The 64567-nt window shown below is 27.2% G+C and overlaps 5 protein-coding genes across 10 annotated transcripts; 3 read left to right on the top strand and 2 right to left on the bottom strand.

The window, feature by feature from the left end:
* Positions 1-11762: 11762 nt before the first annotated feature.
* LOC111037082 lies at positions 11763-17897 on the bottom strand. Its single transcript, XM_022319447.1, has 6 exons — positions 17697-17897; positions 17519-17599; positions 17113-17230; positions 16450-16541; positions 14825-14951; positions 11763-11893 (listed from the first exon to the last, which is right to left on the bottom strand). The coding sequence occupies exons 1-6, from the start codon at positions 17766-17768 to the stop codon at positions 11763-11765; spliced, it is 621 nt and encodes a 206-aa protein (XP_022175139.1). The 5' UTR covers positions 17769-17897.
* Positions 17898-19556: 1659 nt separating this feature from the next.
* On the bottom strand, positions 19557-20403 carry LOC111037081. The gene is made up of 2 exons (XM_022319446.1): positions 20399-20403; positions 19557-19893 (listed from the first exon to the last, which is right to left on the bottom strand). The coding sequence occupies exons 1-2, from the start codon at positions 20401-20403 to the stop codon at positions 19557-19559; spliced, it is 342 nt and encodes a 113-aa protein (XP_022175138.1).
* Positions 20404-20742: 339 nt separating this feature from the next.
* On the top strand, positions 20743-27028 carry LOC111037098. The gene is made up of 3 exons (XM_022319472.1): positions 20743-20764; positions 24754-25246; positions 25978-27028. Exon 2 carries the CDS (start codon positions 24931-24933, stop codon positions 25240-25242), a length of 312 nt encoding a protein of 103 aa, XP_022175164.1. The 5' UTR covers positions 20743-20764; positions 24754-24930; the 3' UTR covers positions 25243-25246; positions 25978-27028.
* Positions 27029-30085: 3057 nt separating this feature from the next.
* Positions 30086-39648, top strand: LOC111037090 (RIB43A-like with coiled-coils protein 2). The gene is made up of 7 exons (XM_022319458.1): positions 30086-30432; positions 31623-31763; positions 34343-34506; positions 34586-34826; positions 36411-36641; positions 37813-37919; positions 39384-39648. Exons 1-7 carry the CDS (start codon positions 30310-30312, stop codon positions 39523-39525), a joined length of 1149 nt encoding a protein of 382 aa, XP_022175150.1. The 5' UTR covers positions 30086-30309; the 3' UTR covers positions 39526-39648.
* A 15585-nt stretch (positions 39649-55233) lies between these two features.
* LOC111037093 (ring canal kelch homolog) lies at positions 55234-62437 on the top strand. 6 transcript variants are annotated; one of them, XM_022319461.1, is made up of 12 exons: positions 57076-57293; positions 58138-58389; positions 59253-59389; positions 59460-59688; positions 60106-60281; positions 60343-60439; positions 60795-60951; positions 61023-61129; positions 61200-61496; positions 61577-61717; positions 61786-62047; positions 62122-62437. In XM_022319461.1, the coding sequence occupies exons 3-12, from the start codon at positions 59253-59255 to the stop codon at positions 62304-62306; spliced, it is 1788 nt and encodes a 595-aa protein (XP_022175153.1). In that variant the 5' UTR covers positions 57076-57293; positions 58138-58389; the 3' UTR covers positions 62307-62437. The 6 variants fall into 6 exon arrangements, with proteins under 6 accessions (XP_022175159.1, XP_022175153.1, XP_022175154.1 ...); XM_022319462.1 differs by having other exon boundaries at positions 59236-59389; XM_022319467.1 differs by lacking the exons at positions 57076-57293; positions 58138-58389 and adding an exon at positions 55234-55568.
* Positions 62438-64567: the final 2130 nt, after the last annotated feature.

The following is a 64567-nucleotide window of genomic DNA, read 5'->3' as shown; positions in this document are numbered from 1 at the left end:
TGCAAAAACCGAGGACTCAATCCGAAATTACGAAATCCTTAAATCGAGTAGGTATTTATTTTTATTAAAAAAATTAATTGATGGTCATCATACATAAAAAAATGATGATTTTCCATGCTTTTCTTCAGTTAAAGAATCAATAATGCATTTAAACATAGCATAATCAATAAAATGGGCTTGAAGCTTGAAATATTTAATATACGAACAATTTATTGTTGACATTTTCTCGAAGTTTAAACTTTTAAAGGGTTATTTATCATCGCATTCAATGACTGAAATACAGTGGGTATTGTTTCATTATATTTGCCATGCGGAGAAGAAAATATTAAAAATTCAAACTTCAATTCTACGAAACAAGAACATTCATTAAAAATATCATAAAATACAGCGTTAAAATCTATATTTTATGAGTCTCAAAACGATTAATTTTAGATAATTCTACAAAACGAATACGACTGAGTGAGCAAAAAAGCATTGCGAATTTTGCTTGCTTTTTCAATTTAATATGCATATGTGAATCAGTACGAATAGGTATCTTACTTACCTAACATCTCTTCTAGGATATATTTTACTTTTGAATAAACTTATATTGATTTTGTAAAATATGAAGGAAATGCATAGTTTTATTTCTAGTTGGGTGTACAAATAAAATGATTAGGTAAATAATACATACTGATTTAAATGTGACCATCTTGTAGTAATGCTCAATATAAAGTGTGTACTACAGAATACGTCTTACTGTAACAACTTCGAAAAAAACAAAATAACTTAAATAATTATTCTTGGCTATTTATTAATTTGTAATTGCGTCCAAATTTGAACCTAAAATAACTTTTAAAAAAAACTGTGTTTATAAATTAATTGGTTACAGAATTAACTACTTGGGTGCATTATTTTTCAAATTTTTGATCCTTAGCTAAAAAAGTTAAACATTTTATAATAATTTAACTGCGAAATAATTTGTACTTTTTAATTAGATCATTTTTGTCGAAATTCGAACTTTAAACGCTTATAAAACAAAATGTTTGATTAAACTTTCAAGCTTTTCGATCTAACAAATAAAATTTTATTCACATTTATACAAAAAAACCTAAAAAAATTGAACATTTTAAATGCCCGTAAACAGCTCTAAACAAATCAAAATATTTTGATCATATTATCAAGTACTATACGAATTGATAAAATAAATGGTGGCGTAAATTTAAAGTATCTACAATTATTCGTTTTTGAAATACAACAAAATAAGAAAATTACCAGATGAGAAATCGAGTGAATATTAAAAATTCCAACTTTAAACGCTTTAAAAAAAATTCTACAGAAAAGTCAAATAACATTTTTAACTTTAAACGCTCTTAAAAATGTTATTTGACTTTTCTGTAGAATTTTTTTTGTAAGTGCTATACAGTTCTAACCAAAAACTAAATTTGTTTCGTGATTTAACAATGTAGAATGTGTAATTTTTATTTTGCATTTTATTTGCATTTTTTGCCATTCTTGTGTTAAATACATTTTGTTGCATTTTTAGCTCATTTTTACAAATATTACGTTCATTTTGTGTATTTAAACTAATTTTTGTTTATGTTAAGTTGTTTTAATGTATGTTATATAGGTTATCTCAAATAGTACCCTTATAAAAATGGTACTTTTGAACTTACATCGATAACATACCATAATAATATTACCGTTGTTTTATCAGTTGTCGATGAAATTATTTTCGTCTGTCGACGAATTGGGAAAATTTATTGAAACTATACTAATAAAATAATATTACAAATATTTTAAAACTGTAATATTTGTTGGCAAAGTGGGTATGAATCGAAAAAGTAATAAAATTAATTGTCGATTTATCCGATAAGATTAAATATCAAAGGTACCCACAACTATATAGGTAACAATAGAAGCTTTAGTAGTTAATACGATACACTCACAAGTCAACTCAAATTTGAATATTGGTTTAATTTACTACTTAAAATAAATGTTTACCTTTTTTGTGTTATATAAAAAATGAATAAGTAATAATTGATAATTAATCATAATATTTCTTTTACAATTAAATTGTTTTCGCTCATCTAAGTACATTTTTTGGTCATTTTTTAAGTTCATTTTTTAGAGTGTTTAGGTCATTTTTGCACTTTTTTAATGCAATTTTGTGTATTTTTTAGGTCATTAAAATCCTAGCTCTAGTCATAACCTAGGATAAATGAAATAGTCGGTTATCAATATTACTATCCCTTATTTTAATTTTCTTATTACGCACGTACGTTTTTGGAGGCGTTATAGTTGAGCAGCATTCGCGACAATTGTACACTACATGGCTTTAGTATAAGTGCCATAATACAATATTGCCACAAAAACAAGGTGTCCATATTATATTTTATTAACGCAGTGACTACAAATAATAAAAAGTGGTCAGGCATGAACAAGTAATAACTATAACATGAACAATGTATTAGGCGCGGCGCCACTGCATCGTACGCCGCAGTGAGTTTAGGTCCCGTAGGACCAGGGTCGTATGTATTAGTCTGCTAGCTTCGTTCGTCAGTTTTCACGTCGTCGGCGGCGACGAGTGACGTCGGCAACACCTCACTGGACATCACGATCACAGCATAAGCTCCTGTTACAAATATTCTGATATTAAACCCCGTTTTGTTTTATACAGTTTTTCCATTCCCTGTGGAGTGCACCACACTATTCGCATTTGTACAAAGGTAAAAAATATGGCAACAACTGTGTGGCGAGGGATGGAACCAATTAGGCTGTAGTCCAAGCTGAGTAACAAATTTCCATACTATTTATAAGAGAACATTAACTGTGTAATGTCGTTTTTATTTTTTTTAAATCACAAGTACAAAAAAAAAAGTGATTTTAATTTGAAATAATGAATTTCATAATTATTTTCCGTTTGAAAGGCAATTAAAATCATTACCCTGTAACAAATATACTACCTAATACCAAGCCACCTCTGAATTAACTAAGACCTACATAATCCGTCTTCGAAATTGATTTACGTATAGGTATTACCTACATTTATTGATTTTAGTTTTTCGTGATTTTTGGTAAATATACGAAAACATGACGTCATTATTTTGAAATATATTCTTAAGTAAAATTGATATCTACTATCGCTATGAGCATCCAATACAGCTGAATAATTAACGATCAAATTATATACCTATTATATATAACTAGACACTAGTCATAATGGTTAAGTAGGTAATAATAATGGTTAAGTAGGTACGTACTATGATTCCTAAAGTGGTGGTTTTTAAGACCTCGGGGCTTATACCTATATCTACTTACCTCGGAACTGTAACCTAAATGAACTGCAACTTTCATAAATTTTGTGTCAATCCTAAGCGTTTGATATTTTAATTGATGTATTTCACCTTGTCAATTTTTTTATTACAGCTATAGAGAATACTACCTGTACGATAATACGATATTGTGATTTTTAAATAAAAATAAATTTGATGATTTTTACCGTGTCGTTCGTTTTTTACTCTTGTCGTTTTTTCCCTGAATTCTAGGTTGCTATAAGTATTTTGAAATTTTCAATTATGTCATCAATATTAAATTTGTAAATTTGTAGGCAGATTAATGTTCAATACTTATAGTTAACAATGGTTCCAAGTTCTCAATGTGCTTCTAAGTTTAGGTGTTGATGAAACTCAACTTCGAAAAACGTCTCTCCTATGAACAATTTGTAACTGTGATAATTACAAATTCTTTTACAACTTGATATATATTTTTAAACATAGTATCTTTTTCAGGATAAGCCAACCAAATTATCCAATTTTCCAATAAGTGACTGGGGAGTCAGGTGCCTACCCTGCTTACAGCGTAAACACGACTATGATCACCCATCTAGGTAACCGTTGAACAAAATTATTAAGTATGGCTGACAAAAATGGATCATTAAAAAATATTAATAATATAATATACATACCATATTTGTATTTTGTTCATTAAAAACAGTGCCGATCCCGTGCACTTTGTTGCCCTTTAAAAATGCCTACTCCATACGAGACTAGCTTGTGACAACGTGAGCAGTATATTATCATGCGGACCCCACTAGGTGCATACTATTAATATGCATAATATGGTTTATTTTTCGTTTTGATTGTGGACACACCGATGAGTGGGTATACGTGCAACTATAATTAAAACCTATAACCAAATAGGTAACTATTAAATGATTTATTTACTTATTTCACCACTCATCGTCGCACTTTCAACATCAAGATCGAATACATAGTTTTCCTTCCTATATGGTGTTTGTAATTTGTATTCAAGATTTTCTTGATTTGGTATATAGAATTTCATATTTTAGTACCTACTCCGGAGACAAGTTGTTAAATTATGTCAGTTGACGACATATTATTTAATATTTTCCATTTAATACCAGATGTTAAATTAATGAAACCATCCTGATTCGTTTGCTGTGATGAACTTAAAACAATGTTTAAAGTGAGTAAATAGAAATGATTGTTGTTATTAATTTAAAATGTCAGGTACCTAGTTTCTACTTTTGAGAGGTCAAAATGGAAAATTCCAAGCAGTTTTCGAAAGTGTTCGAGAAAAAAAATAAGGAAAAACGAGAATTTTTGACAAAATTGATTCTATTTTATGATATACCTTCTGGCTTCTATAGAAATTGTAAATATAGTATGACGAGTGATTACTGATAAAAAAATGAAACATAGCATGACATATTGTATTGTATAATACATCTACAATTATATGTTGGTATTTGTGTCGCAGTACATGCTTTCAGTTTTTTTTAATCTTTTTATGTAAAAAGTATTTTTTAATGATTACATAGACTGTTCTCAAATTAATTCTTCTCATATCTACTGGGACCAAAATTATTTTATCAGTTAAGAACTGTCTGAGACATGCTACAAAGAGACTTGAAAATTGGAGTATAAATCTGAAGAAGTGATATTTTGAGTTAGATTTATATACACAAAATATTATACATTTTTGAATGTTTAGATGTTATATATATTTGTAAATTAGATTTTAAATGAATAAAAAATGTAAAAAAAAAAATATTTATATCATATATATATATATATATTAGCATTGATATTGGTCATGGACAAAGAAAATAAATGATATTACGTTTGGGCTTTATTTTTTATTTATGTGTTAAGAACTCCTGAATATTACATATTTTATTTCGAATATATATCTATATATGTTGACAACATACATAGAAGTATTTCATTACAATCATAATACATCATAGAGAGTGTGTGTGTGTGTCGTACGACACTGCTACCGTGGGATCCGCTGAATAAGGGATTTTTTGATGTGAACGGAGCACCGTCGCGGCAACACACAGGGAGTCAGTCAGTCGTATTATAACCAGTGTTAGATTAACAATTTGTAGCTATACTTAAGATTTGTATAAAAATATGTATATTTATATGTATAAAAGTACATTAATTATTTTAATATTCAATTGGTGCGTACGCTTTATTTTTTTGTTGTGTTTAAAATCCATAACATATGTTTACTACTACATGTATTTTTGTGATGTAGTTGACATTTTTTTCTGAGTTGCAAATAATTGCGTAATGTGTATTATGTATTTTATTATATATTGTATTAGAAATGTAATATGTAATATTTTATTACAGTTATTAAAAGTTTTTTCTTTTACAATTAGTTTAAAGTTGTTATACTTTTTTAGTACTTGGAAAGTAAGTTGGTGTACCAGTGTACGACCTATTGCTGTGTCAAAATTCAAATAATGGCAAAAAGTGATTCCTGAGTACAGTATTGCGCCGATTGAAGATTTGTTCATTATAAAAACAAATTTGTTTACTCGAAAAAAGTAGAACAAAGTTGCTGTTATTAACAATTTATAAGTAGATACAAGATTTTTAACTACGAAATAGAGAAAGCAACTTTGAAAAAAGGAGAAAAGTTATTACAAAAATGAATACATTATGGTTGTATTATTAAAATATTATGAGTAAAATATTTTTATTAAATACACAAAAGAGGAAAACAATTTTTTTTTAAAAAGGAGACAAGTTATTAGAAAAAATGAGTACTATAAGTGGCTATAATATTATTTCTTATTTATAGTATATAATAAACGAGTAAGTTAGTACCTATGATAATATGAATATAATTATTGTAATAATGGACGTGATACTGTAGTGATAACTTTATATATTATCTATAGCTGTGGTAGTAAGGTTACAAACGTGAGCATAGATAGGTAAGTATAATCTATCTTTTCATAGTAAAATAATGATAATCATCACAAAAAATATGTATAATAAACTAATGTTTATAGTACATATCTATGATAATCGTAAGCTACCACAACCTACAATAAATAAAAATGAATTAGTATATGAAAACATAAAAAAAAATACATAAGGTTTTTATTAAAAAATTTCCTAGGAGAATAAAGGTTGTGGATTGGACATAATAACACAGAATATAAAAAATATTTATTTTATATTTATTAAGTTACTGTCAATAAATTATTATAGATGAAAGGTTGTTACCTTTTATCAATAATTTTGTAAAGATAGTAAATCTTCGGCAGGATGTATTCAGTATTATATGTGGTCATATAAAAAGTATATGAATTATCTTTCTGTTTTTTTTTTCTATGTGGTGAAAACAATACAAATTTAAAGTTTATAAGATTTTTTTATTGCCCCCTCCCCTTTTAGAAATCTCAGCTAAGCCACTGATGGTGTCAAAAAGTATTTTTACTATAACAATATTATTTTGTTACATTAATAAAATCCATTATTGACTACACTACATTTTTGTTAGAATAAAAATAAACATTTATTAGACTAGTTGAATAATTTTATTAAAGATAATAAATAAGAATATTGCAAATTCTTTATAATTTGGTTTATTTATTTATTTATTTAAATTGATGATTATATTGTACAATGGTAGTTATGAAATTTAAACATTGTACCTAAGAGTTATAGTTCAGCATGATTGACTGGATTGTTATTTTTCCATTGTTGAAGTTTATATGTAAATAAAACTTTTATACCAATAGGAACATTAGGAAATTTTGACATCAATTCTTTTATGTGATGCTTTTGTATGATTTTTAACACTGGTATGGTGATCATCTCATCTAAATTCAAAATAATCAATTATTAAAGAAAAATACACTTCATTATGACTTAAATTTATTACCAACAAATGTATCATAAAAGAACTCCATCTTCCACTCCTGTAATAACGCGAGCAAATATGGACAATGTTCTACTGGATAGGCAAAGTTATAGACATCTATTGATGGCATGATTACTTGAATGTTATTTGGTTCCTGTTGAAATAAAATATTAAATATTAATCATTACTAAATTAATTTATTGAAAATTAAGATGATTTTTTTTTCAGATTGGATAAAAATTACATCATGATTTATTATTATAACTTAGATGTAAATTTAAAATAAATAACAGCAGATTGATAAGCTCAACTGCCTTTTTTAAAATCTAGCATTGTAATACCCAGTGGCGCAGAATACTTCCATACTTAAGGTGGTGGTGTAGGTGGTATTTTGACATTTCCGCTATTTAACCTATTTCCCTCCCACTCAGGATTTTAGTGGTATTGGACATTTATTTTCCCCTCTGAATCAGTGCATATATTTTTTACAAATAAATATTGGAAAAAAGGTTCATTGGTTTCACTCAAAATATTACATGATCATCTATCGACTGTTATCATTCACATTATGGATTGTTCACCCAATTTAATGGTTAATGATTGATAAACCAAAGATATGTAAAAGTATTATAGAATTATATTTATACATTAAATCAACAATTTGAGTAATTATTTTATGAAAAATCTCGTAAATAGTAACTACATTTATTTAATTGTATTTGTAATTTGTATGTTGCTTAATATTGTCTAATATTTATATTAGTGAATTATGTATTGGCAAAAGTGGTATTATAACATATTATTGAATTATAATAATACATTGATATTTATTTATTTAATTATATTATTAATTTAACAATTTGTAAATTTATTGATTTGAATTACATATTAATATATTATTGTTAAATATTTTTACTTTTAATTTTTTGTCTAGAAGGGAATGTTCCAGTTTTTGAGGGGAAACATCCAATGAATCGGGAGGGAAACATCCTAGATTCAGAGTAGGTACACCACCTAAAATGAGTGGTGGTCAAATCAAACGTTTTAACATAATTATACATTACATAATATTACCTATATCATATCTATTACTTTTAGCAATTGTATTAAATTGTTCTGTGAGGATGGATGGGGTGGTTAACTTATAAAAATACAATTTGCATAACTTAATAAATATTAATTTAGTGTCTCTGGTAGTACCTATATTATGGTATGAACACAGCACCTTCATATTTTTCAATTGTTAATTTTTTTATTTTTTTATTTATTCAAAAAATACTTTTATTGAACTAGAAAAAAAGTTTTTAATTTGTGATAAAACAAATTGTTCTACTAAATATCAGGCATATTATCAATCAGGAATAGCTTTTTCTATTTGAATAAAATATGATTAACCCTTGGTTTTTTAATTTGGTTATTTTTAAACACAGATAATGGTATAGTGTACATCACGAGAAGATAGATATATCTATTTTGTTATGGTGTACCTATATTTTTTTATATAAACTGACATTTGGGGGAGTAGAAGTATATTCTAAAAGTATTGTCTGAATTTTATAAAGCAAATATTTTATTAAGAGATCACAACACGAAAATTTGTTTTCTCCATATTATAAGTGTGTAGCATAGACATATTACGCTCAACATATCACGTTGACACGTTTAGCTTGGTTAGTTTAAAAATTAGAGTGAATCGACCTATTATGAAACTTGATGGTAAGAATATTATCTGTGTTTATATGTAGATTTTTTATGACAGTTACACACTTGTAAGACGAAGACAACAAATGGTTGTGTAGCGTTATGTGATAACAATAAATCTGTTTCTTTCTTTATTCTCGCTTAGATACCTATATGATATAACGTAAATAATAAATGTTCATAACTCACAAACTGAACAATCCTATAAAACTCACATACAAACACAGATAATGTACGTACTATAAAGTTTTATAATAAGAAGTTCGAATCACTATAATTTTTAAACTAACGAAACCAAGTGTGATCTGCTAAGTGTATATTTTCTATGTTATACACTCGTAAGGCGGAGAAAACAAATGTTCGTGTAGCATCCTCTTAAAACATAAATATGTAATGTTTTTTGAAAGAAAACAGACATTACTTAATGATTGAGAACAGAATGCCTCATAACAAGACAACAAGTATAGATGCTTTCAAGTCGTAATAAGTTACCATAAATCACAAATAATTGAACAGCTTACCTGTTGACTCTAGCCTATAGACAAAAACCAAAATAAAATAAAATATTGTGAAATGTAAATCAAAAGACGTGTATAATAAGTAATAACTAATATCAACAATTAAATTTTTATATCTACTAAAGTAATTTTGATTAGGCTCAAGGTTTATAGATAGTAGAGGTTGCATCAATGTGATGTAAACAAATCAAAACCCACCGCTCCGTCACCCACCTAGTGACGTCACTCATCGTACAAAATGTAGCTGATATTTAGTATTTGTATAACACGTAGTACAAGTTTATGATTATTAATAGTGTTTGTGTTGTTTTACTTTTTTTAGGTACAATATTTGTTTATTAATATTTTTCTAGTTCTATGTTTATAAAACATGTTTCTTTTGAAAATCAATAATGTTAAAATGAAATATTGCCAAAAAGCAATGCAATTAGCTATAGTTTACTATGCAAAGTAGTAAGTACCTACCATACGCGTCGCATCAAATACTATCATCTATAAACCTTGGATTAGGCTAATTTGCATGTTCACAGATTGTTGGTGTACATAGACTACCAATATTTGACCGTACGTTGGCTACTTCAGTGGTATCATCTGCTTCAAATGTACACAAATTCAACATTAATTAACAGTTCTGACACTTATTTTCAGTAAATACAAAATCTGAATGTTTTTAATTCTGCATGTTGATCATACATAGTTTAATTATACTAATGCATTCAAACTACAATAAACAGTTGCCAGTATTTGAAACCCAGAGCTGAACTACTAGCTGATACTACTCGCTGAACCAGTCCATGCCTTTCAGAAAACTAAATAGATTTTCTATTACATCTTGATTCAGCCTTCTTCCATTGATGTACTCTATACAATGTTCATCATTTAAATATTTTGGTAAGTATTTTAAAGATCTATTACTGTTCCTATAATTATTAAAAAATAATTGATAAAAATATATATATCTATACTATTATATAAAATTATAAGGGGTTTTCTACGACCTCGCTAACCGAGAAAACTACTTGGCTGAAATTTTTTACTGTTATACCCGACACTCTGCTGAAGGTTTTAATACCACTTTTGTCAATAAAAAATATTAATTTATTATTAATTAAAATAAACGTGAAAATTGTATACCTACATATACCTTTTTAGTAAGAAATAGCCGCTGGCTGAAATTAAATAACAATCAAACTCGACAACCACAGATGCTTCTAGGCTGGTCGTGGAATAATGAACAATTATTATAAGTATTTAGTTTAGCAAAAAAAAAAAAAAAACAATTAATTTTATCTGAATATCTATTATTAATATTTATGATCAATGGTGTTACATTAGTTATTGGTAAAAAATAACTAATAACTTACTGAATTTTCACAAATTGCTTGCTAAGATAGTTGAGTTGCACTTATAGCTGCTCATCGGCATATCCACAGTCAAAATAAAAAATAAAATATATTATTCATAAAAAGTATTTACCCCTAGCTTGGGGTACGATAATAATAGTATAATATAGTATAATACAGTGTCCTACCAATGTAATAATATAATATAAATATAAAATAATATTATATAATATAACATAATATCCTACCAATGTTTTTCTCAAGGTCAACTATACGTCGCCCTGTCACTTGTGACATCCAAATTTAATTTGTATATTTTTGCCCCTATCCAAAAATAGTTGATAAAGTCGTTTACAAAGAAATTTTATAAGTCTTTGAATTATCAAAATACTGGCATAATTTATATCTTTTGTTCTATCCATAGTTATACCTACAAAATGTACATACACAAACTCTAATTTTAGCACTTCGTACATTAAATTTATTAAATAAAAAAAAGTTGCAATATGCATAAATTTTTCTATTGACACAGCGATGTAATTTTTTTTCAACATTATGAAGAATCCTCGGTGGCGACGCTAAATTTATATGGCTACATTACCACGGAGAAGTGACTAAAATAAAAATAATTATTTAACATCCAGAAAATAAATAGCAAATTAATATCTGAGAAATCTTGCAATAGCAAATCATTGCCGGGTCAGCTAGTTTTATTATAAAATATAAAATTACAATCTTTTTGAAAAAGAACAAGGGTTTTTTTCTCATGTACTCACATTTCCAATATAAAAATATCTACTCATTTTATCTAAAAGTTCATCTTGATGCTCTGAATGTATTCCATTGCTTGGAGTACCACCATACAACTTATGCTGACCATTGAAGATGTCTTATTGAACTGCAGAATCATTTCAGAATCCTATTTTTCAAGTAAATATATATTCATAGATCTATTAATTGTAGCACATAAATTATAAAGCTTCTTACATCTTTCCAATTTAGCTTATCCAGATAATTTTTTCTCTCTATATTAAGGTATGTCTTCACCAACAGCACCTGACAGTACTTGTTCAATCGTTTTTACGTTCATCTGACCACAACCTTCAACTGCCAGATGTCTCTCAGTCAAATTATGTGCTAATTTTAAGACTCCTAAATCAACTTTAAAAAATCTTTAAAATTGATTTAACTTTATACTTTGAAGTTGAAAGTACGAAACCACTAAAAAAGAATATAATTTTTAATTAAATATTGAACTTGTCAATTACGTGATTTCTGGATAATTTCAAGGTTAGGTTAGGTAAACAAATTTAGTATTTAGTCACAAGTTTAGTTTACCTAATCATTCATTTGATCTACTGGTTCATGGTTGTACACAGTCTTACAATCTTGACAATAATATTATAACTAGGTAAATATTATCATTGATTATAAATACTATAGATAGCCCACTATGTTACAAAATATGCTGCTCTGAATTAACTAGGAATCCTGGTGTACCTCCAAGACCTCTAGTGTATTTGAGCTCGAAATTTTACTTGAGTGATATATCTTTTAAATGTGATATTTGTGAGGTCAACCGATAAGCAATTCAATACCAATTTTAATAATTTATACAACAAATATTCAAAACTGTAGTACCATACTGTGATGTACCTACATATTCTTCTATCCAATTTGTATTCACTGGGTATAGTATTCTTAGGAACACTTTTAAAATTTATTCAGAGCACATATTTAAATAGTTACTAGTATTTCTAAGTCTATGCAATGTAGGAAGTAAGAACATATTATTGTGTGTGTTTAAAATAAGAAAATTTGACTATTTATTTACATATTTTTACTTTTTTTTCAGTCAAACACCTTAAAAATAAAATAATAATAATAATAATTTTGCGAATATTTGTAATAAAATATAATACCTATAAACGATGATAAAGGATGATGAAATTAATTTGAAAAAATCTTCTTAAGTTTCGAGTGTTTCGACTTAACTGTTTTATTTTTAGTGCAACGAAAGACTTTTATCAGGGGTCTTTTTGCTTAGATATGTTTTCCAATTGCCACCCAAAATCTAATACCGCATAGCAGATTGCCTCCATTGATTTTTAATTGCATATATTCCATTGATAATTGAGAAGTGAGGACAGGTCCGTCTTACACTCTCAGTCTGAGGAGTAACTTTAAATTAAATATGTAAAAAAAAACCATTGTTATTTTCTAAAACGAATAAAGGTACTTTTTGAGATAATGTTGAGGGCTTACTGCTGTGATGATAATCATCCAGTATGTACATCAGTGGTTCCAACCTTTTAAAACTCGCGGTTAGTTATTTTCTAAAATTTATTATATAAATTTATATTTATGTTTTATAACTTTGGTTTTATTAAGCTAAGTAGTCTAGACAAAAGTAGTAGGTATATACACATATGTATTATATTTTATAAAACAAATTATTACATTGAACATAAACAAAATATTTTTATTTTTATTATTATTATACAATATTACATGATATACATTATCAATATTAATCAAAAATTAGATAACTTATAAAATTAATGTGGCACTTGGACTTGTTTTGTTGACTCTAATCTTTTATTCATGGTCGACTAGTTGAAAGACGTACTCGGATTTCTTGTTCAATGAACTTAATTTTCATTTGTATATTGATTTTTATGTTTACAACAGTTTAAAATCCGTTTCAAGGTTAGTTTAATTTATTTTTATTTAGCTTATAGGTCTATGCATGGCAGTAAGAAGAGTAGGTAAGTAAGTAGACATAGATATAAAATTAGATTCATTATTCTTATGAATGTATGATCAAATGTTCTGATTTTATATCGATGTCTATTTACTTCTGTCATAAGATCCACGCAGACGTATAAACTAAATAAAATAAGTTAAACTACCTTTGAAACTGATTTTCCACTATTGTAAACATAAAAACCAGTATACAAATGATAAATGGAGTTCATTGAAGAAAAATTCAGAGTATGCCTTTCAACTAGTCGACGATGAATTACAGATTTGTGTAAAACAAAAACAAGCCCATAAAAACAAATAAACAAATGAAAGTTAAACTAACTTAGTTTATATGTATATGTGAGTGGCTCCAAGTGTACACATAGTACCAGCTGTATATGGTGTGTGCTGAAAAAGTAAAAAATTGTATGAACATAAAGAGATTACATTTTTATTAATAGAATATACAAAATTATATTAAATATGGATGGATAAACTCAAAATGATCATTGTTGTTGAATGATGGTATTAATGCTAGGTATTGTTACGTAAGTAATAAATAAACTAAAATACTCATGTCAAATGTTTCATTTACATACATTAATATAATTTATTTGTAAGGACTAATGACTTAAAATTAAAATTAAATAGATAGGTAATATGGATGTTCTTTTTCTTTAAGTTTCCTTAAATTATTACGAGCCGTCTCAATACAATATTCAACTAACAGTAAATAAAAAAAATATTTAACTAAGTGTTAATTTTTGCTGTGGACTTTCTATAATATGGTTTAAGCCCCCCTGACAATTTTTCCTATTTGATCCACAGGGATGATATTTTTAATGTTCTAATTTTATCAGATATCTAAATGCAACCAGAACTTTTTTCAAAGTGTTGCTGTAGAGGAAATATTTTGTTTGGCATGCCATGAAACGTTTGTCATAGTTTTGTCATCATAATGTAAAACGATCACACAATTGTTAATTATAATTAATTGATAATTTATATCTATACAATATACATATAACTTTTACAGTTTCAGTAGTTTCACTGCTTAAATATACTAATGCAGCATTGCATGAAAAATTGATAAAATTTAATGGACAAACCATGTGCCACTATATCTTGTTTAAGAGACCATTAGCTCACTATTGATTCATTAAATATTAAGCTTAACCAGGCATTAGTAAACTATTTTATACAGCCCTAGTGCGAGTGGACTAGTTGCATCATTTCCTAAATGAGTACCTAGATGATTTATCATATTATAGACCCACAAACTTTTTGAAGGAATGCAAGTATTGGGGATATACATTTATTCATACTTCTTAAAAACAATTTACATACCTAAAACCACCAAATGTAACGTAGTTGCAGATTTTTTACTCATCACAAAATTGTATAGTATCGAACTCATATTAGCTATCAAAGCTATTAGCTTGATAACCAACCATGGGTAGACCAGTCGATGATTCTGAAATTTAATAATTGGAATATTGTATCAACATATTTATGTATGTTATACTTAATAATATTATTATTATTACAGTATCTATACATTATACATACAATATAACATATATAATATATTATATAAGAATAAAATACATACCTAAAAAAATAAAATATTATAAATTAGGCACGTCAAATACCTATACGTAATATTGCATATACATTATACAGTTTTCTCTTATGGGACCATTTTTTTTACAAAATAAGATTTTTATTGAACTAAAGCCCTGCAACTATGGTCATTAGCTGTTTGTAGGGAGAAACGGTTTAATTGAAACATGTATTTGTATGTGAGGCAAGGATGTGTTCCTAAAAACCTTTATGGTCACCCATCCCAGTGCTAGTAACGATGGCCGAAAAGTACACGTTCAGAACGCACAAACGCTTCTCACCAAGCCACAATATTATATTACATCTATTCTAAATTCTAACTGTTGATTTTTATAAATTAGTATTAATAGAGCACGAACGAGTTAAATACGTGAATAATTAATACATTTATTAATTTTAACTATGTTTCGATATTTATATTTTTACATGTTATACCTAGTAATAATTAATATTATTTTTAATAATATACTTATTACTTATAATACCTTTACGTATAGTGGCGAAGCTTGGGTTCGGGATTAGGGTAGACAAATTTAAAATAATATTTTTCAGAAAAAAATTATTTAAACGACAAAAAAAATTTAAGCGGAAAACAACAACTAAATAGTTTAAAATATGTTTAAAAAAATCATCAATTTAAATATGAATTATTATAAATACACTGCTATTAAAATTAAATACGTATTATACTATTATTATTATTATTGCTCACTATATAGATACGAATAAGAAAAGAATATTACTATATTATATCCGATGGCGCGGCGCGACAATCGCGACGGCGACGTCGATAATAAATATTGAGGATTGTGGTAATTACGAACGGCGAGACGTGTCTCATAGCGTACATAGTAAACCCCACTCTGATTAACATTCCCCCCTTACCCGACCACACTTATTTGTGAGACATTGCTTCGCAACGTCTATTAGATAATATAATACCATATTTGGAATGACCCATATCGCGCGCTTCTAATCTATTTTAAGAAATCCATAACTGTACAACACGTCAACACTACAACGAAAAACCGATTTTAACAAATACTGAAACATATACATCATATATTTTATAATATAAAATAAAATTCACATTTTCTTATATTAAATAAAACAAAATAATTATTTGTTTGTCCCGTGTTCTAATTTCTAAGTGGGGAGACGTCTCTTTGTCTCCTATGACGCTTTGCCACTGCGGTATAATATATCTGTATTATTATTATTATTATTTATTATTATAAATTTTATTTTCGATGATAAAGATTATTATTATTATAAATTTTATTTTCGATGATAAAGATTATTATTATTATAAATAATATGTTGTCAATTTCAAATTTGTATTATCTTACTTGTTTAAGAACACCAATAATCACCAATACATCACAAATCGTTGATGTTGTTGTGTACGCATAACTCCAATACTCTTCGAAATGGCACGACACTATAAAAGAGTACATAATTTATCTAAACATTAAGTAAAAACAAAATACTCCATAAACCCTATGCATTAAAAAATTTCGAGGATATTTAATGTAAAAATTGTAAATTTTGTAACTTATTTACAAAAAAAAAAATGTATTTGTCTGGATCAACATTATTTTGTTAAAAAAAAAATCTTAGGTATGTAGCCTTAGAATAGATACCCTATATAATTATTCATCTATTCTTCGAATATTTAATCCTACTCATTTTATTTATTACTTGTATATTGTATTGACTCGTTTATATACTTCTGTATATCTTAAATAAAAAATTTCAAACTGATGATTTATTTTTAATTTTTTATGGCAAGTCCAATTTTACACATATAAGTATATAACTGATTGACACCTAAATTTCAATTCATTTGAAAATATCATTTATTTACAATATATTAATATATTATAATAGTTGAAATATAAGAATTTATAATATGTTGCAGCTTATTATATTATTTATATTTTTTGGTTCCAAACTATTTCTTGTTTTCGCAATTACATTCGTATACATATATATTTTTAGTTATTACTTACAAAATTCCTCAATCTCTTCTTCTATGTTTGATAACTGTACAAAATCAGCGACAACAGGACAACTATAATAATCGTTACACAAACACCATTTCTCTAAACCATTAACAGCTTTCATCATCTAAAATAAATGAAAACATTTTACGCATTTTTGAAATGATTTTGAGACATTAGTGACTATTTAGAGGCTATAGTGTTTATGTTAACGTTATAATTTTTCATACTTATTAAGCTTAAATATTTTTAACAGTATAGGAATCGATCATAGTATGAGATTATATAAATAATAGAAGATACTTCAAAATATTTTGACTAATTAACTTTAGTTAAATATCAAATGCACTCTACATTACGGCGAGAATATAAACAGATTATCTTAACTACCTATTCATGGTTATATTATCCTTACCAGTGACGATATAACAAAGGCCAAGATGTACCAGCTTATTGACGGGCATGCAGTTTTCGATTTTATTATACTTCTTCTGATCTATAATCAAAGATAATTAATTTAAATAATAAATAAATAATTAACTTTTAAAAATATTTTTTTTTGTCAAATTGGTTTCAGTATTTAAACAAATTACTTGATATATTTTGAATTGTAAAAAAATATCTTCACCCCAATTCACCAAACGTGTGAGATGGTTTGATACCATGTTTGATCCAATTATATCAAATGTTCTAACCAATTAACATCCAGATTTAATGAACAGCAAATAATAACGTTTTTCCTTTAACAAAAATGTTTATAAATAGTTTTCATTACGTTGTCAGAGAGTTTTTTAACGTCTTAAACACATTGATTGGCCAGCAAAGTAATATTTTATTCAATGTTTTTTATATAAAATTAAGAAAAAATACATATAATAATTTAAATATATTTCTTTTTCAAGTGTGAGACATTTTTTTAAAAAATATTTCAGATTGATGACTAGAATACATTTTATAATACCTTAGGTAGCATCTACACTAGTATACTACGGCAGACTATGCTACCGGGAAGCCTGAAAAATTCATTGTAGGTATCTCTTCGTATTTTAATTTTGTCTTTTAAATATACCATATTGTGCTATACGTATACAAAAAATAATGCATATGAAGGGACCTGTGTAAGAACCAGCAGCTCCATTTTCCTTCAAAGTCGGGTTTTAATTGAATTTGACGAAGCAAAAAACTACGAGTTTATCTGTACAAAAACAAGTCAAATCCGACCGCATCGCCTGTATAAGAAATATAATGTAAGTTGGAGTTGTCTGGTTTTTTTTCCGTTGAAAAACCATATAGCTCCGGAGGTTTTTTATGTGTCTTGAAAAGTTTTCTACTGAAAATAAACAAGACAGAGATCATATAAGAGTAAGAAAATACATTAATTTCTTCATTGATATATTTTATTGTTATTTCATTTTTTGTTGTTAAAAGACGCTGAGCTAAAATATTATTCACTTTTGAATACTAAAATAAAATTCATAATCATTTTTTTTAGGAAAATGATGGAAGTGATTATGATGTTCTTCAAGATGATTTTATGGGAGGAACTAAATTTAAAGACTGGGATAAACAAATTAAAATTACATTAATGTAGAAATGAAAGTTTTTTTTAATTTTAAATACTATTTACCATATTTCCGAATCAAATTGCCAAATGTGACGCTTCCTGCTCCTGGCCCCTAGTTTCTTGTAACACTACAATCTGTACTTACGTTATATATTTCGACCACTTCTGTTAGCGTTTGGAGGGCTCCCAATTTTTATAAAGTCTCACATTCCAAGTTCTAATCCTTAATCCATGTTGTCCAGTTTGATTCCAGTGTTCATTGTCCATGGCTCTGTCCCGAGGCTTTTGTTTTGGTTTCTTGACCAGGTATTTTTACAGTGACGGAATGTTAGCCCGTCAAAAAACCCCACAATGTAGGGCCTGTCAAACCAACCAACTAAGATCAGCCCTTAGTTCGGGGCCCCGAGTTCACCAGACCCGTAATACTAATTATCTAGTATTCCCCTGAGGGACGTCGATGTGAATAATACAAAAAATATAAAAATAATTCTCAATTCAAGTGATTGTTTTATATTTAAATATTTCAATCAGAAGCAGTAGTTTAGGTAGCGTAGGTGGATTTAAAATTTAATTTCATCTTATCACTACGTATTTTATTTTATTTTATTTTACTATCACAGAGTAGTGGTTGGCATTGAAAACAATAATCTAAAAAAATAGTTAAATAATTAAAATTAATGTTTACCAAATAATATGAACCTAATAAGATTTAATACTCATTAGTCATATTATCATATTATCATACTTATGTTCTATGATATTATTAAAATTAAAAAGTGTAAAGATTGTATAGAAATCGAGAAAATGTCATAACAATAATATGCAGTAGATACCTATTTTATGTTTGATTATTATTTATTATATTCATTTTGGAAATAAAATGGACTGATTATATATACACTTTAAGCTGCATTCTCTTGAATTGGAATTTATAATCTGATGGTGTCATTGGTATGCGAGGAATAAAAACTGATTCATCTTTTGCAGATCCGGTAATAATTTGAGCTTCTTTCAAATTTTTTTGAAGACTAGTTGTACGTAGACTAGTCTCCTTGCACAATTTTGGTGGACTAAGATTTCTAAGAAGCATTATAGGAGTACCAATTTTTAATGTTGATAAATGTGGTTGAAATCCAGGAGTGTTGAGCGAATTGAGAAATTCAACTCGATAATCAACTGCATCGTCTATTTCTAGTACTGAATTCACTGATCTGTATTGACTGTACCTATTCTATATTTTTTACATGGAAAGAGTCCAATAATATTTTGTTTATTTTCTTGCTGCATCATTTTTTGATGTCAAAATAGCACACAACCAGTCCATTGATATTTCTTTGAGGTTTTCGATCCCAAGATAGATTTTGTGTGGAAGTTGCTTTAAAGTTTTGACAACAGTACCTAATCCTATCGGGAAAGTAACTTTTTCTTCACATTCTGGATATTTTCCATCTCCTATTTGTATGAGTAACTCAGAAAACTATTCAGCAGTCCTGTCTCCTTTGAAATGTACTCGCATATTTTTAGTCAAAGAAAATTGTCGTATTTGAGGCCACAAATATGAAGACTCGGTGCATGCTGCAATTTCATTAGCTTGAGTTTGAGCTTGTCAGATTAAACTTATAAAGCAGCTTGTCCAAAAATCGCTGCCTTGCAAATAGGACAGCCTCTTCTAACAGTTTTATCATTTATGTAAATAATAAATACTGCACACCAGACATAATATTTTATTACGTCATAGTTCATTGAAAATGTGTAATATTTGTCAACATCTGTCGTATTATAATTTTCCTATAAATATCCGTTCAACGAAAATTTTTATTTTTATACGTTTAAATAAAATATATTTACTTTTTGTTTTCCAGTTGAACTGTAGTTATAAACCTATAATGATAATTATTATAATATTAGCAGCTCAATAATCTGATCGATATGCTGTAGTGTAGTTATTTTTATAGAACATTTTGTTTAGAAATGATTTTTGTTTTTATAACAATTTAATTTGATTTTAGATTCTGAGTGGAGCTGATCGATGAATGTATTGATTTTACAATGAATTTTTTTTATTGTATCTGTCATCACCTTTTTGGACGCCAGAAGGTAAAAATACTTTGATTTTCTTCAACAGCATCTTTTTTGATAGGACAGCGAATCCAGTTGGTAACTTGAGGGTCAATACTAAAAAATTCCCAATAGTTTTCAAACGATTAATAAACGAAAAACTAAGGAAAACTAAAATTTTTACTCAAAATTGGTTTTTGACGAAATCGATTTTAGTTTTCGCCTTTTGGTGTAACTCTTAAAAAAAATGTATATAGATACAGACATTTTCTCTGTATATTTATATCTACATTTTTTATATACCATACAATTTTCAAGAATCGTGTTAAACTATTTATAGCCATATACAATTCTTGATTTTTTTTAAAAATGTATGTCTATAAAAAAATATTTACTTTTCCAAGAAACTTTAAAATGTATAATACAAGAGGCTCATAAGTCGTTATAAGTGGAAATTAAAAAAAAATCGTAGCATAGTTAAAAATAATTTTTAATGGGCATCTGAATTTCAATTTTTAAAAAAATTTCAAAAATGTTGCAAATTATTTTGAGTTAGAAATTCATAAAATTGTTTTTATTTATATCTAAGCTTTAAAATTTGAATACGAATTCGCCTTCAATTTTCTACATTTTCAAAGTTAAATGTTTACCGGAAAGTCAAATTATTTTTTTACGAGGGTTTGAATGTAGACATTGGATTGAATTATTCCTAAATTTACAAATTATCGATTTGAAATTAAAAAACAAATAACCATAGATATTTGAAATCCACTCAAAATGTTTGTTTTATCATTTCCTATACTAGAAAAATTTTTAAAATATTTTAACTGGTTTTGAGCTGTTTACGGAAATTTTCAATTTTCAATTGCTTTAGTTTTTTTCTGTAAATGTCAAAAAAATATTGTTTGTTTCGTCTAAATATTTTAAAATGTAATTCAAGGATCCAACAAAATCAAACTCAATTAAAATATATTAAACAATAAGAAATAACTTTTAGTAATTGGGTATAACAGTTTATATAAATATGTTAACATATTTAATGTCTATAAAACAATTTTTCCTCATTAAAAATACAAGGTTCTACATAAGTTGTTCTTTAAAAATAAAAAATAAATGACCGTAAATCATCAATAATTTGACATGTGAGAGTTTGAAGTTTGAATTTTAACAAAATTCGTCTAAAACGAAAATTTGCAAATTATTTTGAGTTAGAGAAATTTCTTTATATAGACACTTAATGTACAACAGAGTGACATCCACTTACTAGCTTTTTTATTTTATGTTTTATAGAAAAATATTGAAGTATGTAAATGGTAATACGAGTACCACGCAGTTTTAAATATAATTATAAAGGTTAAATATACTATATACTTTATAATTATATAATATTAAGTGATTTATTTGATAAGAAATTAATATGAAAAATGATAACGTTTTCATTCTTTACAACTTTTTGAAAAAAAAAATATGTGTTCATGAAAATGTACATCACTATAGTTATTACTTATATTCAAAGCATGGCTTATTTATGGCATTAAAAATATTATGATATTACATATGTATTTTATATTTTATTTCTGACAAATTCTCTTGAGAACTGCATCTTTAGACTCCTCGACTTTGATTAGTACCAGCTTGTATTGTCTTATTTTGTATTTAATTTGAGGTATATGAATAGTATGGAAAAATCTGCAAATTAATTATTGTATTTCCAATAATATGGTTTATTGATCGGAATTAAATCATTTTATGTATTTATTTATGTGGACAGATTAATGAAGTGATTAAACCAAACATTATCGTGAACAATTATTGAATTATATACCTGTAAAAATGGCAAAGTACCCGATGATCATTTTTACTTTTTCCACTTTCTTTGATCCTTTAAAATATAAATTAATAGCAATAATAACTATGATTAAAACAATACATTTTTATTATAAATATTCATTTCTGCAACTCATATTTTTTGTATTTAAGTTAATGTTACTTGAATAATCTTTATTTTATTTATCCTTACGAATTATATTTTTTTAAGTTTTTTTATTAAGATAACCACCCGCCATAGACTGATAATTATATTTATTTTTGTTCGATAAACATTATATGAAAAATCATATGTCATATCTGAGATTACATTAAATGGAATATTGAAAGCAATTAAAAACGTATGCTAAAAATCTATTTACTATTTTCTATGTTACAATACAAAAATATTACTTTATGTCATAATAAAGTGGTCATCAATTACACATTCCACCTAAATAACTTTTGAATGGTTTGAAAAAATAGTATGTTTGTAATAAATCCCTGGTATAGTAGTATGAGCTGATTAATACGTACGTTTCGCCAGCCCCCCCCCCCCCAAAAAAAAAGAAAATCTATAAACAAACTATGCAAATATTTAGCACGTAATTCGCACGACCTTCAAAAAATTCATTTCACAGTTCGTTTTATATGATTATCATCTAAAAATCTAAAATTGAAAATTGATTTTGTAGTCAAACAATTTTAAAATGTTCAACTTTTATAGCTAAGGGTTGAACATTTCAAACAAGGTTCCACGTAAGTAGGTTATTCTGTAACCAAAAAATCTAAAAACATATACGTACAATCTTGTTTTAGTTATTTTGTGTTCAAATATGTGGACGAAATTACATATTAAATAACCAAGATTAATGTTTTAAGTTATTTTGTTGTAAATTAAAAATATTATTCGGTATATACTGGTAGTATACTGGTGGGTCGTCAGTCAATTTTTGGTGGTTCGGGAACATTTATTTTAATTATATAGATTCCAAGAAATTTATGTTAGGTACCTCATTATAAAAAGTATATTTTAATTATATTAATTATATTTGTATTCATATTAACTATAAATCTATAAAAAAACTAAATATCGAATAAAAATGTATACATATTTATATAATACAAATTTTGTTTTTCTCAAATTGTTGAATAGTGAAACAATGTGGGTCGCGAAAGATTTTTCGAAGGAAATTTAGGTCACGGTATTAAAAAGATTGAGAACTACTGCTTTAAAGTATATTATTATATTTTATACACACGATGACTTTTCAAAAGTATTTTTTTTGGAATGAATTTTATCTACTGCGTAGTACTAAGGTTTACTCTATAAATTACCTACTTTCATAGTTTAATCACAATAATATCATCAAATATACTAAAATACTGTATATTATAAACTGACGGACCGTTTTCGCTCAGAATCATCTTTCGTATACAATGATTTTATATTGTATTGTCTTCAAATTTAATACTATCCATTACAGTTCCCATTAGGAACCTACTATACAGTAAAACGACATCTTTTTATTTTTTTTTAATTTACAATAAAAATTTTTTTTGGAAGTATTCAGTGGATTTGTTGTTGATTGGAAGTCTTAAATATTAAGGTGCTAAATATTCGTGCAGAATTGAGCATCAAGCATTATAATATGTTATATTCTTACAACCCGCTAGATATTTACCCATTTGTTTTCAAATTTTTATTATTTTATAAATAAACACATTATAATGTATGTGGTATAAATCATCTACATGACACTCGCTCAAACTTACGACTATTGTATGCGCTCGTTGATTCTACGCTTACCCTATCTAAGCTGAAAATGACTCAAAGATTATATACACCTCTTGGAGGTATTCAGTAAAATAAAACTTCATTGACACATAGTAAAATTGATTTTAAATTCTAATATTTATTATCAATGATAGTAGGTATATTTTGACAATATTCCTATTAAAAGGTATGAACATAAATGGACCAAATGTAAACATATTTATTTCAACCATAATAACCTAAATTTACCTATTATTAAAAATGGGTCACGCTCAGATGAGTTAAAACTTAAAAGGCTGCAAATCAAGTTCCATATGGAAGTATTGTATTAACAAATACATGCGCGTTTGATGCATTTGCGTCATTAATAATGGTGCCTATATATTTTTGTTTTTAATTTAACGCGATTAAAAATTGTTATTAATATATTCATTTCATATTTTAGGTTTCATACTGTGACAGCAATAAATATTCAGAGAAGATTGATTCTAGCAATAATGAATTTTTGAACTTTATTTCTAAAGTTGTAAAAAATGGAATAACATCTGGAACATACTCTGAACGTGCAGATTTAATAATAAATAAAATTAAACCTGCCATACAGCAGTTGGAATATGGTACCATGTTGATTAGTTGTGATACCACTATCACTAACACAGTAAACTCAATGTTTAAAGAGCTCCCGAAAGTAACAGAAGAAGCAACATGTTCTTTAAGCTGTAAATTAACAGTGAACTCTTTAAAACTAAAGAGTTATATATCATACCAGACGGAAAATAGGAAAATAAAAAACTTGGAAGATTTTCTCGACAACTGTCTTCAATCCGTACATTCAACATGCCAATACATGGAATCCGGACATATTTGTGAGGGAGTTAAAGAAATTATGTCACATGTATCTGATATGCATTTATTCATCGATGTTTTTTATTAGGAAGGTAAGAATTTTGACTGACATATCCAATCATTTCTTATTGATTAAGACTATAAAATTATTCTTCATGCTTTTAAAATCCTTAAAATATGCATTTATTAATGCCTTAAAAAATCACCTAATATACAATAAAATAAAATATGCATAATCACATAAATGTACTTCTAAAATATATATTTTAAAACTAAAACATTTTTACAGGTAATAGTATTCATTTTTTGTAAAAAATATGCAGTTGTGTGCAAATCAAATGTATTTATTAAATATATTTAAATTAATACTCATATATTGAAACGTCGTCTTGTTAAGCTTGTCTAAAAACAAAAATTTAATGTATCGATTTTTTATTTATTTTTCTATAATTCATTTAAAAAGAACTAATTTTCACTCAAATTAATAGTTGTGCTAATATAACATTGTGTGATTAAAATTAATAAAAGCGTTTCAAATTTTACCCATACATGTCCCGGAGGCGAAAAAATGACAGTTCTTATAAGTATTCCTACATAATTTTTGTTTTTTTTATCAATTTTAAGAAAAAACTAAAGCCTAGTTTAAAAATATAAGTAAAATATGCACTTGAAATGAAAATACAACAAAATATGCATTAACAATTGAACAATAGTTAAATATGCAAAGCATACAAAAATAAATAACTGTACACTCCTGGTATTTTGAAATGGATTCTATATCACTAAGCTATGTTTTAATAAAAAATGAACTGACACTTTTTAGGAGATGAAGTGGTTTCAAACAATCATAGTTCGTATACAACAGCGCAAGTTAAAATACGACTGTCTGAAATACCAAAACTGTTTGTATACAACTACATCACTTATGAATTAAGAGGAGTAGTCAGTTTTCAACCGGCACAATCAAAACTAAGAACATCATTTGGGCATTACAATGTATACGCTATTAAAGGAACTAAACATTGGCAATTGTTTGATGACCTCAAGAAAAAACCAATTCCAGTAAAGGAAAATAAAGAAGTTTCTTGTGAACTACTGGTTTATACTATTTAAAATAACTATGCCCAATATTTTTTTATGCATTGCTAAATTGTAATCATACCTTTTAACATACTTACTTTTTAATTACAGAATAAATAGCTGTTTCATTCAAATTTAATTTAAATACTATAATATTTAAGGCTTCCCCAGTTTACAGCAAATCTGCTAAATACTTACGAAAAAAAAAAGTAGTTTGAAAACAACTAGGTGGTAACTTGCAAATTTCAGATGATCATTATATAGAAGGAACTGTGAAATGAATTTTTTGAAGCCACGGGGGCTGGTGTGACGTTTCGCTGCCCCCCCCCCCCCGTGCATTTTTGATTTTTGGAGGGGAAGGAAGGTCGTGCGAATTCCCAAAATAGACTTGCGAATTACGTGCTAAATATTTGCATAGTCTGTTAATAGATTTTCTTTGGGGGGGGGGGGGGGGCTGGCGAAACGTACGTCTGATTAATCAGAGCCACCAGATGTCCAGATGTAACGAACCGATGAAACGATTCCGTATGGGAAAATTCTATGAAAATTAATTTTTGTATTTCCAATAATACGGTTTATTGGATGGTTTTAGACTTGAGAGTAAAAACACCTATCATCAATATTGTAGGAATGAAGTTAATCTGTATATGTAATGTATACTTAGTTTAAGAAAAATTATTTTAATAACTGCATTTTTGAACTCCTGGACTTTGATAAGTACCAGCTTTTATTATCTTCTTTTGTAGTTATTTTAAGGAGGATGAATAGCATGGAAAAATTCTATAAAAATTCTATTTGAATTATTCTCTATAAAGTATAGATAATCTAATATTATTATCTAGATTATATAAATAATTTAATTAAAAATGTAAAATTTTGAGTTAAATATTGTAATGTTTATATATTTATACTTGAAATAAATTTTATAGTTTCGATTTATAATATCATTGTTATACATAACAATACTAATAATATTAGACTTTTAGTTATGAGTGGAAAATGCGATGAAGAGTTACCTGCTATAACGACATATAACTCAATAAACTGTTGGGTTTCTGGCATATTTTTCCTTGGAAAATAACTATTTTGTGGCTATTGTACATTTTTACGAACCTCATTTTTGACATCCTGATTTCTCTGGTTTTTCCATACATTTTGGTTACACCAGAGGAAAGTAGAAGGAATGTCCAAATGATTATGTGGCCCAAACCTAATGTATCCGAAGCAGTATTTATTTTAAGAGAGTCTGTTAGTAATTTAACTGTCTAGATGCATTTGGTTATTGCTCAATTCGGTTACAGTAACATGGTGTTTTCTGTTTGATTAAGTCAAAGTTCTGAATTCAATCAAATACATTTTGTTAGAGTTATAAACAATAATTTATTTAGAATAATTATTTTAATGATTAAAAAAATTGTTCTTTTACCTGAAAAATGCACATAATTCGGGTTATTGTTTGCAAATTTGGCTTTTAACAAACAGTGAAACTGCTTTATATTATTATTTGTTATACGCTTTCGTCCGTGGACAGAAATGTTTGTTCCAATAATTCTTAACCAATATTTTCTTTAGTGTTGCCAATACTTACATTTTTTAATGGTATCATAATAGAAGGGTCACCAAAAATATTGGTGACTTTATAATAGATGAGGGTCGCAGGATAATCTTTATGATACATATAGTATCGGCAACGCTGATTTTTTTCAATTTTGGTAATTTATAATATACAAGTTTAAGAAATATTTTAATTTAATTTTAAATTATTAATTTATAGTATTATAACTTATTATTTTATTGATAAGATATTATTTTATGCATAGATTAATTGAAAATGAATGGTTATTTTATTTAAAAACACAAAATATAGTTGATTGATACAAAATATATTTTAATCATGAAGTGTAAGAAAAATCCTTACGCTATAACTTTTTCCCTCTCAAACTTATACGTATAAATTAAGCAAAAGGTTTATATATTTACATTATGTAGTACATGTATTTAATTATTAAATAAAACGTGCAATTATCTAAGGTCAATTACTCTCAATCTTCGCCAAGTGCACTGTGATAGCTAGGTACCTACGTGTGTTTAATCATTATTTATAACTTCATTGGGTTCAATCTTATCGCCGTAGAGTTTTATATAATATGTACCTGCAAGATGCTATTATTTTTATATTATTCTAGCTCCTGCACATCACATAGGACTTAGTGCCGCAGAACAGCTAGTAGTTTTTCGAAAAAAAAAATCGTAATTAAGAAATTGCGGTGTCTGTATATATCATTTTTAAGATAGCACGATAATATATATATGCTATACTTAAATTCGAAAGTAGATTCTCGGCAACTACTTGCAGCAGCTTATCTTTCCCGTTAATGGGTTTATATTGCCCACTCTATGGACAACACTACATCTGTCGCAGGAGTATAGTATCTTGACCACACAGGATTATACATTTATACATTTGTTGCAGTTGCAATTTCCTTTTTTTCCGATGCTTTAAAAATTTATAAGAGCATTTCAAGTTGAAATTTGTACAACATTGGATATTCTCTCGATTTCTCATGGAATGATTTTCTTATTTTATTGTAGGTAATTGGTAATTCAGAAACAAATGACAGAAGATACTTGAAATTTCCAACATATGTTTATAGTATCATTTTCTATACTTGATAACATTTTCAAATGATTTTGACTTGTTTTGAGCTGTTAACGGATATTTTCAATTTTAAATTATTTTAGTTTTTTTTTTCTATAAATGTCCATGAAATTTCGTTCGTTGGGTCAAAAAGCTCGAAAATGTAATACAAGGGTCTTGGTATATTGTCACAATAGAAGTTGAAAAACATTAAAAATACCTGGGCACAATTTAATTACAAGCATTTAAATTTTAAAATTCAAATGTTGACAACATTTATTAAATTAAAAATATAAAATGTAAAAGATGTTAAACTTTTTTGGTTGCACTTAAGTAACTCATTCTGTAACCAAAAAATCTAAAAATTATGTAAACGCTTTATTTTAACCAAGAACAACAATTTTAGTTATTTTTCTGTAATTTAAAAATATTCGTTTGTTAATGAAACTTATAAAGCATATTATTATTTTTTATACACTCAATAACTTTTCAAATGTCATTTTTTTGGCAAAAATGAATTTAACCTACTGTAGTTATAATGCCTAATAGTAAAATAAATGACCTCAACCAGAATAATTTTATCATAAAATATACTAATTAACATTATAGGCTGACATACCGTCTTTGCTAAAAATCGATGAATAGAATATGATTTTACATCACAGCAACATCCACTTAGCAGCTTTTTGTATTTCGATTCTATACATGTATTATGCGCCTAATAGGCACTGCCAATACCACGAAACGAATTCATATCGAATCATTCAAATTAGATTTTAAATATTCAGCTTCCCAAGAAATATGAAATTCAGTTCCGAACCCTGTTTATGAATAACTTAAAAAATACTTACTTCCAAAAAATATTTTTGCTTAGTTTTTTTTTTAAACCATACATTTATTTATTTATTATATTATTATGTACTGTTATATATTAAAAATAACATACGGCGTGGACATACAGATCATAATATATTCATATATCATTATTTATGTATTTATCGATAATTATCAATAACCCTAATACCCAAAATACCAACATGTGTTTTTTGTTGACTTAGATTTTGTGATGCATTTAGAGTCTTGACAATATTATTCAATATGCATGTTTATAAATATAATACACATAACACATACCTAGGTATTATTAGTTATTAAATTAAGACTGAAAAATGTAATTTTAATAGTTTGTTTATTGAAATTAATATATGATATGTTAATGGCAATTATTATTATTTGATATGCGATTTGTTGCTATGTGGAAGTTACTTCGATATAACTACGTTTTCGTGTTGTCAAGTCGACGCGTCGTGTCGTCGTATGTTTTGTGTACCTACAAAATAGTTACTCTGTATTTGTTGAATAAGAATACAAACTATACTTACTTATTCATTTTGCTCTTGAAGTAACCATCGTACATATTATAATATTTATAAAAAAATGGCGAATATAGGAAAACCATCGGCAAAAGATCATGCAGAAGTGGCTAAACATGTGAAAGCAAGACTTTTTGATGAAGAACGAAAAAAACGAATTTTCAATCCAACCATTAGAACTATTGGTGTGAGTAACTATAATTAACTATATAGATAGTATAATAATAATAATAATATATAACTACCTACATCTTAATTCTTAATTCTCTTATTTTTTGACTCTAATTACTTAGTATCTTGCTGTTTGGGCCCTAGAACGCATAACACACATTACGCACTACCATAAATTTGTTATAATTTATTATTTTTAGCCAATGGCCTGTATCTGCCGCCGTTCGCCGACCGGTCTCACTCACGACACACCTAATCACCTTTTTAAATTATTGTTTCAATTTTGAATGTATTAAATGTGTCTTGTACTCTTGTAAATCATATAATTTTATAGTAGATTACGTAGATATGTACGAGGCTTATCGGCCTCTCGAGTTTAGTAGTATTTGCCCGGCGAACCCGACTACTACACCACAACTGTAGTCGTTGAATCTATTAAATTATTATTATTTCGATTTTATAAATATATAATATAGTAGAATATTCTTTATTAATTTTCTTACCAGGTGCGAGTGGAAGGTATTACACTGATTTTCGGGTCGTAAATAAACTCTCCTTAAAAACGTTCAAGACGACCGCGAATAAAATACTGGCACATAATAATCAAAACAAAAGTCACTTTACTTTTTTATCCTAACATATTGACCATAATAAAATAATAAAGTTTCCAAATAATAATCACAGAGGTGACAATTTAGAAACTATTAATATAACATTTTGCCGTTCAACAAAAAGTTGAAATTTAGGTAATAACACCGTATAACTTGGCTAGACAAAGAATTGTTATGCGAAATTCCTTTCGTATCTTTAAACATATTTACGGCGTTTATGATTATAGTAAGTGTAAGATGCGTACCTTAGATCCTTACTTAGTACTTCTAATTTTTTTGGTACCCACGGAGTTTTCAAAGAAAGATAATTTAGTTCATAGCCTATTCAATATTTCAATGACGGTTATTTCAGGATATTTTTTCTACAAATATTGTGTAAAACTGATAAACCTATCTAATTCATTAAAAAAAATGTAATTTCGATTTACGAAACTTTTGCTTAGCGCGGCAGTATCCTGCAGCTATTCCGTCATTATTCTAGGTTTCTAGATGTTAGTTGTGGTGTCCAGCATACTGACGCTGTGTGCTCCTTCAGGTCCGTACACTTGCACTGATTCGATTTTTAAATGATTGTATACATTTTATTTACGATTAGATCGACAAAGAAGCCCTTGATAAACAAGTCCAAGAAAAGAAAATACTTCGAGACCAAGAACAAGCAAAACATCAAGCGTTTTCAAACAAATTATTACAAGATTGTGCCACATCGTTGCAACTGGACGAACAAAACAGAAAAGTAGGTAATACCATGTCGCTATACGATATTTTAAGTTTTTTAAGATAATTAAATACATAAAGTAACAATGCAGTAAGCCAGTAACTACTAAAGTTTCTAATTTCAAAAAAATATATATAGTGGAACCTCTATAACTCAAATCGGTAGGGGGCGAAAAAAAAATTCGAGTTATCGAAATTTAGAATTACAGAAAACCTCGATAACTAGAATCGGCTACACAATTTTTTCACTTGAAAACACAATTATGTAGGTTCTTCATTTTATAATTTTATTTATTCAAGTACATATTTACTAATAAATGTATAATGTATGTAGGTATGTATATTGTATTAAAATCAAAAAAAAAGTATTCTATAAAAAAGTATAAAGTAATAAATATGTATGTATAGTATTGTAGTATGTATACATTGTATGTAAAAAAGAAAATACAATGTAATAAATAAAGTAGAACTATTTTTTAAAGAAATCAGATATTCTTAATTGTTTTTAATTGTTTGACTTATCTGTAAAGTTTTCAATAACGTTTAGCGCGGAAAAAAATCTCGTCTCCAATTTAATATGTACATATATATTAATATAAATTCAAGTTATAAGCCAAAATTTGTCTGAAAATATTTCGACTTATAGAGAAATTCGAGTTAGCGAAATTTGAATTATCGAGAAAATTTATCACACATATCATATATTGCAATTTGTAAGGCCAAGCCATTGCTTCGAATTATCGAAAATTCGACTTATAGAGGTTCGAGTTATCGAGGTTCCACTGTATGTATAAACTGGGGAGGATTTTTAAATTTGAAAAAATTGACTAAGTATATTTGAAAAATCCAAAATCAAGATTTGAATAAATTCGTTATTAAAGGAAAAAATTGGAGCGAGCATATGCTTGGTGAATTGCCCTTTACAATAATATATTAAGGTAGCATAATTATTACTGCAGTGATTTTATATCAAATCATGTAGAGTTGCAGATGATATAGATAGGTAGGCACACATGTTTTTCTTCAATTATATAATTTGTAAAATTTAGCTCTTGCAACAATTTCATCTTTGTCCTAAATATTGTATGAAAAAAACGAAAGTACACACAAAATGCAACATGCAGTAAGTGTACAACACTTTCGCATCTACTTTGTATTAAAATTTCTAATGGTTCATGTGTACCTATTCCGTGCAGGTACAATGATTGCTGTTCAAATATTAAACCGGTGAGTTTTAGTACAAAAATATTTCTCACAGAAAAACTTACGCCTTGTAGAGTAATCGGATTATCTTAATTTTTTTTTTTTATTGTAAAAAATATTTTGGAGGTTGGATCAAAGCCTGATTTTCAAAATTATAGTTATAGAAACTAAAATATGCATTTAAATAATGCAAAATATTAGTTATTTTTCGAACTTTTTTTTTTATCACTATTTAAAGAAAAATGAAAATTCTGTGCTTTGATCCGGCTTGAAACGAATTCTCAAAAAAAATCTCAAATCTGACATATTATCAATGAGGAGTGGGAGTTTTTTCTGTGAAGTCATTTTTTTTGATATAATATTATACACCTTATTAACCCCCTCTCGTAATAGGTATTGGGCAGTAGACACAAGAGTATTATAATTTAGGTAAAAACTAAAATATAATTTTCAAATTTTATTGAATCATAGGAAGTTGGGAAAATCGGCTCTAATACACATTGAATATTATGATATAATAATAATAGTACCCATAGGTGTGATTTTTTTGATTTTTTTTGATTTATTTTGTACCACTTTCCTATCATATATTTTGTGGTATCTATACCTATATAATATAGTAATTTGGAAAGACTGCGATAACCATACATACCATCTGACCGAATAATAACGTTTAATGTTCAAACCACAGTTATAGATAATCTATACAACTTTAAAACTGCAGAATACCGAATGAAATAACAATACAATATTGCTTGATTTTTTTTTTATAGACTTTCTAATTTTATTTTTGTGTGTATTTTTTTTAACTCCTGATCTATATTACTTATTTTTATGTGATTAATTCAAGGGCCTTCAAAGCCTCAAAATGTCCTAATTTTCGTACAAATTTTAATTTTTCTCCAATTTCTTTTTCTAATTTATTTGTTATTTTGCTTTCCAAACATGCACAGTGTACATATGTTAGAAAAAATTTCTGTGCGTTCGAAAATGTAATATCTGCAGGTGCATGATTTCATTCAGTGAGTTATTTTAAATTAAAATTGCTAGTAAAAATTGGAATGTTATCAGTTTTGCTACTCATGTCTTGTGCTCCAACGTATTTTCATAAATGCACCCAACTTGCTAATTTTCAGGTGAATTTTTCATACTTCCTCCAAACCTGTTAAGCCATCGTACTCATTAACAACTTAGTGTCACAGTTGTTGAAATTGATTGGAAATAAATAACATTTTTAAAAAAATGGGTGGGGGCTGGCAAAATAAAATGAATTTAAGAGGTATTTTATGTAAATATTTAAATTATTATCAAACTACTTATATAGTTGCATCCATTATTTATTCAGGAAGTTATATTATGTACCTAAATTTTATGTAAATGTAACTATATGTTTAGAAACAAAAGGAAATAGATCTAGAGATCCTAGAGTTCAGAAAAAAATATCAAGCTCCTGAAACACGGAGGGAGTACGACATATACGACCCACTACAATGCAGAAAAGGTCAACCAAGTCGCATCGGTGACGATGACCCGAGAATCACATTATCGTCGGTTCAACGGTACTTAAAATAATATATACATAATGACACAAACAAATATCATATTTTAATGCTTATGATAACAATATTTATTATTAAGATTTGAAGGTGAAGAGGGCACAACGAAAGAACAAAAAGCGGAACAAATAAAACAACAGCGTGTATGGTTAGAAATGCAAATACGTGAAAAAAATATGACTCGAGAAGAGAATAAAAACGTAGAACGTACTTGGCAAGAAACCGAACACACGACAGTTCAACGAGCAATGGCACTTGCATCGCTGGAAAATGAGTGTAAAAGAAAATTGATAGAAGCAAATAACCGATACAACCAAGCCTTAGTGAGTATTCCTCAAATTCAATAACAACAACGCGTCTCTAGAACAATACTGCCACAATTCAAAATTAGTCAATTTTGAGTTACTACTGCTTTTCGAATAGTAAAAAAAATAGCTCTATGCAATGTGAGACTGCCACATTCAATATATTTTTCATTTAATCACTAAAAATATGTGTCATTTTTGAATGAAATAATTTTTAACTAATTTTCAATGCAAGTGGTCCATATTTATTTTATGACAGTACCACCTTATACCTCTACGTATTTTAATTCATCCAGTTAATCACTAAAGTCAAAATTCAAGACTGCCATTTTTCGATTTGTAGTTTTTTTCCTCTAAATAAAAACTAATTAACGTGTGATAATGTTGATTAGTGCGTAACAGTAATATTTTGAGTTGTGGCGGCGGTATTGCTTTTTATATTAATTGTGAAATTGCAACCATAAATATAAATGTTTTACTGCCACATTTCAAAATATGGTGAACTCGAAAAATTGTAGAAGGCCATAATAAGTCTAACTTTATGGAATTTAATTAATTAAATTATTATAATATTTGTATGTGCTTATTCTCTTTGTTTTCATTTTTTTCTGTATTTTTTTCTTTAGATATGTCAGCTTGTTGTCTCATATCTCATATGTTTCGTATCGTCACCGATGTTTGTTTTTATACTCTTTCGTATTTTTGTTCGGCCAACGTCATTTTGCTTTTTCTTACCTTTTTTACGGTCAAAATTATATTTTCGGTATTACAGCGGCGAAGAACTCTTTTGTGTGCTACCGCAGCCGTGATACCCATGTACCAATACGTGTTTCTCAATAAATCGATATGCTGCCATTAAGTGAGTTGTTTTCCTTTATATAATATATGCGAGGTATTGTATCCACATCTTCAGCGTACGTCTCAACGTTGAGTTTCCGCGATCGGCATTGAGTCGAATGCTGGGTCTCCTTGCGACCATCCGGTGTCAACCTCCACTTCGAAGTGTTTGCCCGGTCCGCGTAAGTCCGTAGTGGGTTGGGTGAGCGGCCACCACGGTCGTCCAACTGCATCTTTCACCAGCAAGCCACTGCCTTAAACTTAAGCTAGTTTTTAAGAATTATCAACCCTGCTTGTGTACTCTCTACGAACATTGCACCAGACCGATCGGATCGTAAAGAAAATCCCCCCCTTCTACTTAAGCTGCATCACCCTGCTCCTATATTCATTCCAAACAGCCAACAGTCGTCGTTGTGACAGTTTGCAAACAATCCGTTGGTCAGGCGCGTTTGTGAAGTTGCCTACTCGAAAACTAGTAGGCGTTAAATAGCACTCAGTGCATATAAATTAGCCTTGGTTCCACCGAGTGTTTTTTTTCGATCAGCCCTCTGTGTCGGGCACATACATCTGGAAAAGAATTTTGCAAGTATTCAAGTTTTTAAACGCATGAGTAACGAACTCTTTAAAATATCTTAGATGTAAACTTCAAATCGGGAAATCTCGAAAACCATACATTTTGAGTTGTGGTAGTCTTCTTCTAGAGGTGTGACAAGCTCAACCGATGAAATGAACACTAAATGATTATAATATTTTGTTCAAATTTAGGCGTCCGAGCAAAAAATGAACAAAAGTATTATAGAAGCCGAGAGCAACGAAGACAAAATGGCAGAAGTGTACAACGCGATCACTGGAGACTTTTTGACGGAAAATCCTGAACTCGCATTCAGCAGTGCTTTAGGGCCAGGAAAAATATCAACATCGCTCTACAAAGGATTAACGCCGGCTATGAAACAAGCGATATACGACGAACAAGCAAATCAAAGAGCAGAGCTTAAGGTATACAATTATTTCGTACAATATTAAAAATAGATTAAAATTACTTATGATCAGGGTTATGATGTTTATAACTTTTTCATTTTTTTTTTGTTTGCACATTGTAGACTAAGTTATAAATTTGTTTTGTATCTCATAGAATTATTTACATTAAATTGTATTTTACATATTTAGGGATTTTTAAGAATAAATGCATATTTTGATAAAAAAAAAATACATAAATGTACCTATTTTAAATCAGAGAAACTAAAACTAAAAATTAACTAATATGATATTATATTTACTTAAAGGTAGCTAGGTGGAAATTGTTGGCTTCACAGCTAACGTATAAAAAAAAGAAAAAAAAATTATAAACGAGAAAATATGAAATGTTTAGTTTTTAAAACCCTTATTATTACCAGCTACTACCTAGGTATACGCTTATTAATGATTTTTTTACGACAGATAATCGCGATTGAGTGGTTAGGTTAGTATGTCTATAGTGATTTAACGCTATAATATTTTTAATTGTGTACCTATAGTGTATGGCGGTGAAACAGTTTGACTGCAGTGTTACCGAATTATTTTAGTTTTATATTACTTTTTATTCTCACTAAATAAATGTACGAAATTAAAAGTTCCAATGCTGTTTGACTACACAAAGTTGTTGTAAAGTTTGGGGAGAATGTATTCAATAGATTTTTTAGTGCTAAAGTACATATGTGGAGTACAAATTATATCTGAAAACATTTATACTATACGATATATTGTTTGTGCAAAGTTCATATATTTTTGAATTTTAGTGTTTCTATACTAATTAAGTCTATTTATATTTTTATTTAATAACAACATTTTAAAATGTCATTTTTTAATTTCTTTTAGGGCATAATTTTATGTTGATTAAAAATAGTTGCTTGCATTGTTTAGTGTTGACAAGGTCATAATACACTTCTTAACCTTACTAATGATCAACATAATATTATTATTCATTTCAAAACAATAATAACTGAATAAAACCCGCCTTTGCTCGTGTTAAATCAATCTCTAAAATGTTCGTCAAAAAATCAATCGAGTAGTTTTTGAGTGCATAAATTACAAACATATGTATGTTAACACACCAATTAACATGAGTTTTATACAATAATCAACAAATAAACACATAATACTTAATAAAATTGATTTCATATAATTTCAGAAACGAAAAGAGGCATACGATAAACAAGAAAAAGATTGGGCTGAACTTTTAAATATACTGGCCAGATGCGGCACACTCAGTGATCAAGAAATGCAACAGAAAAAAAGGTGAATAATGCATTATAAGTACCTACACTTCTAAAAGTATTTAGTTTTCATAGTAAAACGAAAATGTGTGGTTACAATCCAAACCTGATAATGCCATCATAAAATTAAGTTAAAACTTGTTATTGCCCATGTTTTAAGTATGGAATGGAATAAAAATTAGCTCAAAAATACGTTACTGATATCGGGATATCATACAATCAATTTTTACGTATTTGAACGAACACTGAATTTGACACTATATTTAATTCTTAAAATTAAAAAATATTTAATTCATTGTTTTTGGCATTTTTTTGTAACACACTAAAAACATATCACTGTAGTATCATTCTTGCTACGAATTGTTCATGTCAAAATGTGCTATATTGACATTTTGGCACAAGAGATTTTGTTCAATTGCTCAAATATAGTTTTAAATTAAGCTGACACTGAGTAAAAAAATTATGATTTTCAATCTGAAAGAAACAAAAAATGGCAATGGCACATTTTGGATTGTAGGTAACCACACAAATGTGTCACTATTTGAAAACAAATTTATGGAAATTAATATTTTTAAATAAAATAGAATAGTTGAAGTATGATTGGTGACTCGTAAGATATTCATAATAATATTTCAAGTATGATTATAAATTATAATTAACATAACCTATTATTAATTACAATATTATAAATCGATTTTTTTCATACGCGTGATAAACATTGCATTATGATTTTATAATAAATAATATAAATTCAACTGTATGAATGTATTTATAAATGTATACAAATTTAATTCAACAGCAAGACACGTGTACTTAACTATTAATTATTCTAAACACAAATGTATAAGTACCTATTTTTGCATATTTCAGATATAAATTAACAGGTTTTTTTATGTTTAATACCTTATTTGGGAGAACAATTTTTGATTTTGGCAAATTTGATACTTAATATATAAATGCTATAATTAATTTTACAAACATTTTCTCAAAAAATATTAGAATATAGTAATAAATCTGAATATTCTATTTGTATTCCTCACACCTAGGTACCTATACCTACATTTTCCATGCATAATTTTTATAATATATTTAACATAATATTTATTTTATTACCTTTCAAGCCATATATTTGTTAAACTGTGAATTTATATTTGGTTAACTTACTTCATACATTTTTTTTACGCATATTTCATGTTTTTTTTATAAGAAAATTAATTTTATAGTCCTAAGGACTTTAGAAATAATTCCACACCTTCTTTATATTTGTTTTTATTTATTTATTGATTATTTTTTTTATATATTTAAAAAAAAATACCTACCATATAACTGACAAATTAAACGGTTTTTCAAATTTATTTCATTACGTACAATTAATGGTTTATATGTGTTTTGATGATTTATTGATTAAATTATCTAAACATCAATATACAACATTTGACTGAACGCTTTAAATTACAAATAATATTTTTTATGTATATACTTTTAGAAACGTGGAAGATGAAATAAAGGATTTCAACTTAGTTCTAGCTAATGAACAGACAAATAAACAAGAGTTTTTGAATAACGTTTTGTACAGAACTAAAGCTTCAAATGAATTTTTTGATCAGTTTAATAAAACCACTCGCTAATATTATATACTCGTCAGGTGGAAAATTATTCTTTGGGTATCTCGCAATGTATCTGTAAAAAAATTTGTAGTTATGTTTATAATTAAATTCAACATGTTTACAAAAAATATCAGAATATTATAACTTGTGAAATATGAATAGATTGTAAAATATTATGAAACATTGAATGCTGGTAAATATTAATAAATATAATAAATAAATAATATATATAATTATAAAATATTAACAATTTGGCACTCAAGTAAAATATGAACACAATTTTGAAACAGTCTACAATTGCTTTCTCCGTTTTCTATCTTTTAAATTCAAAGTTGAATGCCAACGATATACCTTCTCATACGTAATTAGAATGGTATATTATTATTAGGGCTCGGATTTATATGTAAATACATATTTTTACTGTGATTTGATAAATTAATTTAGGTAATTGATAAATTCGTTTCAAGGGATTTCCAATAAAATGAACTATATTTTATTTTACATATTTTTACATATTTTGCCATAAGTACATGTTTTTACATATTTCTCAATAATTCCATTTTTCCTACATATTTCGATAATTTGTTCATTTACGATTTATTATTTATTAATACAGACTTGCCCATGTTTAAAAAAGTACAAAATAATACTGTAGAACTTTCTCCTTCAGACATAGTCAACATGCAATATTGTCCTATAACATCAGTCGAAGTTGAGAGATATTTCAGTCGATATAAATCAATTTTACGACATAATCGGCGATCTTTCGAATTCGAAAATTTAAAAATGCATGTCATTATTAATTGTAACCATAATAATTAGATAGTTAGATAAATATTTTTTTTTATTACATTTCATTTTAATTAATAATAATATTTTTTTTTTTTGATAATACATATTATAAATTTTTTAGCACATATTTATGTACATAATTTTGTTTTTTGATAATACATATTATACATTTTTTAGCACATATTTATGTACATATTTTTGTTGCATAAATTCATACTTTGGTTAAATAAATACATATAAATCCGAGCCCTAATTATTATCTTATTTTAATTTAGAACCATCAAGGAATAGAAAAGAATACCTCCACTATACATTTTACTAAAATAATTAGTACACAATTATGATATATATTGTCCTTATTTGTTTTAACAATTAAATTTTCTAATAAATAATAAATCTATACAAGGGATCAAAACCGTTTTTTAATTAATAATATTCCTAAGAATTATTTACGAGCATCGTCAGCAAATATACTTATATGTGACCTTAAGAAATACTACGGAAGTAAATTTTAGTTGATTATAAATTACGGTTATAAATGTATGTTGCAATTTTTTTATATTTTTATATGTTTATGATTTATGAATAATTTAATTTTGATGTAATTGGTACTAGCTATAGTTTTGTTTTGTTTTTTTTTTTTATTAAATGTACATTTTTAAACTATACAATTTATTTACTGTTTATATAAAGAGTAATTTGTATTCCCATACCTCGGTGTAATTTTGAACAGAAAACTTACATGCAATCCACAAATCACCTCCAAACTACAACAAGGCCATCAGAACCTAAAAGTATTATCTAAAATAAGTCAAAACTCTCAAATATTTATGAATATCTCAATAGTTATGTTGAAGATTTTATTTCGTCTTGAAAAAACTAATATAAAATGTTGATGAATATTCGTTCCTCATACTGCTGTTTCTCGTATAGGTATACTAGTTATTTCCAAACTACAACAAATGCAAACTGTTTTCTAAAAAAAAAACTACCCAAATTATTAAACTATTATTATTTATTATTGTTATAAAGTAGCACAAAAATTTTAAATGAATAAAAAAAATGAATACAATTTTATACAAAAATTATAGGTAAGAAATTAAAACTAAACTGATGACAAAAATTTGAAATCGGGAGAACATATAATATACATTTTACAGAAAGTATATTTCTTACACAAAGAAAAAAACGCTTATTAGTTTGTAGCAGGTCCGATTTATTTACAAATGTACATAATAATAATATAATATACTGCATATTATTAAATCTGTTCAATTTCTACATTTTTCACACTTTTCAATTTGAATAATTCGACTAACGAGTAATATTAATTTTAACTATTTAGTGGTACTCTGTAAACTCTCTTACTCTCTATACATACGTACAGTGGTTAGATGAAATTACATTTTAAATCCACCTCATTGGTACTTATTACTACATATGATTGGGATCTTTACTAAGTATAAAACAACATAACTTTAACAGCAAAATAATTTTATTTAAATAATTTTTAGTTCTTAAGAAAACCAAAAAACTTAATTTAGATAAAATGTTTTATAGTTCATATTATTTCAATATGTATTAAAATATTTCAAAGTAGATTTTAAAATATACACAGTACGCGCCACACTGAGAGCTTATACGATATAATAATTAATATAATTAATAATTACCTATCTCCAAGTAAATAAATAAATACGCATTATACAAATATTCTAAGTTTATTATTTTGTGGGTATACGGCCAATAAATATTAACGCCGAAGTTAATTATTTTAACAGTTCTTGTATATTATTATAATATTGTGTTAATAGTTAATACCTAGGTACCACGGAAAATGTGCTATTTTAAAAATACCTATAATATGTATTCAAAAATATTATTAAAACTTTTATATTTTATAATAAATTATTAATTTTATCAAATACCTACATGTTTTTTATTTATTTTAAATTTCGTTACCATTCATATTTTTTAAATTTGAAAATATATTTATTTTCATATATGTCTCTTTAATTTATACCTAAAATTCTCATAAAACTACCGACTTACCAAAATTTTGGATTTTAAACGGAGCGATGAATGTATGATTTTACAATGACTTTTGTTTTTGTTTGTATCTGTCATCGCCTTTTGATACAGTAAATAAGTGCTTCAATTTTTTTCTGCAACTTCTTTTCTGGTGAGAAAATTAATCTAGTTGGTACTTTAGGGGAGTCAGAATACTTAAAAAATGCCCATTAACTCTAAAGCGGTAGGAAAAACAAACAAAAAATTAAGGAAAAACCGGAATTTTTACGGAAATTTTGATTTTTGATGCAACTCTTAAAAAAATACAGAAGATACATGAAATTTTCTCTAAATATTTAAATCAATACATTTTCTTTATAGCATTTATACATTTTCAAAATATTTTGACTTGTGTTGAATTATTTATAGTCTATATGAAATTTCCGATTATTATTTGTTTTTTTCAAATTAATATCGATAAAAAATTTTTGGTTTGTCAAAAAACTTGTTAATGTAATACAAGGTTCCTTATAGATTGATGTTAGTGAAAATTAAAAAAAAAGTTGAGCGCAAATCCACAATAATTTTTTATGAGCGTTTAAACTTAGAATTGCATATATATACTAACATAAAACACAGTTTTTTTTATAGTAATTTAATGTTCAAATTTGAACGAAATTACATATTATTTAAAAATATTATTCATAGGTACACTGTACACACTTAAAATTTTTTGAGTATATTATTATATTTTATAACAATGAATTTTCGATTTTTAAATGAGTTTGAATCGTTTTGAGCTGTTTGCGTGAATTTTTAGTTTTTAATTTTATTAGTTTTTTTTATAAATGTCAAAAAAATGTTATTCAATAGTTCAAGAAACTTTTTTTTAAGCTTTTGGATGTCGAATACAAACATCTCAAAACGAGTCGAAATATTATGAAATGTAATCAAATAAATGCATTTATAAAATAAACATAGTTATGCCGTACATTTCAAATATTCACAATTATTCGCTTTTGAATTACAACAAAATGAGAAATTGAGTGGATGTCCAATGTTGAAAAAAATTTAAACTTCAACCACTCATAAAAATTTAGTTTGAGTTTCTGGTAGAAATTTATTTTTTTTGATAAAGGTAGACAAACTTTTAAGTTCTAATTAATCTTGCACTAAATTTTAAAACCTTTGATATAAAAAGATAATTTTGTATGGATTTCGAACTGAATATAATACACAGATTCTTGTTTTTCCTTAATTTTTTGTTTGTTTTTCCAGCTGTTTTTGTAAACTTTTGAGAATTTTTTACTTTTGACCCCAACTGCATTAACTTTTCTACTAGAAAAGATGCTGTTGAAGAAAATCGAAGCACTTTTACTGTTCCAAAAGACAATGTCAAAAAAAAACACAAACCATTGTAAAATCAATAAATTCTGTTCAGAACCTAAAACAAAAAATGTTAGTGAATAATATCTGTAGGAAATCGGTTCTAAAGCCAGAAACTAAGAGACTGAGCATGCTTAATGCCTTAATACTTTATTGAAAACGATGCGCGATGGCTGCAAACTTTGTAATAGTATTTTAATTTAAAATGAATGTATTCCTTTTAATTTATTTACTAACTAAAATTTTCATAGGGCAAGCCCTTTAATAAAGAAAGATATAATAATAATCTAAACAGCCAAAATAGGGAGAAAAAAATAATAATAAATAATAATATGTAGATTGTAGGTACAATATAAGTTTTGGTTTAAATTAAGTAGGTACAGAACAACACATATTTTGAAACATATAATAATGGTTTTAACTTAAAAATAAAGACAAAACTTTCATTCTAATACATTTAAGAGACATAAAAAAAATCAACATCATTAAAAATTAGGTTACATAGCGTAATGAAACAGTCCATAACGAAAACCAGCCAAACTCGTAGACTATCGTCGCACCATTGTCAAGTATGTACTTAACTATAAGAAGTTTATTCAATATTTATCATACTATCATATATTTCGATTTTATTGATTTTAGGCCTGGAATGGTCGTGGGTTTCTGCCAGCCACTATAATGGACATGACTGTGGTAGGCAACGAAAATCTATTGAAGAGGCATGATCTGAAGAGTATAACGACACAGTTTTGGCAGTCGAACAATATACGGGCATATATGAAAAACTAGAAAATGGTTCAGTTTATAACTCATTGAGATTCGTCCAGGTAATTCCAATAAACAACTAAAACAAATTAAAAATATAATCTTACTATAAAAAATAAAAACAAAAAAGTATTATATAGGTACCTAGTCGATATTATAGACATTATGAGAACAGTGTCATTGTGATAATATTTATACATCAAACACAATATTATCTCCTCTTGTCATCCCATGTTGTTTTATGATGTAAGTTGCTCCTAATATTGTGATAGCTAGTAGTCATAGCACCGATGAAAGCATCGCCGGCTCCATTCGTGTCCACAATATCATGGTCAGCTATTTCTGTTACTTTAAATTTTGAAACTAGACCCCCTATAAAAATAATTGAGAAGTAAACTTCTTCCTTTGGGATTCTTATAGGTATGCTACCTACCAAAAATCTGTTTAAGCGTGTAGTATGCTACATATCGGAAAATATGACTTACTATCTGTCATACTTACTCCCGTGGTCGCCCATTAAAGGGGGGGGGGTGGACTTGCTCCCCCTTCGGGAAATAAAAATATGAACTTGTAGTTCAATATATATTACCATGCTGTATTACCTAATTACCGAGACAAATTATTTTTAAAATATTGAATAAGTATAAAAATACACTATTTTTTTCTATACTTTTTAAAATGTTTTTTGACTAACTTTAAAAATACAAATATAACTTGCTTATTTACATTTATATGTGAAAATAATATTAAATATTTATTATCTAACATTTAAGAATTGTTTTAACCCTCCCTAAAATTTTACCTATGCTTACTCCAACATAATATTATGTTATATTTTTATTTAGTTTTATTACGGGATAGTATCTATGACTGAAGTTATTAAGATAAACGACATATTACAGTGGCGTAGCCAGGGGGAGGCTGAGGGGGCTGCAGCCCCCTCCGAAATGTTAATAAAATTAAAAAATTATTTTAACGGTCTATGGTATTCGATCAAAAACTAAACCACCGCTGTGTAAAAAATTGATCAGCCCCCCTCGAAAAAAAATCCTGGCTACGCCACTGACATATTAATATATTATGACGGCAATACAATTCTATAATAAATAAATAGCCATGATTATACTTGTAAAGATCTATGTACCACGGATTCAGATGGTATCTATATTTGTGAATGTCCTTCCACCTAGCTGTGTTAGCAACAGATTTGTTAGACTGTCAACTAGAATAGGAATGGTGGCGGTCCATATTAAAACACAACACGACAGTTATCTTGAAATTTTATGGGATGACGTAAAAACAACAGAACAATTTATAATGTACCTTCTAAAATACTATATGATCGTCAGCAATACATTAAGTACATTTTAGTTTAATATTATATGCTGTTGTTAATCAATTATCGTTATGTAAAAGAATACGGTAAACATCCGTTAAGTTTTTTGGTAAGTATAGCATACTTTGCCAACGAAGTAGCCGTAGTAGGACACATACTACATGACTACCAAAACATTAGCTGTTATAAGAAGAATTCTATTCATGAAAATACGCTTACTCAGAGCTACGATAACTGCAGGTTTATCGGCTTGAGTTAAAATAACTAAGCGATACTCTTCTTTGCCAACATTAAACGTACTCATCTTACGTGCGATAATTTATAAATCAATTGTCTAACAATTATTTGCAAGGGAAAATGCTTTAGCTTCCTAAAATTAAAAACATATTTTATTTTAATAATTATTTACATTATTTTCAGTGAATTTAATTAAATATATTCACTTCAGCATTTCCGATTATAATATTTATGTATGAACAAATGCACATAACGAAATCGAGATACAATTCGTAAATATATGGAGCACTCATGTTGAACAACAACGGACAATTTCGTTCGTCGGCGATTCTTCCAATATTTTCAACCGTGCTTGGATTCTATACTGAGAAAAATCCCTAAAACAAAATGAAATTATAATTGTTTATCATTTTTAAAACACAAGCAATTTATTTTATGATATACCTAGTAAAATGTGAAACAATAATAAAATAAAATTTTTTCAATCGATTAATTGATGTGTTTAAAATAAAAATAGTTCTACCGATTTGACGAATTAAATATTATGCGATTCAGAATCACTTACAGTCACAAGATACAACTTTGCATTTTCAGCTATTTTCTTGTTTTATGGGACTTCTAAATGGTCATCTGCTAAATTCCTCGACGCTGATAAGTTAGCGTTTTTTTTAACGCGGTCTTTTTCACTGTTTGTCACTATGACAGCACATATGTTCCTGTGTGAGTAATAAATACAAATTACATTTTTTTATATTACATACACTAGTTGACGGAAAAATAGTAATTCAATATTCACCGGTGGCTTTGTGAGAATGGGTATTGGTATTTTACGTTCAGTCCATCCCGGGTCGCCTCGCGTCTCAAATTTTCGCTGTACCGAAAGTTACCGACAGCACCAAAAAACGTAACCGAATTCGGTTCTCATAATACCCACTAGCCACTAGGTAAACAATATCGTTTTGTTTTAAATTTTTTATGGTAATATAATGTTTTTCAATTTGTTTTAGTCTGTTATTGAAATGACCTGGACGAATCTCATTGAGTTTTGACCGGAACCGACAGCAGTGTATTGTACATTTGTACGGTCGGGTCATTTTCTAGTTCTTCATAAATGTCCAAATGTTTTTCGCATGCCAAAACTGCGCCGTTACTCTTCAGATCGTACCTTTTCAATAGATTTTCGTTGCCTAACACAGTCATGTCCAATAGTGGCTGGCAGAAACCCACGACCATTCCAGGCCTAAAATCAATAAAATCGAAATATATAATGATAATATGATAAATATTGAATAAACTTCTTATAGTTAGGTAGGTACATACTTGACAACAGTTCGACGATAGTCTAAAAGTTCAGCTGGTTTTTGATATGATCTGTTCCACTAAAAGAAATACATTCATTTTAAATTGAAATACTTTATTACAAAGTTTGCCATCATCCCAAGTTCTCAATAAGTTTCAGATATTTTACGTATGCGGAGAGCTAGGCGTGCGCAGTTTCTTAGTTCCTGGTGTTAGCACATTAAAATAAAGATTCTATCGAAAGGTGACAATCAATTTTTATTAAAATAACATTAAAAAAATATATTTGTAAATAAAACATAACTTTTTATAGGTTTTTTGATGTACAAGATTTAAAATTTTTACTAACCAATGAAGTGGGGACCTTTTGTAATAATTATAGGGCTTTTGCAGATGGAAGGTCCCTCGTGCGAACGAATATATGCATAGTGTAGGGATATTAAACATACTTTATCGAAGACATAGGCACTGCAAGCCTTTACGCAAACCATAAATGATATTCCTCTAGAATCATCAGAAAGTTCACAAAAGAAACGTATTGTTGTCAATCTAGTCAATCCAGATACTTTTCAAATGACTTTGAAAGATTATAGCACTTCACAGTGTAATAAACGCATACAACGGTATTCGATTAAGAAAAATATAATATTACGTTTGTTTATAATAAAACAATACAGTTTGTAATCATTAGCAACAAAATTATTATTTTTTTTTTAATATTCTGTAGTTCTAAATTGTTAAAATACCTAAAAAATATTGTTTGATTCGTTTTTTTTTATTTTTTTATAAGTTATTTTCACAAATATAATTGAATAACTATCTAACAACCTTGTTTAGATTCTGAGATTCTAGCGATGAATCTAGGTACTAGATTCACAATTTATTATATGTTTTTTTATGTGTTCGACATCACTAAAAGCAGTAGACATGCAATATCTTTAACTTTACTAGAACTTCATCTACTTTTTAAAATTATTTGGAAAACGATTTCGTAAACCTAGTATGCAAAATTAGTAGTTTGAAAAATCGATTTTATTTTTTAATTTACCTATGGTTCAAGAATGAACTGCCGTGCATACTTTAAATTGTATTCAAAATTTCAAACACATATATATTAGAATTTTAAGACTAAGATTAAAAACTTATTAAAAGTATTTTATCTCTTTATAATAGATATTTTTACTTTCAAATTATGATGACAACAATTTGTTTGTGAGTAAAATAATTTAAACATGTAATGTTAGATTTCTCATGAGTTTTCTTATAGCAGTAGAAGAATATCAAAAATACATGGTCACATTTTTTTTATTTGTGAGCGTTCAAATAATAAATAAGTTCAATAAATATAAAATTGTGAAATAATTCGTCAAAAATCATAATAATATAAATACTTATGTAAATTCTTTTGTATTTCCAAATTTCTAACATTTTTGATTTTAATATCTATAAGGGTTGACAATTTAACACAATAGGTTTCTCGTAAGTATTTTCACTTTATTTACTTAAAAAATATATGTTTAGCGGAAGACCACTTATTATTTTTTTGAGCTTCTGAAGCTCAAATTTTGACAACGCTGTGGTTATTTAAATATATTACAACGTTTTATCCTCTAACGATTTTTGTTATTATTCAAACCCCATATCTGTAACTATTGAATAGCAAAACATTTGAACATGAACTGTGTATTCAATGGACGTAATTTATCATAATAAGGACAGTCGCACAGATAGGTATAGGTAATATAACATATGAAAGGTAAAATTATAAAGATTGAGATAAATTAGTATAGAAATAATATAGGTACCTATCTAATTATACTTAATGCTATTCGTGTTTGATTTTTGTTTCTCAAAATATTGTGTTTCGCGAAGCTATATAAATCTGCTTTCTGCAGTAGTTATATGTGCCAAAATCTTAAGACCGTGTATTTCCGTGTATATACAGGATGATTCACCGAGCATGCTTACTTCTTTTTTTCTTAAATAATGCAGTTATTCAAAATCTGATTTTTGAATTTTTGAATATACTTTAATATCATATTTTCAAACCTATTTTCACCACTATTCAAGTTTACATTGTTCAGTAGATAATTTTACTGACATTTTTAACGTATCAAAATCAAAATTCTTACGAGTAGTTTTTGAGTTATTTAACTTTGTGTTTGAAGGACATATCTAGATAACAAAATTATGTTACAATAATATTCTAACAAAATATAAAATATAAATATTCTTCAGTGATAACATAAGTTATTTAGGTTCTTTGAATCTTTTCAAATATTCTTGTACTATTCTCAGAAAGCTTTTTTGTCAAGAATTTTCATTTTCTGAGATTATTTAACAATAATATAATAATCTTAGTTTAATAAAATTATCATAATGTCATAACAGCGATACTCTAATAATATTATTTGCTAAACATTCTGTTTATATGATCTTTTTAATTTTCCAGTCATATTGTTTATATAAAATAATATTATAGTGTAGGTAATTGTAAATTATTAAATAGGTGACTCCGTACACTTGTTTTCAAATAATATATACATTTCAAAATTGTATGTATAATTTGAATAATGAGTAAAATTGGATGATTTAGAAATGTATAGACTTTTAACACTGTAAACATCAGATTATTATGAAATATTATTAGAAAATAAATTACTAACATCTAAAAATAGTCAACAAATTAGAATTATCTGTTAGTACCTACTTAGTTTTACAGGATACTAAAAGAAAATTAGCTTCAATGAACGATTATGTTATTTAACTATAAAAAGTTAGGTTATACCACAAAAATAATTTTAACTGAATATAAGTTATTAAGTTAATAAGCAAAAATAACTAACTAGTTATGTTAAAAAGTTTAAAAAAATGAACTTTTTGACAAGTAATGCGCATCTTTGAATATATATATAATAAATGGTTTATAGAATTAATACACATAGTAAAAGTAAATAACCCACATAAGTTAGTATATATAATAATAAAAACAAAAACAATTAAAAAAAATAATATACAAATTCTGATTTATATATATTTTTTAAAATCAGAAAACATGCTGATGCCGAGAATCGGAGCATTTTTATTATCTCAAATATTGATGACAGACAGACAAAAAACTACATACAACATTGTAAAATCAATACATTCATCGCTTCGCTTAAAATCTAAAGTAAAAATATCAACAAAAAAAGAGGTTTCATGATTAGGTTAATTTAATAATATTTAAATTTAGAAAAAATGCAATTTTTTTATTGGTTTTGAAATTATAGGTATATTTCTGCTTCGACTACTAGGGCTGTGCGATAGTCACTTCTAGTGGTCGATAGTCAATTGTTTTAAAACTACCGATTGTATCGATTAATCGATTGTATTAGATGTACAGAGATAGTATTGAACACTGACTAATATATTAGTCTGGAGTATCGATTAACCGATAGTATCGATTGACCGATAGTATCGATTGACCGATATATTCTATACTATAGAGTGGGGGGTATCAATTTGGAATATTATTTATTTGTTATATTCTGTGTTAAAAGTAAGGAAAATCTTCCCAGGCAATGAAGTAGATTAGTGTTTTTTGAATCTTAATACTTAAATTTTCCTAACTTTTTATAATTATAATGTTACAAATGTATGTATTATTTAAATATATTAAATAAATTAAATTAGTATTAAATTAACTGTTAAGTATCAAATACTTTTTAACATGATTTCAAAGGTTTGTGAAGTAGTTCAATAAATAAAATAAATAAAATACTATATATATTTTTTTTAATATGAATATTGAATAATAACTAATAAGATTAACATTTCAAAACATAACAAATTTACAAATACATACCATTGTATTCAAAAGAAACAACCCTTTTTTTGGGTTTAAGTCAACTCGACAAAGACTAATAAAATATTGCATTGTAAATATTAAACAAATAAAATGAATAAAAAATATAATTATACAAACAAAATAATTATAAAATTGTTAATTTTAGTATTACCTCTCGTGTTTTAAGGTAAAGGTTTAGGAACATGAGCTTTGTTCATTGATAAATAAACCAACTCACTTACATGATCATTAGTTAATGACGCTCTATGGTCTGTCACAACTAATCCTCCCTTGCTAAATACTCTTTCTGAAGCCACACTTGTAGCTTGTATAGTAAGATATTTTTTTGCCAACACACTTAAAAATGGATAGGTTGTACAATTTAAAGACCACCATTTTAATGGATCTTGTTCATACGGCACTTTTGAAAATTGAATGTACAAGGCAATTTCTCTATTTATCTTAGTACTTGGACTGACTTCTTGATCTTGAAGCTGAAAAGGCATATTATATGTTTAGTTGTATTACTATTATTTTAACTTAATTATAAATGCAAATTAAATTCTTACATCTTCATGATTTGATGGTACATCAAAAATGGCAGAAAGTCCAGTTTTTTGTTTTTTTTGTCGTAATTGAATGACAGTTATCACCAGAAATAGACAAATTACCACCTCCTTTACTATGTAATTCTTTCATAGACCATTCCATCCAAGATTCTAAACAACATTCCCCTATTACTTTTGTTAGTTGTGATATTTCTTCATGGGCAATAAATGTAGTTTTAAACCTTGGGTCTAAAACCATACATATCTTCAATGCAATATTATCATTATAACGTTTGTCAAGAACATCAATTATAGAAGTAAATATTTTTTTCTTAATTTCAATACATTTTTCATTAGAATTCAAGGCAATATTATTGCTATTCACCACTTCTGATAATTTAGTTTTCAGATTAAATATAACGGGATATACAGCTGATGCAGTTACATAACTTTCTCCAGCCAAGTGGTCAGTTATTTCTCGCACTGGTTTTAAAATCATAGTTATACTTTTTAAAACATCAATCTCGTCATCAGATAATATCAACTTCTTAAACTGTCCACTTTTATAGGTCTTGAGAAAACTAGATATTCCTAACTCTTGATCTAAAATAACTGAAATTAAATCTAGAAGGGACCACCATCTAGTTTTGGAATAAGATGGCAGTTTAAGTTTTTTTAACCCAAAACGCTCTTGTTCAATTTTCATCTCTCTGACAGCTTGCCAGCTATGAGCAAAAATGTTTTGTATTTTCTGTGTTTTATTTACAGCAATTTGTAACTCTTCTAGTTTGAATATGTTTCCAACTGCAGTGTTAAAAGCATGACCAAAACAAGGCACATGTTGTACATCTAAATTTTTTATAGCCCTTATAATATTAGCACCACAATCAGTTGTGAAAGCACAAATATTTTTAGTAGAAACAGACAAATTATAATCCAATAAAAGTAATTGTAAAGTGTCTGCCAAGTTTTCTCCGGTGTGGTCTTCTGACAGTTCTATACAACCTAAGCATGCAGAACCTGTAATATAGTATTTACACAGTTAAAAGTTAAAATTTTTAATTTTAATGTAATGTTTTATATTATTATAATATTAATTTACCCAAATTATATTCAGAATCAATATAATGCCCAGTTAAAGCTAAAAACGGTTGGTTGGATCCAGAAGTCCAACAATCTGTGGTGAATGACATAAAACAAACTTTATTTACAATCGACTCAATGATAGTCTTGGTAGCTTTATATAAATTCGGTATTCTGGAATCAGTAAGAGTCTTTCGACTTGGTATATGATAACTAGCGTTTAAGGCGTTCGTATACACTTTGAAACCATCTTTGGTCACAAGATTGTAAGGCATCATATCAACTGCAATAAAATAAGCTAATGCTGCATCAATTTTAGATTGTGAAGCTTTTGTAATGGTGAATGCCGACATCAAAGTTTGATTATTTAAACTTTTATGTTTTTGAGTTGTTTTGGAAGATAAAACTGGTTGAATCAAGGTTGAATTAGAAGTAGATAGAGTTTGACTGTTTATATTTCCATTACTACTAATAGTAAGGTTTTCATTATCCTCAATCAATGAATCTTCATGTGAACTGGAAAAAAACATGTGACGATTGATGAATAATTTGTTTGAATTTTGAAAAATATTTGATTTTAAAATACAAATAGGTCCAATAGACTAATACAGTATTCAAAATACACACTTTTGTAAATACTTAATTGAAAATAGATGTAGGCATGTAGCCTATAATAAGCTTGGTAACAATTTACTATTATCTATAATAAGAATTTTATCTTTTATGTTTGTACAGCGTTCAATATCTTAATCTCTTGGTAAAATGTAAATTTTGTGTACATAAAAAACACTAGGGCAATTTATGATTTATGAATATTCAGGCTTGATAAAAACATCAACTTTCTATTTAACGGAGTTAAGTATATTTTATTTTGTATCTTAAATTCGTAACTATAAACTTATTGATTTAAATTTTTTTTTGTTAACTTTTAACAGTTAGAACTGTAGGCCATTTAATTGAATTAACTTAACTTGATACAATTAATTATTTTCATAACTTGCCTACCTTTGGAAATAATATATTAATGTTGTTGAAAACAATGAAAACATTTCATGTTTATAAATAATTATTATAAATAAAAGAATTGATGACTTACTTATTGTTACTATTTAGTTGAGGTAAGCCCTTTCTGATGTTGTCTAACTCTGTAAATTTTTGGATGTGTTTTGATTTCAGATGTGACCATAAGTTTGTTGTATTAGTTCCCGAATTTGAGTAGCTCTTTTTGCATTTGGTACATATTGCCCTGTTTTCATGTTCAATTTTTGTTATTGTTGTGGTTTGAAATGATAACTAATGTTATAAATAGAAACAAGTTTAATTTTTTGTAACGAAAATGATAACTGATAAGTGACGATTGTATCCATGTGATAAACCGATAATATATCGATTATCCGATAGTATTGGATAGTACCGATGTATCGATAATCCGATAGTACCGATGTATCGATAATCCGATAGTACCGATGTATCGATTTTGAGTTAAAAATTCATAAAAAATTTTCTTTTTCAATCTAAGATTTAATAATTTAATACATGATTCCTTATAAGTTTGTCTTCTTTTATCAAAAAAAAAAAAAATATACCTCCCGGAAAGTCAAATTAAATTTTGATGAGCGTTTGAAGTTGAAATTCTTACAACGTTGTTGCAAACATTGGATACTCACTCGATTTCTCATGTAACGATTTTCTTATTTTTCTGTAATTCAAAAACCAATAACTGCCGTTACTTAAAATTAACACCATGTTTATAAATTCATATACTTGTCAATTGATAACATTTTCAAAATATTTTGACTTGGTTTAAGCTGTTTAAGTACATTTTCATTTTTCAAGTTTTTTAGTTTATTTTTCTAAAAATGTGAATAACATTTTATTTGTTTGGCCAAAAAGTGAGAAAATTTAATTCAAGGCCCCTGATATGTTTTTACAATATCAGTTGTGAAATATTAAAAATATACAAGCACGATTTTGTTTTATAACCATTTAAAGTTCAAATTCTGACAAAATGGTTGTTTCTTTGTACGGTTAAAGTCAGTGGGGGGGGGGGACTATTAAATAAATTCGTTTTTAAATAAGTTTCAAACAAAAACTACAGGTACACATGAATAGCTAATTAAAAATATTGATTTAAAAAGTTACCGCTTGCGGAACCCGGATCCCCAACTCATCCTGTTTAAATATTATATTATTAATATACTGTAATAAAAACTTGACATTTATATTTGTTTAAGTGGTGTCAAGCAAAAACTTAAATTATGATAAGGTTAAGTGTATATTTAAATATAATCATTTTATTAGGCACTATTCACACTATAGGTAACGCAACGGTCAGATCACGCAACAGTCACGGTCAAGTCACTGTCCCTAGTCGTTCATACTTGAATGGTCACAGTACAGTGACAGTCTAGTCAGTTGTTGCTTGATCATCACAAGGTACAGACTTTGTTTTCGTGGCTACGAAATTTTCTCTGGAACAGTTGGTTTTGATTGCCATTTGCCTGGATGAGGAAGAACGAGAAAATGAAGAGGAATGTCAACACCTCAAAAGAAAAAGAATATGGATTCATCCGAGTCTTTTAAAGAGAAAAACAGAAGGAGAATTCTATACGCTTTTACCTCATTTAAGAGAAGATGAAAAAAAGTTTCATGGATATTTTCGTATGAACACTGGTACGTTCGAGATGATACTTTCTAGAATACAGAAAGATATCCAGAAAGAAGATACAACTTTTCGTGAAGCAATCACGCCAAGAGAGAAATTGGTTGTATGTCTTAGGTATGAAAATTAAAATTATTGAATACAACTAATTAATCTAAATTCAATGCAAATTGTGATTTGACCATGACGTGAGCGTTATCGGTAATGTAGACATACCAATTTAAAATTAGTTAAATAATATTTGACTTGACCGTGACTGTTGCGTGATCGGACCGTTGCGTTACCTATAGTGTGAATAGTGCCTAAATGTGGGTTTTTATCCAGTAGAAACTATGTAAACATTTTTTTTTCATAAGCATAAACTTTTTTTTTTAAACTATGTATCTATGGTAAAAGAAGTTTTTTTCTTCATATACATATACGTGCATTGTGCATATCAATAGTGTTTTCCAGATATGTTTCAATTTTCAAACACGGGTAAAATAATCGTTAACTATGACAAAAAAATGATATAAAAATGAGTTGGAACGGTTAGAAAAAAAAATATTCAGATGATAATGTAAATATGAGGTAGGAATGGTAATTTGATAAAAATCTAAATGGGTAATATGTGGCTGCAACTTGCGAGCAAAGCGAGTCGTTTGATTTTAAGTTAACAATTTGAGCTAGTCATAACTTTTGCCGCTCTCTTATGAAAACCGACATGACGCCACTGCCGAGTGATCTGAAGTTTAAAAATAAATAAAATAATATAAAATATATATAGTGTTATAGTGTTGTACTAGAAGAACTTCAGCTTTTTTTTTATTTATTACGATTTAGTATTCTGCTAAAAAATACATTACTAAGAAAGTGAGCAAGTACGGAACGCTCTGCAGTACATTGACAGGTATCTAGAGATATATATCTGTAATTGATGTGTTCAATTTGAATCCAATGATACAAAATCAATGTATACGAAAAACGTTTCTGAGCGAAGATGGCCTATACTATAATATTGTCTACGAAGAATATTTTTTTAAATATTACTGTGATTAAAATTCAAAGTAATTTATTTTATATCAGGGCCTAACAATTGTTGATAAGTATTTACTATTTAATATTACACATATACCATTACATACATTTTTTATAATTATTTTAAAACCATTTTTAAGGATTATTATCCTTAGTTTACCTAACAATTTTAATAACGCAGAAACTTGTAGTTAGAATTTTGATTTAGATATATCGCTAAATAATTGTTTGTAAAGAAGAGGGGTTTTCATTCGAAAAACAGAAGTTTATATCGCCACAGTATACTCCTTAGGTGAGTACCTAGTACAAAAAAATACCAGAAATTTGAAAATATGATCTTTGGGTCTATACTTAAAAATTTAAATAAATGACCTAATAAAGGGGAAAATAGGGATGAGCATGCTTAAAAATTCACCCTGTATACAATAAAACAATATATTATAATATAACATAACAGTTTAATTATTACAATATTAATTATGTAATAATTTTATAATCAGTGGACTGTTGTAATAATATCGGCGGCGACGGCAGCAGCTCTTTCCCTTGTCTCCTGCGCGTCACAAGTAGTTTCATACTCTCAACGCCACGTGATAAGAAATTGATAAGAGAATTTCTCGTGTAGAAATTTATAATTAAGTAATTACTAATAATTAGTCGTAGAATATAGTCGACAATTGACAGTCGCTTACTGTCGCCTGTCAGCTCTATTCTCTATAGACACAAATTCAAATTACCAGTATATTATAATTTCTGATTAGTTTTGGCAGTTCCATTTCAATACCATTGCTGTTGTTCACTGATGTTAACTACAAAACAAAATAGGTGAAGTCCATGGAGTTGTCAAAATAATTATTTTCTGCTTATATTGTATATTTACTTTAAAATAGGTACCTACTGCCTAATTTATTATATTAATTGTTTAAACTTAATCATTACTAAATATGAATGGATTATAGTGTTTCTACTACTTTCTAGTGAGATTGACCAACGATAAAACAACTTAAAACAAGTTTTAAAATAGTTAAAATATACACATAATGACTATGAAGAAGGTTATTCACAGTTATAATAGTAATTACTAATTACCATTGATTATAAATAAAATTTAGTGTTTATAATGAATGATTATTACTTATTATCTTACTCGGTATTAAACATAATTAGAGTTTTTTATGTTTACTCTTTTAATGGATACATTTTTGAATAGATCATTTTCATCAATGTTTATAGCCGATTATTTTACAGTTAAATAGATCGGTATTGGTATTTTAAAGTTTAAAGTTTATATTTATTATTCTCAAAGACAGGTTCTAATATTGTGTTATTTGTAATTCCATGATAATTTTATTAATCATTACCTAATATCTATATATACAGTTAAAATGTTGAATCAGTTAGTTTATGAAATAACTAGGTAATTTATAAAAAAAAACTAAAGCTTGTAAGTAATGTAGGCTTATAATTTATAGTTTAACTAGTTATTTTATACTTTCCCTGGCATCACTTTGTTAATGTATCAAATTGTAAATAACAAAATATCATGATAAATAAATATAGTTCGAACATTTTCAACAATTTAATATAACATACTAAATCAGATAAGATTGACATCCTTTTATTTTTATTTTTTATTTATTTGATACCTACCTACACATTTTAATTACAGGAGTGTTATAACAACTATACTCTCGATCCCAGTTCACAGTATGTTCAGAAAATTTGTTAGCTGTAGAAGCTGTTCCAAATAAAAGTATTACATTAAGATCTGCGGCAACTGCGCAGTCGCTGGAAACTGGTCAAGGTTTTTTTAAGTGCACTTGTACCAAAAAATGTGGCACAAAGCAATGTGTTAGTAGAAAAAAAGAGGTATTGTGCAACTCTAAATAGCCTTACATGAACAAATAAATAAATAATATAGGTAACTATAACTAATTCAGTAAAATAAAATATTTTAATATATATTATAAATTTTAATGTATTTTATACTTTAAAGGATATCAAACTAAAATTGTATAGAATAACTAGATATTCTATGAAATAACTAGTTACAGTACAATTTTCATGTATTATTTCATACTTTAACTAACATTCTTAGGTAATTCATGAACTACCTAGTTATTTAATAAAATAAAAGAATTCAATATTTTAGCTGTAACATATTATATACCTACTACCAATATTTTTTAATAAAACCAACAAAGACATACAAATGTAGGCATTCTTTGAATTTTGGTAGGTAGTGTTCATATGAAATATGTTAGGGGTTATTTTACCTATTCTGTGGTGTTAACATAGGTAGTTAATAATGATAATTATGTTCTAACTAAAAACAGTTCTGTATCTCAATTCCCATTAAAAACATAGTTATAGTAAATTCTATATTAACTACTGGTTTTCAATTATATTTTGAGTTTAAAAGAAATGGAATTATATTTGTTTACATATTTACAATCGTAATGGATTCTCAGTCATGATGTAGATCATGATGTAGATACTAATTATTTAAATAATAAATCGTTGTCTCAGTACAATGCATAATCCATAAATCCGCAATGCATCTTGTGGTAGTTATTTCGATTTGCAAGACGTTTATATTTTACACTAAATTTGTGGATTCATTTTAATATAACTTGACTCCTTGAGTATGTAAAGATACCAACTAAAATCCCTAGCAGGCTAGGAATTATTTCATTGGTCATTATCCTTAAATTTAGTACCTATTCACATAAATAGTATAAATAATCTATAATTTTTGATTATCAAGTTATGTCCATAAAATAGATGGATCCCATACAACATGTTGTATCATATAAAAGTGGCCAAAAGCAAGTTCTGAAATCAAATGGATGTGAATCAAAAATATACATAAATAGCTCTCACAATGTCAGATTATGTGAAGTTCTACAATCTTTACGCAAGTATGACGTTTGAATAGGTCATTTTAGGTTCTATTAAAATAAATATTAATTACTAGTTTTACGTTTTTAGGGAAGAGTTATTCTGTGATATTAAGTTGCAAACAGATGACGGTAAAAAAGTGTACGGACATAAAGTTGTTTTAGTATCAGCTAGTCCATATTTCCGTGCAATGTTCACTAGTTTCACAGAAAGCGATAAAGATCTTGTAAATATAAAAGAGTTAGATTCTAACATTTTACAACTCTTGGTGGATTATATTTATACTGGTGAAATCATTGTTACCGAACAAAATGTGCTGGTATGTATAATATAACTATTTGATTTTCCATAGCCATTTGCCAATGTGTTAAATAAAAATATGAAGTGACGAAACTTAAACACTATATGGATTTTTATATACTTTATTCAACAATAATTTGGCTAAAAGCTAATAAAAAAAATTGAATTAAACATACTGAGTGAAAATAATTTGTAAAACTATTTAAACGATTTTGTTTGGATGGTTTTTACCGAGTGTACTGAAAATGTTATGACATTTTTATTTTTGATTTACTTATACGAGTATTTACCTACAATTAAAAATATTCAATAAAATATGTAAGTTGTGAATATTGCAAATATAAATGTTCGTAAAACTATATGACCCTGGTTATTTTGAATTGTATCCAAAATTACTTAAAATACTTAAATTCTTTATTATTGTTTATTTGTATAGGTTTTGTTACCAGCTGCTGTTCTCTTACAATTGGATTATGTAAAAAGTACATGTGTTGAGTTTTTACAAAATCAACTGAATCCTTCAAATTGTCTTGGTATCAAAGAATTTGCTGACTTTTATAACTGTATGGAATTATTGTCAAGTTCTGAAGAATACATTAAAAAATATTTTTTGTAAGCTTTATTAAATTTTACTCTGTCAGTGAATCGTAAATATTATGATCATGATTTTCAGAAAAGTGGTTGAAACTGATGAGTTTCTATCTTTATCTTCTGAAGAAGTGATAAAGCTAATCTCCCGTGATGACATTAACGTTCCATTTGAAGAAAAAGTATGCATACTATAATTTATAATTGTTGTGTTTAATTTATTTATGTGAAATCACATGTTTTACAAATAATAATAATAGTTGGTTGTCTTGTGGTAATGGTATTTTTTGCAAACCTCGAACTTAAAATGAATACCATATTATGTAATTATTCATTATTTATGAGTTTATTTGTTGAAAACAACTTACTTACAACCTACTTCAAATTCCAATCAATGACATAGAATATTCTTTTGTGATCAGCTCATCTAAGTATAAATACCTACCTATGTCAAATCAAAAAAAAAATTGAAGTGCTACTGATCTACTGTAATTTGTTTTTATTTTATTTTAATTTAATCATATTTATTTGTTGTAGATATTTGAATGTGTTATTAATTGGGTAAAACAAGAATTAGATTGTAGATATGACAGTTTGCCTATATTAATGGAACATGTACGTTTATCATTAGCACCTCAAGAGTACATATCAATAAAAGTAGTTGAGGAACCTCTTCTTAAAAATAATACTAAATGTATGTTTTTTTTCATCAATGTGCTTTTACTGTAAATTCATAATTTTGCATTATAATTATAATATTTTTAGGCAAAGATTTTGTTATTGAAGCTTTAAATTTCCATATCCTAAAGAAACATCAGCACATTACTATTCCACAAACAATTCGTAATTCACCTAGACAGTCTGGACAAAAAGTATTATTATTATGATTTCAGATTTAAAACTATCCTAATAATATTATTCATTTTATTTATTTTTTATCAGTTTATTCTTGGCATATGTGCAGATTCATCAATAATGAATAAGTGTTACACAATTTGGTACGAACCATTAACCAAACTATTGCATAAAACAACAGAAATGAGTATGCGCTATGGATTGTGTGCTCTAGCCTTAATAAAAGAACATTTAGTTTTTGCCTTGGGTAATAATTATAATAATTCAAGATCAATTGAAATGCTTGATTTATCTTCACAAACTCTAAAATGGGTATCAACGGTGGAAATGTTAGTCGATCGAAACTATTTTGGAGTTGGTGTCTTAGATGATCGTATATATGCTGTAAGTTGTACCATTGGTTAGGTTATCTAACCTATTACTAATTTTGTGTTGTTTTAATGTAAATCAATATTAAATGCTAGTTTGGCGGATTTAGTGGTGTTTCTTATTTAAAAAGCGCAGAGGTTTTTGATGTGAGTATTCAAGAATGGCGATTAGTATCTAGTATGTCTAATAAAAGAATGAACCTCGGTGTTGGAATTCTCAATAATCATATATATGTGGTAAACAAATATTTTTTTGTTTTTAATTAAAATTTGTTATACCTATTTCATTTGATTACGTTTTGTAGGTAGGAGGTTATAAATACCCATTTTCTTTGACATCCGTTGAATGTTATGATCCCAGCCTTGACACATGGACACCAGTCACAAAAATGTCTACAAGTCGCCGATGCCCTGGTATAGGAGTTTTAGATGGTGTGATGTATGCTATTGGTGGTGAGTGTAAGGATAATACTAGTTCAATGATTCATAAAAGTGTTGAGGCCTATACGCCAATTGCTGAAGTTTGGTCTCCTATTGCCGATATGCACTTGTGCCGATCTAATCCAAGTAACTATACAAATTACTTTTTTTTTTCATCATGCTAATGAACTTAATTAATTTAACTTGTTTTTTCAATATAGGCGTTGTCACATTTAATGGTTTGTTGTATGTTATGGGAGGATTTGACGGATCTACTCATTTGGATTCTGTAGAAATATACGATCCCAACACTAAAATCTGGACCATAGAACCATTGTCAACTAGTGTTGAAGTAATTTATGGTGCAGTAGTAGTTGATAAACCACCACATTTGAAAACTGATTAGCTAACAAGGTCTCATTGTTGGTTGTTACAAAATATATTCATATTAATTTATAATTCAAGATTATGTGTTAAGTGTTATATACGTTTTTGATTTTGTGAATGTTTGAATAAAATGGTTTTGTATAATTTTAATTGACTATTATTATCTCTCAGTAAACTTCTAACTTAATCATCTATACATTTTTTTAAAAATATTCTAGTGTAAATATTTTGTATTTATTTGCAGAATAGGTGATAGTGTACAATTGACTTCAGGGCCGTACTTGCCATTTGGAAATTTTGTGACCCGAACAACACATTTTTTCCCTTCCCTCTGTCTCAAAAAAAGTTATTTCTTAAAATGTAATGCAAAACTATTTTATAATAGACAATGCTGGTCCACAGAAAATTTAACAAACTATAACCTATATTTATAAATATGTATTATGGGGCTAAAATTATAATAATTATAATAATTGAAAAAAAAATTTAATATTTAAATATAATTCTTAAAAAAACTAATGGTATCCCAACAATCACACTCCGTCAACTCGGTGTACAAAACTGCTAAATAAAAAAAACACGAATTGCTATAATATGTGTGAATGTGTGATATAAATAAAAAGTAGAATTTAAGAAAATAGATTTTGTAAAATGTGTACAATATTAATTAATTTAAATTAATGATTCATATTTATTTATTATATGAATTATTTTAAATGAAATTGATCCGAAATTGGCTTGACTGGAAGATACAGCCTAAAATTGTATAGTTATGCATTATGTAGTATTCAAAGGCAAACCTGACATGACTTCATACTAAGATTTTTTTTCAATTACATACATAAATTTGTCTTTGGTTTTTTTCCATTTAGGCCAAGAATATTTGCTAAAATATCTTCAATTTTTCTAAATATATTCATACTTTCAAGTAGTTCACTATTCGATGCTTCCAAGTTTGTAAGATTAATGAATAACTCAGATAAGTGTAATTTTACGAATGCTAAATCACATTTTAAGTAAAAAACTTTGAAAATGTGTTTGTTGTCGTTAGTGGACATTAAAAAAAAAAGTTGAGTTTAAATCCACAATATTTTTTATGAGCGTTTGAATTTAGAATTTTGTCAACATTTCTAATAATCACGAAAATTACGAAATTATTTTGAGTTAGAAATGCATAAAATTTTCCGAGATTTGAAAATTTGATACAAGATTCCTTATAAGTTTGTCTACCTTTATTCAAAAAAATTCTATCGGAAAGTCAAATTACATTAATATGAGTGTTTCAAGTTGAAATTTGTACAACATTGGATGTTCACTTGATTTCTCATGGAATGATTTTCTTATTTTATTGTATTTCAGAAACAAATGACAGAAGATACTTGAAATTTCCAACATATGTTTATTTTATCATTTTCTATACTTGATAACATTTTCAAATGATTTTGACTTGTTTTGAGCTGTTAAAGGATATTTTCAATTTTAAATTATTTTAGTTTTTTTTTCTATAAATGTCAATAAAATATCGTTCGTTGGGTCAAAAAGCTCGAAAATGTAATACTGCAAGGGTCTTGGTATATTGTCACAATAGATGTTGAAAAACATTAAAAATATCTGGGCACAATTTTTTTACAAGCATTTAAAGTTCAAATTTTGACAACATTTATCAAATTAAAAATATAAAATGTAAAAGATGTTCAAATTTTTTAAACAAGAATTTATAATTTGAAAGGTTGCACTTAAGTAACTCATTCTGTAACCAAAAAATCTAAAAATTATATAAACACTTTATTTTAACCAATAAACGCAATTTTAGTTATTTGTCTGTAATTTACAAATATTATTATTTTTTATACACTCAATAACTTTTCAAATGTCATTTTTTGGCAAAAATGAATTTAACCTACTGTAGTTTTAATGCCTAATAGTAAAGTAAATGACTTCAATCAGAATAATATTATCATGAAATATACTAAATAACATTATAGGCTGACATACCATCTTCGCTAAAAATCATTGATGAAAAGAATGATTTTATATCACAGCAACATCCACTTAGCCGCTTTTTGTATTTCGATTCTATATATTTTATATGCCTACACCATGAAACGAATTGATATCGAATCATTCAAATTAGATTTTAAATATTCAGCTTCATAAGAAATATGAAATTCAGTTCCGAGCCCTGTTTATGAATAACTTAAAAAATGCTTACTTCCAAAAACTATTTTTGCTTAGTTTTTTTTTAAAACCATACATTTATTTATTTATTATATTATGTAC

Source organism: Myzus persicae, unplaced genomic scaffold, assembly GCF_001856785.1.
Source record: "Myzus persicae strain clone G006 unplaced genomic scaffold, MPER_G0061.0, whole genome shotgun sequence".
Lineage (NCBI taxonomy): Eukaryota > Metazoa > Arthropoda > Insecta > Hemiptera > Aphididae > Myzus > Myzus persicae.
This window is presented reverse-complemented; position numbering and strand designations above follow the sequence as displayed.

Bases quoted from the DNA above. Each gene is read 5' to 3' on its own strand.
- LOC111037093 (XM_022319467.1), top strand. From the start codon at position 59,253: ATGGATCCCATACAACATGTTGTATCATATAAAAGTGGCCAAAAGCAA. The intron at 61,497-61,576 runs GTAAGTTGTACC...ATTAAATGCTAG, and splicing joins TAGATGATCGTATATATGCT to TTTGGCGGATTTAGTGGTGT. The intron at 61,718-61,785 runs GTAAACAAATAT...TACGTTTTGTAG, and splicing joins TCAATAATCATATATATGTG to GTAGGAGGTTATAAATACCC.
- LOC111037098 (XM_022319472.1), top strand. From the start codon at position 24,931: ATGTTGATTAGTTGTGATACCACTATCACTAACACAGTAAACTCAATG.
- LOC111037082 (XM_022319447.1), bottom strand. From the start codon at position 17,768: ATGGTATCAAACCATCTCACACGTTTGGTGAATTGGGGTGAAGATATT. The intron at 16,542-17,112 runs GTAAGTAATAAC...ACTCTTTTATAG, and splicing joins AGAAGAGATTGAGGAATTTT to TGTCGTGCCATTTCGAAGAG. The intron at 11,894-14,824 runs GTATGTAAATTG...GATTTTTTAAAG, and splicing joins GTTACATTTGGTGGTTTTAG to TTGATTTAGGAGTCTTAAAA.
- LOC111037090 (XM_022319458.1), top strand. From the start codon at position 30,310: ATGGCGAATATAGGAAAACCATCGGCAAAAGATCATGCAGAAGTGGCT. The intron at 31,764-34,342 runs GTAGGTAATACC...CTATATGTTTAG, and splicing joins TGGACGAACAAAACAGAAAA to AAACAAAAGGAAATAGATCT. The intron at 37,920-39,383 runs GTGAATAATGCA...ATATACTTTTAG, and splicing joins GAAATGCAACAGAAAAAAAG to AAACGTGGAAGATGAAATAA.